We start from the raw sequence: 72,089 nt of genomic DNA, 5'->3' as shown, positions 1-72,089 counted from the left end.
TGAAGGGATCATGGTAGATCCCTAAATGGTTGCTGTGGTTAACATGTAGCTTAGACCTATGGCTCCAAATGATATTCAGAGTTTTTTAGGTCTAGTTGATTACTATAGAAGGTTTGCAGAGAGCTTTTTGACTATAGTTATCCATTGACCAAGTTGACCCAAAGGAAGGTCCAGTTCTATAAAACCCCGGAAAATGGGTCCCAGAGCATCACACAGTGCTTGAGGCTACGAGTAGCCCCAAGCTAACCCTTTGAGCCATTTTCATTCAGTTTAACACGAATCAACGGGGTTTCCATATATAACCCTCAAATATCAACACAGTAATCATCATCCAAGAATAAAAGAATTTCAGAAAGATAACAAAATACGACTTATTAGTCAACTCCCAGCATCTATACTAGTCTGACAAGCCTCTAAGAAAATAAATAAAACCAGCGAGCCATTAAGACATGCCCCAACTGACTCATACTCAGTAACCAAATGTAAACAATTCTGTGAAACCAACATCAGACATCACGTCCTCGGAACATGAGGACTCACCACAACAGAGGATGTAGAAGAGCGTGCCCGAAGAATCACTGTCGAACTTGGAACTGAGCACCTGAACCTACATTCCGAGAAAATACAGCCCACATCTGAAGATGTGGGTCAGTACCATGGAAAGGAATCGAGTATATAGGGGTGTATGCATTTTAATAAACATCATCATCATAAATATTTATATTATGCAGGATGTATGAAAGACTCACATAGCCCGAAGAAAATCATCATAATCATGAGAGGATGAAATAAGTACAATAACACATGTGAGTCATCAAATAATTTGTCAATCACTTTCAGTTCATCAAGAATATCAATTCTCATAATGTAAATATCATTTAAATCTTTCGAAAGAATAACTTTCACAATTCCACTTTCAAATCCCTTCACCATTCACTATAGACACAAGGAAACACACACACACTGGGAGATCCTATAACCGACATAAACCATGTGAGCTACATGGAGTCCAATGTACAACCCACGTTGGGAAGAGCCATCCTATCCTTGCCATCGGAGTAGGACTATCGATATCAAATCCACAAAAACTAGTGATCACTATATAAATCAGCCTTTGGCACACTCCTACGGGGGCACGTAGTTCTAGGAAAGTAAAGTCACTTTATACCTCCCACTCGGTGCTAAAGATTTCTCCCGGACTTATCTCAGATCATTTTAAAGACAATCCACAATAAAACAGTTTTAATAATATATAAATATACATCGGGAGTCATCATGCTTCCCATCTATCAAAATCAACCACGTTGTGGATTTCTTTCACACTCGAGTTCAAAACAACTCAATTAAAACCAAAAGGTCAAATCATTAAAAATATCTAAAATATTCAACATCAACGTGCTTATAACACACACTTTCTCAAAAAACACACAATTTCCAATGAGGATTCATGGCCCAAATAGCAAAATCATGATAAATATCGTTCAAGATTCATGCTTTATATCTCGACACATGTAAATTCATCTTTCAAAATCATAAACATAAAGATTTCATAATAATAATCATAAGATACGGGGTTCATGCTTCAAATTCATAAAAATCAAATAAAAATCATGCCTTTGTAAAGAAAATTACTTTTGGGCACAAGAACGAAAGAGAGTTATTGTTGAAAAACCTCACATACCTTGAATGATGAACTTTAGATCGATACTCATTTTTTAGATGCTAATCGTTCCTTTGAATGATGGTTCTTGGAGCACTTGAACTAGGAACTTGGAATCTTAAATAAATTTGTAGAATTAATAGTAAACTTTGGAGGTTCTTGAACTAGGAACTTGGAATCTTGAATAAATTTGCAGAATTAATGGTGAACTTTGGACGTTCTTGAAGTTGGATGTAGGAGCTTAGGGTTTTATTTTTGAGAGAATTTGATATAGGGTTTAATATAGGGTTTGGACGGATTTTGTGTGAGCGGGAATGACCAAAATGCCCCTAAAAATCAAATAATTCTCGAATCGGTCCTTTGGTGGACTGTTTTGATAGTCTGAAGTAGACAACCATAACGTTTTACTCCGATATCTAAATTGAATGAAACCAATTTAATTAGAAAGAGGACTCTAAAATATTTCCATTAATATATAGTATCTCCGATAAACCAATTCACCTTTGATAGGCTGAAGTAGATCGACCATAACGTTTTGCTCCGATAGACAAATTGGATGAAACCAATTTCATTGAAAAGAGAACTCGCAGAGCTTTCCATTGATATATAGTAGATCACCCAGATTATTATGTACCAGGTGTTATAATTGTTTAAAGTTGAAGCAAAAATACGCTAGACCTCGGTACTTTTTCCTGCATGTTTTACTGTTCACTACTATTCACGGTTCGATCGGAATGTTCATAACTCATCGCTCGGGTGTCCGTTTTGAATGATCCACATATCGTTGGAAAGATTATTCGATACTCTATGCAATGGTGGGTAATAATCTAATACATTCCACACGAAAAATTTATAATTCATTCTAAAAGATAGAACCCAACACGTTTACGCACAAAATTTCAACGAAAAATCTCCCGGGGTATTACATCATCCCCCCCTAGAAACATTCATCCTCGAATGACGCTAGATATGACAACATTAGATAGGTAATAGAGAATACAGCTGAAACCATTTGTTATACTCATCACCACATCGTTTCTCACTCCGAATGCAACATAGAATGCATAAATCAAGAAACTACGGCTGAACACATAAAAAATGACAGCTGAACTGCTGTAAATTTTATCAAAAGTGCATGATTTAGGAAAGAACAGTACCTTCGATTTGATCGGAGTTCGCGGAAAATAGGTGCGGGTACTTGGATCGCATATCCGCCTCAGCTTCCCAAGTTGCACCCTCAACAGATTGGTTTTGCCACAACACCTTGACCAAGGGAACTTCTTTGTTCCTTACTCTTCGGACACTGAAATCATGAATCTCAACAGGAATCTCATCAAAAGAAAGATTTTCTTAAATGTCAGCACTCACAGAGGAATCCACTACCACAGCATCGCTAATATGCTTTCTAAGCATGGATACATGGAATATTAGATGAACAGAGGACAACTCAGAAGGCAACTCGACCTCATAAGCTACCTTACCAACACAGCTAAGAATTTTGTAAGGACCAACATAATGGGGACTAAGCTTCCCCTTCTTTCCGAATCTCTTCACCCCCTTCATGGGTGAAATTTTGAGATACACTAGGTCACCAACTTCAAACTCAAGGTCTCTCCTTCTAACATCCGCATATGACTTCTACTGCTCTGCGCAGTTTTCAATCTTTCCCTAATCAACTTAAATTTTTCCATAGCCTCAAATACCAAATCAGGACCACTCACAGCCACTTCACCCACCTCGAACCAACCTATGGGTGATCTACACTTCCTCCCATATAAGGCTTCAAATGGAGCCATGCTAATACTAGAGTGGAAACTGTTATTGTAAGCAAACTCTATCGACGGTATGTGATCATCCCAACTTCCCTTAAAGTCAAGTGCACAAGCTCTCAACATATCCTCTAAGGTATGGATGGTCCACTCAGCCTGACCAATGGTCTGCGGATGAAAAGCAAAACTTAAAAGCACTTGGGTACCATGACCCTTCTGAAAAGCTTTCTAAAATTGCGAAGTGAATTGAGTACCCCTATTCGAAATGATAGAATAGGGAACTCTATACAGTCTGACTAGCTCTCAGATATATAATCTAGCGTAATCCTCAGCAGTATATGAAGTATGAACAAGCAAGAAATGAGCAGACTTAGTCAACCTATCAACCACAATCTAAATAGAATTATAATAGTGTCGGGAAGGAGTTAAACCAATCACGAAGTCCATATTTATCTCTTCCCACTTCCAGGTGGGAATACTAAACTCTTGAATCATACCACCAGGTCTTTGGTGTTCAACCTTAACCTGTTGGCATATTGCACACTTATCTACAAACGCTGCTATATCTTTCTTCATGCCACTCCACCAATAAATTTCCCGCAAGTCTCGGTACATCTTGGTGGCACCAGGATGAATAGAATATCGCACCCCGTGCGCTTCAGTCATAATCCTCTCTCTCAGATCATCAACATTTGAGACACACAATCCACTTGGCAATCTCAACACACCATCTCCTCCTTGGGAGAAAACTTCTACTTTTTTGTACTGACTCCTTCAGTCTGACCAAACTAGCATCTAAGTATTGCTTTTCCTTCACTTTCGAAACCAGGGAGGATTCAGAACTACTCTGAACCCCTATACTACCTTCAGCAGAGTTAAACAACCAAACACCCAATCTAGCCAAATGATATACATCACAAGCCAAATCTTTCTTACCTTTTACCACATGCGACACTACCCATGGACACTCTACTTAGGGCATCCGCCACAACATTGGACTGCCCGGATGGTACAGACCACTCATATCATAGTCCGTTAACAATTCTAACCATCATCTCTGCCTAAGATTCAATTCTCTCTAGGTAAACACATACTGCAGACTCTTATGATCAGTAAAAACATAAACATGGACACCATACAAATAGTGTCTCCAGATTTTCAAAGCAAACACAACAGTAGCCAACTCAATGTCATGGGTAGGGTAATTTTTCTCATGGGGTTTCAACTGTCTAGAAGCATAAGCTATCACTTTACCCTTCTACATCAATACGCAACCCAACCCAACTCTCGAGGCATCACACTACACCACAAATCCATCAACACCATCAGGCAAAGTCAAAACAGGCGCTGAAGTGAGTCGAGTCTTCAACTCTTGAAAACTCTTCTCACAAGATTCGGACCATAAGAACTTCAATTTTTTTTGGGTCAACCAAGTCATAGGAGACGCTATAGAGGAGAAACCCTTAATAAAATGGCATTAATAGCAAGCTAAACCCAAGAAACTTCCGATATCAGTCAGAGAAATAGGTCTAGGCTAATTTCTAACAGCTTCGATCTTTTGGTGATCAACTCTAATACCTTCGGAAGAAGTGATATGACCCAGAAAAGCAACTGACCTTAGCCAAAACTCACACTTACTAAACTTAGAAAACAACTCGTAATCTTTAAGGGTTTGCACGATAGTTTGGAGATTATCAAAATGTTTATCCTTACTACGGGAGTACACTAGTATATCATCGATGAACACTATGACAAACATATACAGATATGGTCTGAACACTCGATTCATGAGTTCCATTAAAGCTGCTGGGGCATTAGTTAACCCAAAAGATAAATAGAAACTCAAAATGTCCATAACGAGTTTAGAAAGTTGCTTTTGGGATGTCACACTCCCTAACTTTGAGTTGATGATAGCCGGAACGAAGGTCTACCTTTGAGAAATAACTTACACCTTGCAATTAGTTAAACAAATCATCTATTCTCAGAAGTGGGTACTTGTTTTTTTGGTGACTTTATTCAGTTGGCGGTAATCAATGTACATACGCAAAGAGCCATCTTTCTTTCTTACAAACAACACAAGAGCACCCCAAAGAGAAACATTGGGCCTTATAAAACCCTTATCTAGTAGATCTTTGAGTTGCTCTTTCAACTCCTTAAGTTCTGCAGGGGCCATACGGTAAGGAGGAATAGAAATGGGCTGAGTATCGAGAAGAAGATCCATCCCAAACTCTATCTCTCTATCAGGAGGTATCCTTGGGAGATCATTCGGAAAGACATCAGAAAACTCATTGACGATGTTAACAGACTGGAGAGTTGGAGTCTCAGACTTAGTGTCTTTGACTCTAACTAAATGGTAAATACACCCCTTGGAAATAAGCTTTCTAGCTTTGAGGTAAGAGATAAAATGACTCTTGGGTGACGCAGAATTCCCAAACTACTCAAATACGGATACACCCAAAACCTGAAACTTGACCACTAGGGTATGACAATCAATAGAGGCATAAGAAGAATACAGCCAGTCCATACCCAAAATTACATCAAAATCTACCATGTCTAACTCAATCAGATTAGCCAACAAGACTCTATGAAGAACGGTAACAGGACACTTTTTATACACTTTCTGGGCAACAATCGAATCACCCACTGGGGTAGAAACTAGGATAGGCTCAGGAATAATCTCATGACTCATTTCAAAATTCACAGGAATCAAAGGAGTAACATATGAGAAATTGGATCCAGGATCCAACAAAGCATACACATCAAACTGAAATATATGAAACATACCAGTAACAACATTGGGAGAGTCCTCCTGTTCCTGGCAGGACGGTAAAGCATAGAATCTATTCTGGCGCTGCCCGCCAACATTACTAGAAGAGGCACCCTAAGCTGAGGCTGGGCGAGTCGCTGGAACTGGAGCACTAACAGTCTGAGTCTGGGTCTGAGGGTGATAGTCATGACGCCCTTGTCCTTCCTGTGGACAATCTCTAACTCTGTGACCCATGTCACCACACCAAAAACAACCCCTCTTCTCACCCGAATGAGCCCTACCACACTTAGGACACAAGGGACGATTTGGCTTACTGCCAATACTGTATTAGGACCTGGATGTATATGGCCTGCTACCTTGCTCCTGCCTACCTCTAGGCACGGGAGCACTAGCAGATGATGGTTCTGGCATAGATGAACGATCCTGATATTAAGGGCGACTCCTTCCCTACGATCTAGTCTAACCCTGTCCGTGCTGCTCGAACCTAGCTCTCTTATTCCCTTTTATTCTATCTCTCTCCTTAATCTTATCTCCCTCAATCTATTGGGCATAAGTCATCAACCTAGAAAGATTCATCTCACTATACAGCATAGTAGACCTATACTCCTTAACCATATAACTAGATACTCCAGTCAAAAACTTACTTATACTGGCCCGATTATCAGCCACTAAGTCAGGAGCATACTTGGCCAACTGATTGAACTTTAGACAGTACTCCCTAATAGTCATAGAGCCCTGTCACATGTTTATAAACTCTTCCACCTTCGTCTCCCTCATCTCCAAAGGGAAAAATTTATCTAGGAATGCATCCTGGAACTCTTGCCAAGTTGTAGGGACAACTCCCTCACCTCTACCTTTTCTCCAAGAAACAACCCAATCATAAAAAAAGGTCTTTGAACCTATATGTAGCCAAATCCACACTATGTTCCTCAGATATATGCATCACCTGAGTAATTTTTGCACCTCCTCTAAAAATAATTATGGATCCTTATCAGACTTGGACCCATAGAATTCCGATGGATTCATCCGCATGAAGTCACAGATCCTGGCAGCAGCTAAATCATCTCCCTACTGCTATAAAGTCGAGGCTAGGTTGGCCTAAATATTTGCAGTAATAGCTTGGGCCAGAGCTTGAAAGTCTGCCTGAAATTCAGCATGAGACACGATTTCATTCAATAGGTCAGCGGGGTGAGGTTGCTGACCATTATTATTTCTTCTCGCTCGACGTGGAGGCATATTTCTGAAAAGGGAGAGCACGAATCAATAGCAAAGAGAGACACTTTAAGCATGATAGACTTTTGAAAGAAAGAATCACACTTTTACCTAAAATGTCTTGCAGCCTCTTGCTCATATATGTGGTGCGCTACACACCGATGATCAAGACTCTACTTAACGCAGCTTGTTAGACTCCCTAGACACTTTCAAACCTTAGGCTCTAATACCAAGTTTGTAACACCCTGGAAAACAGGTCCCAGAGCATCACACGGTGCTTGAGGCTATAAGTAGGCCCAAGCTAACCCTTTGAGCCATTTTCATTCAGTTCAATATGAATCAATGGGGTTTCCATAAAAAACCCTCAAATATCAAAAAAGTAATCATCATCCAAGAATAAAAGAATTTCAGAAAGATAACAAAGTATAACTTATTAGTCAACTCCCAATATCTGTACTAGTCTGACAAGCCTTTAAGAAAATCAATAAAACCAGCGAGCCATTAAGACATGCCCCAACTGACTCATTCTCAGTAGTCAAATGTAAATAATTTGGTGAAATCTTTATAACTCCCACTCGGTGCTAAATATTTCACCTGAACTTTGCTCAGATCATTTTAAAGACAATCCATAACAAAACAATTTCAGTAATATATAAATATACATCGGGAGCCATCATGCTTTCCATCTATCAAAATCAACCACGTTATGGATTTCTTTCACACTCAAGTTCAAAACAACTCCATTAAGACCAAAAGGTTAAATCATTCAAAATATCTCAAATATTCAACATCAACGTGCTTATAACACACACTTTCTAAAAAAAATACAATTTACAATGGGGATTCATGACCCAAATATAAAATCATGATAAATATCATTCAATATTCATGCTTTATATCTCCACACATGTAAATTCATCTTTCAAAATCATAAACATCAAGATTTTATGATAATCATTATAAGATATGGGTTCATGCTTCAAATTCATAAAAATCAAATAAAAATTATGCCTTTGTAAAGAAAATTACTTTTGGGCACAAGAACGAAAGAGAGTTCTTATTGAAAAACCCCACATACCTTGAATGATGAACTTTAGATCGATACTCATTTTTGAAATGTTAATCATGCCTTTGAATGATGGTTCTTGGAGTTCTTGAACTACGAACTTGGAATCTTGAATAAATTTTCAGAATTAATGGTGAACTTTGGAGGTTCTTAAACTAGGAACTTGGAATCTTGAATAAATTTACAGAATTAATGGTGAATTTTGGAGGTTCTTGAAGTTGGATGTAGGATCTTAGGTTTTTCATTTTGAGGGAATTTGATGAAATATAACATATAATGCTTCTAATAAGATTCAATATAGGGTTTGGACGGATTTTGGGTGAGGGAGAATAACCAAAACACCCCTAAAAATCAAATAATTCTTGAATTTGTCCTTTGGTGGACTGTTTTGATAGTCTGAAGTAGATCAACCATAACATTTTACTCTGGTATCCAAATTAGATGAAATCAATTTCATTAGAAAGAGAACTCTTATATCTTTCCATTGATATATAGTATCTCACCCAGATCATTGTGTACGAGGAGTAATGATTGTTTGAAGTTAACCCAAAAATTTACTTTTGATAGGCTGAAGTAGATCGACCATAACTGTTTGCTCCGATAGACAAATTGGATGAAAGCTATTTCCTTGGAAAGAGGACTCGCAGAGCTTTCTGTTGATATATAGTAGATCACCCAGATCATTATGTACAAGGAGTTATGATCATTTAATGTTGGAACAAAAATACGCCAGGCCTCAGTACTTTTTCCTGCACGTTTTACTGTTCTCTACTATTCACGGTTCGATCGGAAAGTTCATAACTCGTCGCTCAGGTGTCCGTTTTAGATGATCCATATATCATTGAAAAGATTATTCAATACTCTACGCAATGGTGGATCATAATCTAAGACATTCAATACAGAAAATTTGTAATTCATTCTACAAGAGAGAACCCAACACGTTTACGCCTAAAATTTCAACAAAAAATTTCTCAGGGTATTAAAAGTTTTTGTGTTTGGATGAGTGTGAGGGTAGTTTTGAGAATTTGAAAGATGAATTAACTTTGGCTCTGATTTTGACCTTGTCCAAATGTAATGATGGCTTTGTGGTATATTATGATTCTTCTCAAATTGGTCTTGCTTGTGCATTAATGCAACATAATAGGGTGGTGGCCTATGATTATAGGCAATTAAAAGTTCATGAAAAAAACTACCCTACTCATTAATTTGAGTTATTAGTCATGGTTTTTGCATTAAAGATTTAGCGATGTTATCTCTTTGGAGTTCATGTTGATATCTTCCTAATCATTAGAGTCTTCAGTATATGTTTACTCAAAAAGAGTTGAATATCTGTCAAAGAAGATAGCTTGAGTTATTGAAATACTATGATATGAGTTATCATTACCACCCTGGTAAAGCTAATATAGTCACTGATTTTCATAGCCATTTATACATGGGGATTTTAGGCCATTTGGATGAGGGCAGCGGGAATTAGTGAAGGACATTTGTCGTTTGGTTAATCTTGGAGTTCAACTTATTTATTCTAAAGATGGTGGTGTATTTGTGCATATGGTATCTCAGTCATCTCTTGTCGTTGAGATAAAGAAAAATTAAGTATTAGATCCTGACTTGATTAAGATCAAGAGCAATATAGGTAAACACAAAGTTGTGGACTTTGTGATTGATGGTGATGGTATCTTGAGATACCAAGGTAGGTTATGTGTTCCCGACGTCGATGGATTGAGGGAAAGGGTCATGGCCGAGGCTCATAAATATCGTTATGCTACCCACCCCGGTTCCACAAAAATGTATCATGATCTTAGAGAGTTCAATTAGTGGGGTAATATGAAATAAGATGTGGTAAGTTATATGGCCAAGTGTATGGAGTGTCAACAACTTAAAGTTAAGCACATGAGGCCCAGGGGCTTCTATCAAGCTATTCCATTACCCGAATGGAAGTGGAAGGCAATTATTATGGATTTTGTTACCGGTCTTTCTAGATCTCAGAATCAATGTGATTCTATTTAGGTCATTGTTGATAGAATTACCAAGTCCGTGCACTTTTTGCCCTTGAGGACTAATTACTCAGTGGAAGATTATGCTAAGTTGTATCTTACAAAGATTGTGAAGTTACATAGTCCTCTAGTTTTGATTACATCGGATCATGGTCCTCTATTTTAATCTTACTTTTGAAAGTCGTTCAAAAAAGTTTTGGGTACTAGAGTGTGCCTTAGTACCGATTTCCACCCACAAATAAATAGGCAAGCAGAGAGGACCATTCGAACTGTAGAGGATATGTTGTGGGCTTGTGTGATTGATTATGGTGGCATTCGGTATGACCACTTACCTTTGATTGAGTTCTCCTATAATAATAGTTACCACTTTATTATTCGCATGGCCCATTTTGAGGCATTCTATAGTATTAGATATTGACCTTTTATATGGTGGTATGAGGTTGGCGAGGATATATTACTTAGCCCCAATTTAGTTCACCAAGCCTTACAGAAGGTGAAGGTACTTCTTGTTAGATTGAAACTGTCTCAAAGTTGCCAAAATTCCTATGTGAATGTAGGGCATAGGGACTTAGAGTTTAGTGTTGGCGATTGAGTATTCTTGAAAGTGTCTCCCATGAAGGAAGTGATGCAGTTTAGTAAAAAAGGAAAGCTTGTCCCCAGTATGTTGGTCCCTACTTGATGGTGAGGAGGGTTGGCAATGTTGCCTATGAGTTGGATTTTCCTTCTAGCATGAACTCCATTCACCCAGTTTTCTATGTCTCTATGTTCTAGATATATGTGGGTCATCCTTTATTGGTTGTTTCCTTGAGCGATGTTTATATCTCGAACCATTTGCCCTATGAGGATGTCCTAGTGAGGATCTTGGATCGGTAAGTTTCTAATTGCGACTGAAAGAAATGGCTTATGTGAAGGTTCAATGGAGGAACCAAAACTTTGAGGAATGTACTTGGGAGGAAGAAGAGGACATAAAGACCAAGTATCTATATTTGTTTCCCGTTTTGGAAACTTGGGATAGAGGTATGCATTAATCTCCTTACCTTTAGTTATGTCTTTGATAGACAATGGGTTAAAGTCCCTAATGTTTTGAATTGAGTTATTACTTTTTTAGATAATGGATTAAAGTCCCCAATATTTGAATAGATTTAGGTCTTGTCAGACCATGGGTTCAAGTCCCTAATGCCTTGGAATTATATGTGTCCTTGTTGTTATGGGATTATGTCCCTAGTACTTTGATTTGATTCATGCCTTTGATAGATAATGGGATCGAGTATCTAGTCCTTGAATTGATTAAGTATTCTTGATAAGTCGATTGGCTAAAGTTCGAAAGTTGTGAAATGAGTAAGTTCTTTGATAAGCGATGGGTTTGACTCCAAAACACAATGAAATGAATAGTCAATCGATGATGATCATGATATGCAATGTATCTTTGTTGTATGCTTTGTTCTAACTTTGTTAAAGGTTGGTTTGATATGTTATATTGTGTTAACTTGTGTTTACTCTTTCCTTACCTATCATTCGTGGATGAATGATCCAAGTGGTGGAGAATTGAAACACCTACACTTTAAACCATTGAAAAATTCCCTCATTTGGTGTCTCTAAGTGAGGTACGACTAGGGGCATGAGTCGTACCCCTTGGATAATATTCGTATACTCCTATCCCTCCCCTCCCATACCCTAGGTAATTTGCTGATGGTCACTCACTATCCTAGGTATGAGTGAGCCTCCAACCAGTTATACCTTAAGGTATGAGTCGTACCAAGACCAATCATATAGAGTGAAGTCTTATCTTGGAGTGGACTATTTTTTATGCAGTTGATGGATATAGTTTAGGGCATGAGTCATACCCTTTGGATACAACATAGTGGTGGTTATTCGTACCCTATCAAGTATGGATGACCTAGGAGAATCCTAGGGTACGAGTTAGGGTATCACTCGTACCCTAGGGTACGATTGACTCAAGTAAGTCATACCCAACATCGTGGCCAATCTTCAGCTTTTAGTTGAGTACCTTATGTTCATTTCCCTCACCCAAAACCCTATGTCCCTTCACTATATAAATGTATATGGCCTCCTAAAACAAATTTTGAGAGGATCAAACATCCCAAAACTCTCTCAAACACTTTTGGAAGAAATGGAGGCTAGGGTTCGAGGGTGTTTCTCTAGGAGCAAGAGGAGTCTTGTTTCTTGGGTGTATCAAGTTGTTTAAGTCTTGTAACTCTTCCCATTGATAAATAACTCCAAACCCATGTAGTTTACACTTGGATTAGTAAGTGTACATGGTGATTTTGAAATCAAATAAAATGGGTTTTGTTGCCTAATGATGAATAATGTTGACTTTTGTTTAGACTTGTGTTTATGCATGTTATTGAGGATGTTTTACACATGTGGGTGCTTTTTGTATGTGTTATAACATGTGAGTCTTGAGTAATTCAAATCCTGATGATTTCTACCATGAAAATGGCCTTGGTAAAGGAATGCACTCAAGGTGTTTATGAAAATGTCTAAGTAAATTATCTAGTCTTATGTTGGTGATGTTTTGAACTAGGGAAATGGCTCAATAAGTATGAATAGTTGATAAATTATAATGTAAAGGTATTACGAGCCATGTATAGTGAAATTGATGACCTTTTTGGTTGATGATTAATGAGGGGTTAAAGTCTCTAAACATGAATATGAACTTGAATTGTGTATTGAACTAAAATATAGTGAGAATATGGTATAAGATTGCTAATGGTAGGTGAATGGTTTGTGAAGGTCTTGATAACTCTAAATTGAATTTTATGATGAATTGAGTTAAGGCATTGGCCTTTTGAAATAGCTAAGCAATGAAGTCTCCTATGGAGGCCACACAGTCATGTATAGTGTTAAATTGTCTAAATGGGTTAAAGTCCTTAAGTTTGAATAGAATAGATGATGATGTCTGGACAAAGGGTTAGATTCCCAATGCCGACTAATGATAGTCATAATATCTTAAGGTTAGACTCCATTGCCTAATGAAAGTCCTTGAGGTTAAAGTCCTTTTGCTAATGAAATTGCTTGTGGTTAAAGTCCCTTGCATAATGAGATCCCTTGAGGTTGAAGTGCCTCACCAAATTAAATGGCTTGGGTTAGAGTCCCTATCTGATACACCATGAGGTTATAGTCCCTTGCCTAATATATGGGAATATGGTTAGAGTCCCTTTCCTAAATGAATGTGTGTGGGTTGTTAAGGTCCTTTGCTTAAATGGATGTGTATATGGTTAGAGTCCCTTGCATAAGGAGTGTATACATGGCTAAAGTCCTTCGTCTTAGTAATATGTGACTATGGTTGAAGTCCCATTCCTAATAATAAGTGTTTGAACCTAAGTGTGAAAGGTCGGAGTCCTCCACTTTATGTCTCACGATTGAGTACTTTGAGAATAGCGTTAAGACTTGCTTACTTGTTTGGCATGTGATATACCTAAATGTATGGATAAGGTCATGAATATAGTTGAATATGATATATTGACTTGTTGTTGATTGATGATGCTATTTTATCTTTATCCTTGAGTTGCATGCTAGTTGTCCAACCCCAAACCATTTCCAGACGTTATGCCCCCATGCGACATAAGGGTCAGACCATCATTTTCCCTTCCTGCATAGTTACTAGGTGATCAAAGTGGTTCGTGAATTGACTTTTGAGTGGTGAGCTTCCTTACTTCGAAAGACATTCATTCTTGGTCTCCTAAATTTAGACTTAGTTTTATTTTGACTTGATTTGGCTATTGTTGGGGGCTTGTCCCAACATATAAATTTCTAAAAATTGATTTGTATAGAGGTATTATGGATGTTTGTGTACTTGGGTATATTGGTTAGTTAGATGAATCCAATGAAATGTTTAGACATGCTTAAGTTATGACTTGTAGTATGTTTTCTGCTATCTCATTATATGGTTGGAATTCATCCTACCCTTGTGATTTCTATTGATGTTTAGGTTGGGTTTCTGGGGCAACCTCTGGTTCATGTGGGCTTGAGGTGCCCATATGACATGGGCCATTTTCGGGTCGTGTCATTACCTTTGTAAGAAATCTCAAAAACTCCTTTGTAATAGCCCAATCTGAGCTCTCAAGCCCCAAAAATGGTAAAAATGGGTTTTGATTCTAAACTTAGGTGGAAATCACGAAAAATAAAATTGGAGTTCTTGGGAATTGGGAAAATATAATTCTAAATTGATAGATAATGATTATACGAGAAAAACACTTCAAAAATCATCAAAATCAAAGATTCCTAGCTCCTAAAATGTCAAAAAAAAAGAAAATGATTTGATTTTAATCTTAATCAATAGTGATAGTTGCAAATGAAACACAAAGTTCACTTTTGCATCTTGATCAAAAAGTTAAATGGTCTCAAACTTGGTTAAAAGTTCGCTTTCACGACGACACCAACACCAGCAATTTCAAAAACTTATTTTTGACCCTCAAAACTCATTTGAAACCTTATCAACATGATCCAATAGTGCAAATTAATTTCAATAACTGTTTTAGATCCAATGGAATCATCAAAACATTCATACCAGATCGTTCAACTAAATGTAGATCCCATACTCATAGTTTTATTTTTCATACAATTCGCCCAATAGCCCAAAATGAGTCTGGAAGCCTCGGGACTAAACCTTGGGTCCCTCTAGCCTAAAATCAACTTTTTGGAGTTGATGTTGCTATTATAATTCTTATTTAAGGTCATATACTAGGAAATTTTTTCTAAGACTATATCCTAAATAGTGAAAGCTCCAAAATAAGAAATGAGCCTAAAATCCAAACAAATTATCCAATATCAAAACTGATAGTTCCAACAAATCATTAATAACTTTTATCCACTATGCAAAGACATGAAATACCTAAAATTAATGAAAATTGAGGAAATAACCTGGAGGGTCATCATAATGGCAAAATTTTAATAGTTGAAAGCATCACTATCTTAAGTTTTTACCCAAGTAGCATGGGGTAGGTGGAATCCCATGAAAATTAGCAAGGACCACCTTACAAGGCTAAATACTCTTAGGTTATTGATATAAAAGTATTACCATTAGGGTAAACAACTCCCAAGAGTTAAATAGAACATAAAAGTGTGAGCTTCCAAGTTGTAGGAGGAGTCAGGGTCTGACTGTGTGCCTATTGATGAATGGACCGGAGACTCATAGAAAGTGGCTTTAATGAGGAAAACCACCATAGCCATAGCGAATGTGAGTCTTCATAGGGAAATTTTCACTACTTATAAACTCAAACCTGGGTGATCTATCCTTGACCAATAAAAAGCTTGAGTGAAACTAAGTAGAGGTATGATCGACTAATGTTGAAGAATTAGTGGGTGAGTTGTAGTTAGGGGTAAAATATCACTCGTACCTAGAGCTAGTTGGTTCTCTTCGAAATGCATTAAGGCTCAGCAGTTGATTGGATATCTGGGGGTAAATTATGATATTAATGCGGGCCACAAAAAAGTACCAAATTAAGGCAAAATCAAAATACAAGATACGACCTCAAAACAACAGAGGGGCAAGGTCAACTAGTTAGATGATGGGGGATAAGATTCATCATCAAGAAAGAAAGAGCATGAATCACCAGTTAAGGCCCCTAAATTACCGCCTAGTTATAAACAAGGTAGGAGTGCGGAGATGGACAAGAGGTTTGCCTATAAGGAACCTCTCTTTAAATAGTGCATAATAGCTCACTGATTGAGCGCTTTTTTGCAGAAGATGAATGGGGCTAAGTGTTCTACCAAAGCTATAGGATGTCAAAGTACATCAATGGATATATTTAAATTCCTTGTTCGCTCTTTCTAGTATTTTCAAAAAACAACAATTAGGAATAGAGAATATGTACCAAAGAAAGGTCTTAATGTTACAATCATTTTTCCCATTACTATTTGATATATTTCTTTAGTGAATTAGGTGAAAGAGAGGAAAGAAGGGGATTTGAACCCTCGATAAACAAATCCATACATATAAATTCCAATACTATGCCTAAAACCACTCAGTCGTCTATCCTACATAATGATTATTATCTAAAATCTGAGTGAATAGTGAGTCAATCGTAAATAATTATTAATTGTATTGGTACAACCAGTCCATTCTAACAAGAAAAATCCTAAATTTGGCAATCTCATTTTCTTTTTTGGAATATCCTCATTCCTTGGATTATTATTGGGACATATATATCAAAAGCTCAGTGTGAAATTTGAGTTAGGTATATCATTCCTTTTTCAAATTAAAAATGTTCATAATTAAGGTTACATAATACTAGAGCCAAAAATAAAAAAATAAAATCTTGAAAAGTATTCTCTAAGTGTAACGCAATTGAGTGAAATTAATTTTGTATCGTACAAGAATGGAATTCCATTTGTGTATGTATTCCCTATAAAAAGAAATATCATACTCTTTTCCATTACATACATTGATTAGGTTTAAAAACTAGACCTAGTCTCTCTAGGAATCTTGAATATGCCAATAAATAATGAATTATATTAATTCACATATTTCTCTCTCCTCTATAAAGGATAAGGGAGATACTGCATCCCTTTCCTTTGATAATATTTTTTGTTTCCCAAGGATAGTGGTAGCTGGATCAAAGCCTATTTTCATCTCTCTATGAATAAGACTGGTGGAGAAGTATAGTGATAGGAAGAATGATTTGTACATGGTGTTTATCGACTTAGACAATACCCCAGAGAGGTTATTTAGAGGTGTTTAAAGGCTAGAGGTGTACCTATAGTGTATGTTAGGGTGATTAAGGATATTACGATAGAGCCAAGAATTAGTTAGGACTAGATGAGGGGACTCAGAGCATTTTTCCATCTTTATGGGGCTACATCAAGGTTTGACATTTATCTATTTCTTTTTTCCTTGGTGATGGATGTTTTGATACGGTACATTCAAGGTAAGGTGCCCTATTGTTACTTTTTATAGTTATTATCGTCTTGATTAATGAGACATGTGGTGGAGTTAATGCTAAATTGGAGGTTTGGAGGAAAAATCTTGAGTCTAAAGGATTTAGGTTGAGTAGGTACAAGACAGAATATTTGGATTACAAGTTCAGTGAGGTGTCTCATGAGTCCGAATTGGTTGTTAAGATTGACACTTATTCTATAAGTAAGAGAGATAGTTTCAAGTATCTGAGGTCTGTGATTCAGGTGAATAGAGAGATTAACAAAGATGTCACTCACAAATTAGGGTAGGGTGGATGAAATTGAGTTTCACCTATGGAATCGTGTGTGACAGAAAGGGACCTCCCAAACTTAAAGGCAAGTTCTACATAGTGGTTTTTAGTTTGGCATTGTTGTATGGGGCAGAGTGTTGGCTTATTAAGAAGGCCTAGATCCAAAATATAATGATGGTGAAAATGTCAATGCATAGGTAGATGTGTGGGTGTACTAGGAAAGATAGGATTAAGAATAAGGTTATTCGAGATAAGGTGGGAGCAGCTTTGGTGGAATCCAAGATGAGGGAAGTGAGGTTAAGATAGTTCGGTCATGTGATGAGGAGGGGCACGAATACCTTGTGTGGAGGTATGAAAGGTTGGATAGGGATGGTTTCAAGTGAGGTAGAGATATATCGATGAAATATTAGAGGGAGGTTATTACACATGATATGGAGAAGCTCCAGCTTATCGAGGACATGATCCTGGATAGGAAGTTGTGGAGGAGGCGAATTAGGGTAGAAGGTTAGTCTGAGTTTAGGATTTTATATATTTTGGTGTGTTACTTGGAGTATCTTATTTATGGTATTATTGAATATGCTAATTTCTATTGTACCTTGTTCTTTTACAATTCCTACTATTACTATTCCTTATCTTAAATTATTTTAATTTAGGTCAGGGGTCTATTGAAAATAGCCTCTCTACCTTACATTTGGGTTAGTGGTATGGACTGCGTACACTTACCCTCCCCAGATCCCATTTGGTGGGAATATACTGGGTATGTTATTGTTGTTGTTTTTGTGAATGAGATAGAAAGTCAAAGAAAAAAATATGTTCTTTCTTTGTGAGATTTGAAAGTGGGGAATTCATACCATTATATGGATACATATGATCAAACATAAAGCAATGCTCTCTTGGTAGAGTTTTAGGCAGCAAGAGACTTTAGGGCTTGTTAGAGCTTCAGGGAATAATTAATCAAATCCAAAGATAGATCAAGATAGCTTTCCTACCAAGATGATAGGCGGAGAGTTGAAGGACAAAATTTGCAAAGTAGATCATGCACCTATCGTGTGACTTATCGGTCCTAAGCAATGTCTTGCATGAAGCAACCCACAATAAAAAATATCCACTTTATGTTAGAGGATCACCAAAATGCAACTTCAATAGAATATGGGTATCAAATCCTAATGTTGAGATGTCCAGTTGATTCCTGGGCTTGATGAATACATGGCCACCTTTTACATTAGAAGACCAAAAGGCCTAGGGCATTGCAGGAAAAACCAATGTGAATGAGTGTAAGCTTTATTGCTAGAACATGATTAGTTCTGACCATATTAGGTGTTTCTATGATAATACAAAAGGACAAGTGGTGACAATTATTAGGTTGTTACTAAGAATTCAAAGTCATATGGAAAAAGAGGTCAAATGGCAAGGCAAGGCCATACACCCGTTTGGCTCTTCATGAAGTGTATCTCATATCCAAACATCTAATTGAGGAACAGGTAAATGCTCATGAAGATTCGGTAGCAAGGGAAGTACTGTAAGGTTGTATGCCTATGGGTGCAAGATTCTTCAAAAAAAATGTGGGCAGACTCAATGACCTGGGACCTTGGCTTAGTAATGAATGAAAGGAAGTTATTTGATCTTTCTCCTTCAGTAGCTTATGTTGTGGCCAGCCTTATAAATCTCGCTAAGCCTCGCTTCCCTCTCCCTTCAGTTATGTGTGGAAAATAGTTGTCGGCATTCTCTAAGTGACTTGACATAGTCTACGAAGCTTTACTTTTCTTGTTGTCGGCCTGTAATGCCTCCCTTCATTTTCTTGCCTCTTTCAGCTCAAAATGCGTCCTATTATTTAGTGCTAGAATCTAACCTCCATAAGCTCACCCTTCAGTTCTTGCTTCTAACACAAGAGGCTAAACATTTTGCAAGACGTCTCAGCCTAGGATCCCTGTTCGCCATTGGTACTTCAGTGGATCTTCACAAATTAATAGCGCTACTTCAGCCTTAACTACGACTATATTATGCAAGCCCCATCAATACCTATCTATAGAGTCAAATTCAAATAAAAAATAGTGACGACTTTGTATATTTATAGATTGATTCAACTAAACTCCATCAAAATCCTCAACCAATATCAACAATATGTTGTGAGCACTTAAGCTTGGTTTATATTGGTTTGAATGTTATGAAAATAACCAGCATTTACAAAGGGAATTGAAGGTTTCCTTATTTAGTAGTACAAATGTAGTTCTACTATTAAGATGTTTAATATTAATACAAATTATGTTGTGTTGTAGAGGATAGAATAGAATGTCGTTTTCCTTTACTTTGATTTTATGAAAAGGACTTAACTAGCTAAGTTTCCAAAGGTAAACACTTTCATCATCTATAGGTGAAAGGACGAAAGCTCGACGAAGGCTAATGCTATAGTAAGAAAAAAGTAGGTTAAGGTTATGAAGTCACTTAGTCATATACTATACAAAGGGGAAGGAGTTGGTATGGACTCACATCAGTTGTTGATATACTAGGCTATAAGAAATGGATTCTTAAACTATGGATAGAGACTAGACTAAAAACAAGTAAGCCTAAATGAGAAAAAGAGTCAAGGAACGAAGTAGGTTCTCAAATAGCCCAATTGAATAGAAGGGTAAAGAATTTTTGCAGAAGTCTATTTTGTCTTCTAAATACATTTTTTTATCTATAGAGAGGGGGAATTAGGTTCTTAGAAAGAGATGTATGAGATATCTGATCTATGGTTTGGGAGTTTAGCCCCTGCGTAGGGGGTTAGGTCAATACTTATATAATATCCAATCATCAATTGGAGGAAGGAAAGATGGTGATGAATTGTGATTGATAGAAACCTTCGACTAGCGACTTATTCTGACCTACCCAAAATGCCCATATAGACTAAGACCTTCTAGATACAGCAAAGAAAGGCCGAGTGAAAAAGGGCAATCATATGGCTTTTTCTTTACTATGCATTTTGCTTCTCTTTATTTTTAGATGAAAGATACTAAATTAGAGTGAAAAGAAAGGGCAAGCAATAGAAAGAATAGTCCCTCCCACAAACTACTACTACTAGAAAATGGTGAGACCATTAATGAAAAATGGACCAAGGAGGATCCTTCCATCACGATAAGGAGAAGTCAATTTTCTTTCTAAGACCGAGGAACGTAGTGTCAGACAATTATTACACTTGAAAGAAATCTTGCACAGAAGAAATAACTATTGTGAGTAAGTGGAGAGGAAAGATCTCTAGATATTCTTATCTCATTCCATTCCAGTGGCTCAACCAATAACCAATGGTGAAAACTCAAAAATCCATAGTTTATGGTAGAACCCTATTTTTCCCAAGTTGTTCCAAAACCTAGAAAAAAGTGATATTTTTCACCATTTTCTTATAGTGCAGGTCCCACTTATATATTGTATTAGCCCAAAGAAGCATCAGACAGGTTGGAGTTGTTACTTTCTTGGGACTCCATGGACCCAGATCTTCTTTTATTATATAGTCAATACCGATCTACTTTAGTAGATCATATGGGTGTCAAACAAAACTAAGTTTGATGAAATAGAAACATCCCTTTTTTGTTTCTATGTACCTAGTTCATATCTTGTTTTCGTGTGTTCTTTGAAGGAATTTGATCTGGAAATATCACATAAATAACTATAGCTAGAGAGTCATACAATCCGAGAAGAGAGTTTAAGTCAGGTCAGACGACATACATCTTGGTTTTCCACCACCACTATAGATCGGACATGTATATAATGTTTCTTCTAAAAAATATATTCTTATATATAAATTTTGAAAATAGTTCCAAAACCTAAACTGAAAGCCCTTCTTTTATTATTGTTCCTCCCAGATATATGGCTTACATACATGGCTCAAGATTCTTGGAAAATAATTGAATCAAGGGTTCAGAGAAGAACTTGTGAACTAATCGAGACCAAAATTGAAAAAGAGATATGAATAGAGAAGAATAACCAATTTATGAAAGAACATGAAGCCATTTTATTTCAATACAGGTACGAGAAATGATTAGGGGAAATAAAGTAGCTAAAGTAATTGGATTTTTCAAGTTTTTCCAACCACTATAGGATGTGATTCTAATAGTTAAATGAGAATGGATGCTATAAAAATAGTCAAGATCGGGCAACCTGATGGAATGTTTGACCTATCCATTTCGGATCGACTGAATTGGTACGAAAGTAGTTACATAGGAAAACCAAGAAAAACATGACTTATTTGAATAACCAAGTGACCTATCGATTGTAGAAATAGGGTTTTTGGCAAGAAATAACACTTAAACAATACAACTCAAGTGTATCATTTTCTTTCTTATTTCAATGAAAAAGTTCAAAGGGAAAAGAAAACAACAGTGCTATCCAAATTAGACCTAAATATGAATGACATGAATAGTATTTTTCAAAACCAAGCATTAAAAGGGTTACAATGATATACGAAAGGAAAAATTCATGGTTGGTGTGGAGAGAAAGATCTTTCTATGATATAGTTCAAGAACGAGTCTCCTTATTTCCTTATTCTTTATAGTTCATTCACCTCAAAAATGGTTCTAAACATCGTGTAACATCATCTTCAACCAACCTCTACCGTTATTTTGGTGCAACGACTAAAGAATTGTTTATACACTAAAGAGCTTCTTATATGCTTTTACTAAAAGAGTAACTTTCATTAGTCCAACATGAAACTAAATAAGAGAGATGTGACTAAGGAGACACGTCAGTAAACTGTGCATGCTAGAGAGAAGAGGAGAGATGTTTACAATTACTACCATAATAAAGTTGCTCTCATCATCTAAAGGGGCCCATCATTTTTTTTGTAACTTCTTATATTAGGCTTCCAACTGAGCAACTTCGCGTTTTCCCCGCCACTAGCAGAATCTAAGCACGCTAAAAAAGGTTTATTTTATCGCCTTTTTTATGAAGCAGTCCACCAGCACTAGAAGACAGAGTTATCATACATATAAGAGTTTTCTAGCTCTTATCTTATAGCCTAACACGAAGGGTATCCTTTGAAATTAATATTACAGATAGAAGAAAGTACTAAATATATAAGGAGTGGATGAGTGAGTGAGTCCATACCTGAGAAATTTTTATCACCTAGAAAGCCTTTTATTTGGTTAGTAACATTAACAAAGTGTATCATCGGATTTGACTACGAAGGAAGGAAATCAAAGTGAAAGGGCACTATCTTTTGCAAGGCAATGATAGTTGGCCCTCTATCATCTTCTATCTGGTAGACTTAGTAAAAGGGCCCTGACTTATTTCCAAAATTTAAGTTCGATCGTGTCTTCCTCTTTTTTTTGGGGGGAATGGGGATCAAGTTTATTTCCAACTATCACCTATCCACCCCAATATATTTTTACTATCTATTTATTTTGGATATTACCAAACTTAGCCTAGCCTTATTAATTCACACTAAAGTGGACACCTAACTATGGAAAAACCTCCTTAAGCATGGGTTAGGTTAGTCAATCCAGTTTGAGATGCATTCATTAACAAAATCGCCATAGGAATTCCTACTTTTAAATAGAGTGGAGAGAACTGATCAACAAAAAAGAGGCCCTACTCACTACAAATAAATACACCACAAGATTGAACTGCACTTTTGCCTCTCCTACAACAAGTTGAATGCTCCCACTACGTAATGATTCTTTCAATCATTTACGTAAGTAGGACCCTCTATTCTAATTGATATATCGTTCAAAAAGAATCCATTTGCACCAGGCATATTACTCTTTCCCTTGCCCAGTTGTTTGCCTTTCTAACTTAAGTAATGGTGACCGATTGAAGACTAAAGCTTCATAAAATGTTAATTAAGGCCCCAAACTGAGGGTTCGGTCAGTAAAAGGGATAACTTTATCTCCCCAAAATAAGAATAAACCCACTCTCTAGTCGACGATTCCCTTTGATCATGTAACTAGATATGAACGTGTCACATTAGAGGTGAACAATCAGAGGTGACCTCTAATCACCATGATGAGTATGGTCCCTGTTTTACTAGTCTTAGCTATGAATATTAATTTAGAAATAAATGTTGGGATCTTTATTTTGCGCTAACCTTATTTTTAATGTGCTAAAACTTTTTGTTTCTTTGAGCCCCGGGCTTGTGGTCCTTCTTTGAGTATAGGTTCAATTGAATAAATCTATCAAGTCAAGAAAAATGTACATAGTACCAAGAATGGTACAGCATCCATTTATCATTCTCGCTTAGTGCCAAAATAAAAATGCCTACCACCTACTGTACTGGACATTCGACCAAGTATTCTACCTTTGTCAAATTAGAACCAATATCACTGCATTGCGCTTGAATAGTTGAGCAGTCTCCAGTCAACAACTTTCATGCACAAATATAAATTCATTCACTGTAGTAGTCTAGCCTCACAACCCATCGCAGGTCAGAAAAAAGTCAATATAGTTTGGTAAGATAAAATTGGACAAAGAAAAGAGAGTGCTCGATTGGAACAATGGCAAACAAAGACTATAATTACATAGATATATACTCATCCCTTTATCGTTAAGACTTTAAGGTAAACTGTGTGGTGGCTGGAAGGAAAGACGACCTCCTTCTTTAAAGTCAGTAAAAGAAATTTGAGTATCCTATGTTGACCATCTTTAGTAGATAGAATCTTCAAAGAGTGGAAATAAATAGCTTTACTAATAAATGTTCTTGTTAAGTAAGGACGGCATTCAAGCCCAAGCCCCTTATATAAGTAGGTCTCTTGAGAGTATCTTTCTCATATTGATCAAGACTTCATTTGAGATTAAAATAAGGGTTTAGAAGCAAGGGCATAATAGCTATGTTAAAGCCACTGTGACTTTATAATGCCCCGAAAAATGGGTCCCGGAGTATCACACGGTGCTTGAGGCTACGAGTAGCCCCAATCTAACCCTTTGAGCCATTTTCATTTAGTTCAACACAAATCAACGGGGTTTCCATAAATAACCCTCAAATATCAATAGAGTAATCATCATCCAAGAATAAAATAATATCAGAAAAATAACAAAATACGACTTATTAGTCAACTCCCAACATCTATACTAGTCTAACAAGCCTCTAAGAAAATCAATAAAACCAGCAAGCCATTGAGACATGCCCCAACTGACTCTACTCAGTTATCAAATGTAAATAATTCGGTGAAACCAACATCAGACATCGCGTCCTTGGAACAAAAGTACTCACCACAACAGAGGATGTAGAACAGCGTACTCGAAGAATCATTGTCGAACCTGGAACTGAGCACCTGAACCTACATTCCGAGAAAATGCAGCCCACATCCGAAGATGTGGGTCAGTACCATGGAAAGAAACCAAGTATATGAGAGTGTATGCAGTTGTATAAACATCATCATCATAAATATTTATAAGAAAAATGCACGATGTATGAAAGACTCACATAGTTTGAAGAAAATTATCATAATCATGAGAGGATGAAATAAGTACAATAACATATGTGAGTAATCATATAATTTGTCATTCACATTCAGTTCATCAAGAATATCAATTCTCATAATGTAAATATCATTTAAATCTTTCGAAAGAATAACTTTCACAATTCCACTTTCAAATCACTTCACCATTCACCGTAGACACAAGGAAACACACACACTGGGAGATCCTATAATCAACATAAACCATGTGAGCTACATGGAGTCCAACGTATAACCCACGTTGGGGAGAGTCGTCCTATCCTTACCATCAGAGTAGGACTATCGATATTAAATCCACACAAACTAGTGATCACTATATAAATCAGCCTCAGGCTCACTCCTATAGGGGCACATAATTTTAGGAAAGTAAGGTCGCTTTATACCTCCCACATGGTGCTAAATATTTCTCTCGAACTTAGATCAGATAATTTCAAAAACAATCCACAAAAAAATAATTTCAGTAATATATAAATATACATTGGGATCCATCATTCTTTCCATCTATCAAAATCAATCACGATGTAGATTTCTTTCACACTCGAGTTCAAAACAACTCCATTAAGACCAAAAGGTCAAACCATTCAAAATATCTCAAATATTAAACATCAACGTGCTTATAACACACACTTTCTCAAAAAAACACAATTTCCAATGGGGATTCACAACCCAAATATCAAAATCATGATAAATAACGTTCAAGATTCATGCTTTATATCTCCACACATGTAAATTCATCTTTCAAAATCATAAACATCAAAATTTCATAATAATCATCATAAGATATGGGGTCATGCTTAAAATTCATAAAAATCAAATAAAAATCATGTCTTTGTAAAGAAAATTACTTTTGGGCACAAGAGCGAAAGAGAGTTCTTGTTGAAAAACCCCACATACCTTGAATGATGAACTTTAGATCGATACTCGTTTTTGAAATGTCAATCGTGCCTTTGAATGATGGTTCTTGGAGTTCTTGAACTAGGAACTTGGAATCTTGAATAAATTTACAAAATTTATGGTGAACTTTGGAGGTTCTTGAAGTTCTTGAACTAGGAACTTGGAATCTTGAATAAATTTGCAGAATTAATGGTGAACTTTGGAGGTTCTTGAGTTGGATGTACGAGTTTAGGGTTTTATTTTTGAGGGAATTTAATGAGATATAATATATAATGCTTCTAAGAGGCTTTAATATAGGGTTTGGATGAATTTTGGGTGATGGGGAATGACCAAAACGCCCCTAAAAATCAAATAATTCTCGAATTTGTCCTTTGGTGGACTGTTTTTATAGTCTGAAGTAGATCAACCATAACGTTTTACTCCGACATCCAAATTAGATGAAACCAATTTCATTAGAAAAAAGACTCTCATATCTTTCAGTTGATATATAGTATCTCACCAAGATCATTTGGTACGAGGATTTATGATCATTTAAAGTTGACCCAAAAAATCTCTTTTGATAGGCTGAAGTAGATTGACCATAACTTTTTGCTCCGATAGACAAATTGGATGAAACCAATTTCATTGGAAAAAGGACTCACAGAGATTTCTGTTGATATATATTAGATCACCCAGATCATTATGTACAAGGAGTTATAATCATTTAAAGTTGGAGCAAAAATAAGCCAGGCCTCAGTACTTTTTCCTGCACATTTTACTGTTCACTACTATTCACGGTTCGATTGGAATGTTCATAACTCGTTGCTCGGGTGTCAATTTTTGGATGATCCACATATCGTTGGAAATCTTATTCGCTACTCTACGCAATGGTGGGTTATAATATAAGATATTCCACACAGAAAATTTATAATTCATTCTAGAAGATAGAACCCAACACGTTTACGCACAAAATTTCAACAAAAAATTTCCCGGGGTATTACATCATCCCCCCTTGGAAAAATTTGTCCTTGAATGATGTTAGATATGCCAAGATTAGATACGGAATAGAGAATACAGATGAAACCATTCGTTAGACTCATCACCACATCGTTTCTCACTCCGAATGCAACATAGAATGCATAAATTCAAGAAACTACAGCTGAACACATAATAAATGACAACTGAACTGCTGCAACTTTTATCAAAAGTACATGATTTAGGAAAGAACGGTACCTTCGGCTTGATCGGAGTTCACAGAAAATAGGTGTGGGTACTTGGATCGCATATCCGCCTCAGCTTTCCAAGTTTCACCCTCAACAGATTGGTTTTGCCACAACACCTTGACCAAGGGAACTTCTTTGTTCCTTAGTCTTCGAACACTGAAATCAAGAATCTCAATAAGAATCTCATCAAAAGAAAGATTTTCTTGAATGACAGCACTCACAGAGGAATCCACTACCACAGCATCGCTAATATGCTTTCTAAGCATGGAGACATGGAATATTGGATGAACAGAGGATAACTCGGAAGGCAAATCGACATCATAAGCTACCTTACCAACACGGCTAAGAATTTTGTAAGGACCAACATAACAGGAACTAAGCTTCCCCTTTTTTCCAAATCTCTTCACCCCCCTCATGGGTGAAATTTTCAGATACACTAGGTCACCAACTTCAAACTCAAGGTCTCTCCGTCTAACAACCGCATATGACTTCTGGCGACTCTGTGCAGTTTTTAACCTTTCCCTAATCAACTTAAATTTTTCCATAGCCTCAAATACCGAATCAGGACCACTCACAGCCGTTTCACCCACCTCAAACCAACCTATGGGTGATCTACACTTCCTCTCATATAAGGCTTCAAACGGAGCCATACCAATACTAGAGTGGAAACTGTTATTGTAAGCAAACTCTATCAACGGTAAGTAATCATCCCAACTTCCCTTAAAGTCAAGTGGACAAGCTCTCAACATATCCTCTAAGGTCTGGACAGTTTGCTCAGCCAGACCATCGATCTGTGGATGAAAAGCAGAACTCAAAATCACTTGGGTACCAAGACCCTTCTGAAAAGCTTTCCAAAATTGCAAAGTGAACTGAGTACCCCTATCCGAAATGATAGACAACGGAACTCCATGCAGTCTGACTAGCTCTCGGATATACAATCTATCGTAATCCTCAGCAGTATATGAAGTATGAACGGGCAAAAAATGAGCAGACATAGTCAACTTATCAACCACAACCCAAATGGAATTATGATGGCATTGGGAAGGAGGTAAACTAATCACGAAGTTTATATTTATCTCTTCCCACTTCCAGGTGGGAATACTAAACTCTTACATCATACCACCGGGTCTTTGGTGTTCAACCTTAACCTGTTGGTATGTTGCACACTTAGCTACAAAAGATGCTATATCTTTCTTCATGCCACTCTACCAATAGATTTCCCGCAAGTCTCGGTACATCTTGGTGGCACCAGGATGAATAGAATATCATGCACCGTGCGCATCAGCCATAATTCTGTGTCTCAGATCATCAACATTCGGGACAGACAATCTAACCTACAATCTCAACACACCATCTCCCCCTTGGGAGAAAACCTCTACTTTTTGGTCCTTGACTGACTCCTTTAGTATGACCAAACTAGCATCTAAGTATTTCTTTTCCTTCACTTCGAAAACCAAGGAGGATTCAAAACTATTCTGAACCCCTATACTACCTTCAGCAGAGCCAAACAACCTAACCCCCAATCTAGCCAAATGATGTACATCATGAGCCAACTCTTTCTTACCTTCTACCACATGCGAAACACTACACATAGACACTCTACTTAGGGCATCCACCACAATATTAGCCTTGCCCGGATGGTACAACACACTCATATCATAGTCCTTTAACTATTCTAACCATTGTCTCTACCTAAGATTCAATTCTCTCTGGGTAAACACATACTACAGACTCTTTTGATCAGTGAAATCATCAACATGGACACCATACAAATAGTGTCTCCAAATTTTCAAAGCAAACACAACAGCAGCCAACTTAAGGTCATGGGTGGGGGAGTTTTTCTCATAGGGTTTCAACTGTCTAGAAGCATAAGCTATCACCTTACCCTTCTACATTAATACGCAACCCAACCCAACTCTCGAAGCATCACAGTACACCACAAAACCATCAACACCCTCAGGCAAAGTCAAAACAAGGGCTGAAGTGAGTCGTGTCTTCAACTCCTAAAAACTCTTTTCAAAAGACTCGGACCACAAGAACTTCACTTTCTTTTGGGTCAACCGAGTCATAGGAGATGCTATAGAGGAGAAACCCTCACAAAAATGGTGGTAATAGCCAGCTAAACCCAAGAAACTTCAGATATCACTCGGAGAAATACGTCTAGGCCAATTTCTAACAGCTTTGGTCTTTTAGGGATCAACTCTAATACCCTCGAAAGAAATGATATGACCCAGAAAAGCAACTGACCTTAGCCAAAACTCACACTTACTAAACTTGGCAAACAACTTGTGATCTCTAAGGGTTTGCAAGACCATTCGGAGATGATCAGAATGTTCATCCTCACTACGAGTGTACACCAGTATATCATCGATGAACACTATGAAAAACATATCCAGATATCTTCTGAACACTTGATTCATGAGGTCCATGAAAGTTGCTGGGACATTAGTTAACCCGAAAGACATAAATAGAAACTCAAAATGGCCATAACGAGTTCGAAAAATAGTTTTTGGGATGTCACACTCCCTAACTTTGAGTTGATGATATCCAGAACGAAGGTCTATCTTTGAGAAATAACTTTCACCTTGCAATTGGTTAAACAAATCATCTATTCTTAGAAGAAGGTACTTATTTTTTATGGTGACTTTATTCAGTTGGCGGTAATCAATGCACATACGCAAAGAGCCATCTTTCTTTCTCAAAAACAACACAGGAGCACCCCAACGAGAAATACTGGGCCTTATGAAACCCTTATTTAGTAGATATTTGAGTTGCTCTTTCAACTCCTTAAGTTCTGCAGGGGCCATGCGGTAAGGAGGAATAGAAATAGGTTGAGTATCAGGAAGAAGATCAATCCTGAACTCTATCTATATATCAGGAGGTATCCTTGGGAGATCATCCAGAAAGACATCAGAAAACTCATTGATGTCATTAACAGACTGGAGAGTTGGAGTCTTAGACTTAGTGTCTTTGTCTCTAACCAAATGGTAAATACACCCCTTTGGAAATAAGTTTTCTAGTTTTGAGGTAAGAGATAAAATAACTCTTGGGTGACATAGAATTCCTAGACCACTCAAACACGGATGCACTCAAAAACTAAAAATTCACCACTTGGGTCCGACAATCAATAGAGGCATAAGAAGAATACAGCCAGTCTATACCCAGAATCATATCAAAATCTACCATGTCAAACTTAATCAAATCAGCCAACAAGACTCTATGAAGAATGGTAATAGGTCACTTTTAGCACGATAGACTTCTGAAAAGAAGAATCATACTTTTTCCTTAAATGTATTGTAGCCTCTTGCTCATAGATATGGCGCGCTACACACCGATGATCAAGACTCTACTTAACATGGCTTGTCAGACTCCCTAGGACACCTAAAAACCTTAGGCTCTGATACCAAGTTTGTAACACCCTAGAAAATAGGTCCCAGAGCGTCACACGGTGCTTGAGGCTACGAGTATCCCTAAGCTAACCCGTCGAGCCATTTTCATTTAGTTCAACACAAATCAATGGGATTTCCATGAATAACCCTCAAATATCAACAGAGTAATCATCATCCAAGAAAAAAAGAATTTTAGAAAGATAACAAAATACGACTTATTAGTCAACTCCCAACATCTATACTAGTCTGACAAGCCTCTAAAAAAATCAATAAAACCAGCGAGCCATTGAGACATGGCCCAATTGACTCATACTCAGTTATCAAATATAAACAATTTCGTGAAACCAACATCAGACATCACGTCCTCGGAACATGAGGACTCACCATAACAAAGGATATAGAAAAGCATGCCCGAAGAATCACTATCAAACCTGGAACTGAGCACCTGAACCTACATTCTGAGAAAATGCAGCCCACATCCAAAGATGTAAGTCAGTACCATGAAAAGAAACCGAGTATACGGGGGTGTATACAGTTGTATAAACATCATTATCACAAATATTTATAAGAAATATGCAGGATGTATGAAAGACTCACATAGTCTGAAGAAAATTATCATAATCATGAGAGGATGAAATAAGTACAATAACACATGTGAGTCAACATATAATTTTTCAATCACTCTCAGTTCATCAAGAATATCAATTCTCATAATGTAAATATCATTTAAATCTTTTGAAACAATAACTTTCACAATTCCACTTTCAAATCACTTCCCCATTCACCATAGACACAAAGAAACACACACATACTGGGAGATCCTATAATCCACATAAACCATGTGAGCTACATGGAGTCCAACGTACAACCCACATTGGGGAGAGCCTTTCTATCCTTTCCATCGAAGTAGGAGTACCGATATCAAATCCACACAAACTAGTAATCACTATATAAATCAACCTCAGGCTCACTCCTATGGGGACACGTAGTTCTAGGGAAGTAAGGTTGCTTTGTACCTCCCACTCGATGCTAAAGATTTCTCTCAAACTTAGCTCAAATTATTTCAAACACAATCCATAACAAAACAATTTTAGTAGTATAAAAATATACAGTGGGAGCCATCATTCTTCCCATCTATCCAAATCAACTACGTTGTGGATTTCTTTCACACTCGAGTTCAAAACAACTCCATTAAGACCAAAAGGTCAAATCATTCAAAATATCTCAAATATTAAACATCAACGTGCTTATAACACACACTTTCTAGAAAAAACACAATTTTCAATGGGAATTTATAACCCAAATATCAAAATCATGATAAATATCGTTCAAGATTCATGCTTTATATCTCCACACATGTAAATTCATCTTTCAAAATCATAAACATCAAGATTTCATAATAATCATCATAAGATATGGGTTCATGCTTCAAATTCATAAAAATCAAATAAAAATCATGCCTTTGTAAAGAAAATTACTTTTGGGCACAAGAACGAAAGAGAGTTCTTGTTGAAAAACCCCACATACCTTGAATGATGAACTTTAGATCGATACTCATTTTTGAGATGTTAATTGTGCCTTTGAATGATGGTTCTTGGAGTTCTAGAACTAGGAACTTGGAATCTTGAATAAATTTTCAGAATTAATGATGAACTTTGGAGGTTCTTGATGTTCTTGAACTAGGAACTTGGAATCTTGAATAAATTTGCAGAATTAATGGTGAACTTTGGAGGTTCTTAAAGTTGGATGTAGGAGCTTAGGGTTTTCTTTTTGAGGGAATTTGATGAAATATAATATATATATATAATGCTTCTAAGAGGCTTTAATATAGGGTTTGGATGGATTTTAAGTAAGGGAGAATGACCAAAACGCCCCTAAAAATTAAATAATTCTCGAATCTATCCTTTGGTGGACTGTTTTGATAGTCTGAAGTAGATCAACCATAACATTTTACTCCGATATCCAAATTGGATGAAACTAATTTTTTTAGAAAGAGGACTCTCATATATTTCCGTTGATATATAGTATCTCACTAGATCATTGTGTACAAGGAGGTATGATCATTTGAAGTTGACCCAAAAATTCACTTTTGATAGGCTAAAGTAGATCGACCATAACTTTTTGCTTCGATAGACAAATTGGATGAAACCAATTTCATTGGAAAGAGGACTCGCAGAGCTTTCCGTTAATATATAGTAGATCACCCAGATCATTATGTACAAGGAGTTATGGTCGTTTAAACTTGGAGAAAAATACACCAGGCCTCAATACTTTTTCCTGCATATTTTACTGTTCACTACTATTCACGGTTCGATCGGAATGTTCCTAACTCGTCGCTCGGGTGTCTGTTTTGGATGATCCACATATCATTGAAAATATTATTCAATACTCTACGCATTGGTGGATCATAATCTAAGACATTCCGCACAAAAACTTTATAATTCATTCTAGAAGATAGAACCCAACACGTTTACGCACAAAATTTCAATGAAAAATTTCCCGAGGTATTACAGCCTTAGCGCATCCAGTTTTGTGCGGGAGTGTATATACCCGATCTTATATTTTATTCTATTTTCTATAATACAAGCCTCATATAAAGTCGTGTTCCTTTAATATAATGAGAAGAAGTAGGTCTGGACTCTTTTCTATTCAAATCCTTATTTACTACTACGTTATTTTTTAGTTGTATAGCTTAGTAGGTAAAGCATTGTGCTTTTAACCTAATGGTTGTAGGTTCAAGTTCTTTTATAGACAAACCTATCTTATACTCTACTATGAATAAAGATGCATAGTAGCCTTCAAAGATGACTTTTTGGCCTTCCGACTCCTTTGGTGACTTTGCATTTTAAGTGATAAGGGGGTTAGTTGCTCCAACTGGAAAGCAGTAGAAAATCTCAAACTTGACATGCTCATCTAAACCGACCTTAAAAAGCAATCAGAAAGCAAACTACTTCCTACCAGTCCAATATTCAAAAGATAATAAGTGTGACCTGTGTGGTTTCTGAGTAACGGCATTGAATCATTCCCAATGCTTAGATTAAGTAGAATGTAAGTGTGACCAAACTCTGAATTTTTTCCCCTCCCAGTATTTGAATCATCGATATAGAAATTGAATATCTTGTTGATAATTGGCAAGGACCCACATTCATTTGACAAGTAGTTAATTACCTAAGGAAATCGGAGATAAGTATATTTGCATATCCTTAAGAGACTAAAATCTCTTAGCAAACTTGATGGTCCCATTCTCTAATATTATAGATTTTGTACCGAGATTATTACCCCATGTTTTTCTAGAAGATTGCTATACCACTTATCCACTCTCTATTCTTAAGTAAGGGTTTCCATCTCTCAAGAAAAAGAATATGTTAACCGTTATTGATAATAGGTAGAGTTGTTTATCCTTACGCTAGAGGAGATTGGTATTGGAAGATTCACATGCAACGCCATCTTTTTTGCCCTTTGGATAGTAATTACATCAGCCATAAGGTGGTCTATCACATCAGTTAAGAAGAAAATCAATTTTGTTGTTATTCTTTATCATAAGCTAATTCCTTTTCCCTCTAGTAGAAACATGCAACATTTTCAAGAGTAAATTTCCCAGAATAAAGACGTAAAAATAGGTATCGGTAAAGGAAAAAACCTTATTCTATTATGGTTGAAAACTAGTTCGGGTGTTTGTAGCCAGAAGTAACCAATCTCTGACTACAACTACCCTCTCATCCACCCTCCTATTTTAGGGATTTTACTGAGAGGGTTGTGTGGTCAGATACACCTAAATTTTGATGTTTCATATCCTTTCAGCAGTGATGGTAAATTGACTAGTGCCATTATGAAATTTGTCCTTGAAAATGCACCTAATAACTAATGTTCAAATTGAATAAAGGCATCAGTATCTAACAACCACCTTAGTATGGTATTTATATCCCACCCTACCTCCATGTCATAGCATTTCAAGATTAGACCAAATTTTATAATATTTTAATCTTTATTTGATATTTTTCAGGATCTACTACACATAGGAACATCCATTTATTGATTAATGGTTACTTCTGGTGATAATGTAACAATATGGTACTAGGAAATCCATTTGAGCCAATATTTTACCCAATTGTGTAATATTGTTTGTTCAAGGATCTGTCATTCATCATCAAACTCCAACTCTTCAAGGAAGCATCGTATCTCCTTAGGTTTGAATTCCTTTCAGAGTTAAGTAACTAACTTTCCCTTTAAATTTAGATTGAGAGGCTTTCCTTTTCCAATCCAATTCTTAACCAACATATGTGGTTGATTCTTATTCTTTTTGAAGCGTAATAAAAAAGAAAGTACGTAAAATAAATTGAAACAGAGTGAGTATATTCTAGCTTTCTGTTAACTGCTAATCAAATTTGATTATAACTTCAAATAAAAAATTCATAATTTCTATAATTATATTGATTATTGATTCTTCTTTTTTAATTTGGACCATTGGGCTACAAAATTTTAGGTGTTTTTGAATAGCAAATGAATCTTTATGTGTTGTAGTTAGTGTTTGGATTAAGATTCAATGGTAATTTTCAATGCTTATATGTTCTGTGGCTTTTAATGTAAGTTGAATAGTCAAGTTTCTTTTTCTTTATTTTGAAAATTTGTTACAGAATAATGATTGAATATAAATAGATTAGGGTACGTAAAAGGAGTATTTTCTTACACATTTCTAATCTCTATCTCTAGTATATTAAAGTGTCAAAAGCCTCGGAAATATTTTTTGAACTTTTTGCCTTTGATTAAAAGACTCCACTCTAGAAAAAATTCTTTGTTTACATATTTCACTATTTTCTTTAAATTATAATTTAATTATTTTATAATATTAATTCCTAAAATACATGGTAAAACCCTAATAAAATAAGGACTTTTATTTAAACAATATAAGACTCCTAGTGTATATGGTAAAAATAAGGACTTTAAAATTATAAAAAGACTCCTACCATATATGATAAATTAATAGGAGAATTGATGTCGGTAGTTTTTTTTCTAAGATATATGAAAGAATCAGGATAAAATATTAGGAGAATGATCTCAAAATATTGACTATAATAAGACATGGAATTTGAATACTAAGAACATAAAGAAATTATGAAAAAGTATCCAGACTTTGACTAATTAATGGCCAACAAAATATGTCCAGTCACATTGTTAACTCTAGTCCGAGAGAATATATAGTCATATAAAGGTTTAACTCCAACACATTATTGTACTATAGTGTGTGTGTATATACGCACACACATATATATCATACTTTATAAATTAAAATTACATTAAATTTCGTTATTCTGGTCATTTTCTAAGTATTTTCAATTTGGTGTTACGCTAGTATAGCTTCTATCTTTTCCTTAAGTTTATACAAAATTAATTATTTGTTATGTATGTTGCTTAATTTTCTGTAAAATTCAATATGATATAATTTCTAGCTACAACTTCAATTTAATTACTATGACGTTTTTTGCTATGTTTTTGTTGGGTTTTCTACTTAATATATGTGGTAGATGAATGTTCAGTGGATTTTAAGGAATTTTTGTGTAAAGGCTAGGTTTAATCATATTGTTAATAATGACTAATAATCCCTAAATTTATTTAGTGTATATGCATATCCAGTCGGGTAAAAAGGGTAAAATATAAAATAGTTTTTAGTTGGACCGCATAAAAGAATTATACTGATAAAAAATCTTAAATGTGATAAGAGTATATCCGCATACTCCTTTTTCATGTACGAAGTGGTGTTGCATGGAATCACTTTGACTAACGTCCATATGTTGTCGGTGGTGCTTCTGTTAATTTCAATAGAAACCTTTCTAAGTGTATCTAGAAGTGGGGCCCATCAACCTAACTAGTTTGCTGTAATATCCAATAGAAACCCTTTTGGAGTTGTTAAATTGCCCTAGAGATGAGAGAACCTTATATTTGGAATGTTTCTTTTCAAAAGTTCCCAGAATTCATGTTGATAATCTCTTCTCTTCACCCTTGGAAAGTTGTTTAGTCTATTTGTTTAGTAGTATTTTATTGTTCCAGTGTGACCATTGTTAATTACTTCTCCATTTCAACCTACAATCTAAAAATGTGCAAAGATGTATGTGGTTTGTTGCTATAGTTACACAGTGCTACTATCTTTTTCCATAGAAAATATTCCATGTATTTCTATTTTACTATAATTAGTTGGGAACTTGGAATTTAAATTACCTATACATAGGCAATAAGTTTGAGAATGGATGGTAGAAAACAAGCTCTGGCATAACAACTAAGAAAAGAGAGGGAGAAGGGTTCTGTAATACCCCAGGTCTTGGACTCTGAAAATTCTTGCATGTTGATGATGCTGCCCAAGAAACATCTCATGTGATGAGTCGTTATCACTCTTCACGAGTCATATGGTGCCACTCATTGCCTCATCAGTGAAGTGTGCCCAGGCTACTGCATTGATCACGATTTATCCCAATAATTCGTAGGTTGAGGTCACAATTCGTGCTGAGGAACTCGTGACCATAATAGTGAAGGTGCCTAAGGTTTCTGCCCAGGCCATAAGTCCAAGCAACAACTCGTAACCAGTCACCACGAGTCGTTCCCTGACCTATAACATCTGGGAGATATTTTCCTACACATTTTTAATTAAAGGTATTTAGGTCTTTTTTCTTCTTTTACATTTTACCCATTACTAAAAACACTTCGAGGGTCTCTTTAAACATAAATCATCAAATCAAATACTACTCCTTTCATTATAAACTCCACAAGGCAAGAGGAGGTTAGGGTTTTCATGAATTAATCATCTAACTCCAATTTTGATTCCTCTTCCAATATTTTTGGCATTTCGGGCATGTCTCTCTTCCCTAAATTAATTTTATATAAAGCATGTATTTAATTATTACCTATGTGAAGTTAATTGTTGGGTTTTAAAATTGGGTTAAGGAATTTGAATGGTTATTACTTAAATTGTTTTCCCATGGTTTTGAACTTATCATTCATGCTTTATCTTATGATTTTTGAACTAAATAAGTGCGTGGGTATGGGAATTGGACTGGGAAATATGGGTTTCCCTAAATTTAGGGATTATGGTATGGAATTTACATGAACCTCAATCCAGTTTGTGAAATTGGTTTTGACACATGGATGTATGCACAATTTAACTCACTCTTGGATCCTTACATTGCATTAAAGGTTAATGAACTTAAAAATGATTTTGAGGGGCCTTGGTTGTCATGATTTAGTTTTAAATTGGAAGTTGGGGAGTGAATTGGTTTAATTGGATTAGAATGGCAAGATTGAACTTGGTTTGCAAGCATAATTAGTATGACAATACAAATGGTATATGCCTTAATAAAAGACTCCTTAGTTTATGGTTGGTATTATTTGGTAAATGATTTTAGTTTGGGATTAAAGTGGGTTGTGTAGCTCGTCGTGAAGGTAGAGGTCCTGGGGGGGGACCAATACTGAAAATCATATTTACCCACATTGGGGTCTCTATGACCGTGTGTGTAGTTTAGACACTATATATATTTTGGAATGGCTAGAGCCTTAGTATCTCTGGCTTTTCCTCATATTTTCTTAGTTTGTGCGACTAACACTTTCTAGGACCCTTTCAGCAAGAGGAGCTAAACCTATATAGCTCGTGGGTGACCTTAGGATGGATAGAGCTACACAATCGAGGTTAATGGTTTTTAAAACACTCATGTTTATAACCTTGTACACTGCCCCGACATTATATATATACACATATGAATGTGTGCATATGGTTTTGATTTGTTTTGGAGATGGCATTATTTTATCCCTTTCCTGAGTTACATTCTAGTGCTTATCCCACTAATCGTCCCTGGACACTACATTATTTCATGATGTAGGGTCTTAGGGTTCTTTATTTACTTATGCGCAGTCTTAGGTGGAGTAGATATCAGTTGAGCTTTTGTAAAGTGGTGAGCCTCCATCATTTGAAAATCTTTACCATTTCATTAGATTTCTTTTCAAATTTTGGGAATTGAAGAGTTCCATTGTCATGGTCAGGGGCATGTCCCGTCCTAATTTGGTGTTTCAATTTTTAGAGGTTTTGTGGAAAAAGTATGGGTTAGTTATATTTTGAATTCTTAGAACCTTTCTATTTATTTATATATCATTCTTATTGTTTGGTTTTGGTTTTGCTAGTATTTAATAGTGCTTAGGTGATTAGGCTAGGGGTGGTCTGACACGACCCGAACCGGGGCCTTGTCGTAATTGACAATCTCAAGTCCAACCCATACCGGAGACCTCCCTTGATATCAAACCCAACCAACCAACATATATACCTTGATTTAGATAAACTCCAATCATATAACAAAATAGTGTAATTACCATCTAATGAATTTGGGATAAGCCTATATTGAGGCCAATCCAACCAAGTTAATCCATCCAATAACCGAAACCACTAACCATAACAAAACTATAAACCAAAACAAAAATGATAACCTGATGTGTATTTATATATATAACATGATTAATCCATACCTAAGTCCACAGTTGTCTATCAAAGCCTCTAAGTCAAACTATAGAGTACCTAGTCAGTACATGCCCCCGACCATAGCCAAAAACCAAAGTCTATGAAAGAAGAATATGTGTGAAATGATCCATGACATGAAATAGATGCCTTCCCAACTACGGAAGCTTACCACTTCAATCCAATACCGACTGTCCCCGAATCTGATCAATGAGCAGGAGAAGTAATATGGTTGGTCCCTGCATCGCGTGGGGATACTACCGCGGGTGAATGCTAGTATGCACTAAGGATAAGGATAAAATAATTTCAACCTTTAAAAACAAAATAAACTAACTACATGCATACAAATCATACACACACACACACACACATATATATAAATATGTCGAAAAAGGGAATCGGGTTTTAGTATACCGTTAAAACTATTAACCTGGGTATGTGTAGCTTAACCATACTAGAACCACCTACGGGCTATATGAGTCCAGTGTAACCCCCTGAATGGGACCCAATTGGTGTAGCCACACAAATCAGAGATACCATGGGAGTAGGGTATTCCTAAGTACCCTTCGCTCTCCATGATACATATGTACAAATGTACTAAGGGATTCCCGTGTACCCCCAGAAGTATCATATATAAGTTTGTCATGACCAATTCTCATGTCAGCAAATATAAGATTCCATTGTTAGTCCCTTGAACTCCCACCTTCACGGTTACCTATCACACCCCACCATTATTGTCCAATTAAAACCATTACCATCTAACCTAACAATTATTCTATTTATTTTCAATCAAGGATATTACAAGTGGTATCATCATACCGACTATATCTTGCAAGCAATGTCATTAGCCAACATTAGGGGATTCCCATGTACCCCATAGTTTACATTATTTAGTTTACTTGGGGGATTCCCATGTACCCCGCAAGTACATCATTATTAAGCTTACTTGGGGGATTCTCGTGTATCCCACAAGGTTTTCATTATTAAGCTTTTCTTGGGGGATTTCCTTGTACCCTACAAGACATTCAACATTCAAATCAATTTCATTATTTCATTCACTTGGAGGATTCCCGTGTCCGCTGCAAGATTTTCATTCAAATCAATTTCATAGTCATCAAGGTTTTACCATTTAACCACTCCAAACAATTCATACCATTTTAAAACATTCAAAAAGCGTTAAGCCATTCATACCATTCAACCATTTAAACCATCCAAATATATTTAGGGTTCCATTACAAAACTATACCATGCAATAGTTCCAATTAAAGTTCAATGATAAAGTAAAAATATTCTCTTAAGCATTTTATCAAACATATTGAGGGCATACCTTTAACAAGACCAAAACCCAACCATAAACCATCAAGTTTAGGGTTACTCATGATCCATTTGTTAAACCACAACCAATAAGAACCCATATATGCAAAACATCACCAAAAACATGTTAAAACTCAATTTAAGACAACATTCAACAATATGCATCGAAATCCTCAACATATGTTTCCAAAACCACCATTTATGATTCATAAATCAATGTTTAAAACACATTAAATCATGCCTTTAATTGGAGCTAAAAATGAGGGAGGATTACTTACCTTATATAAGAAGATTCCAGAGAGAAGCTTGACTCTAATCTTCAAGAGTGAGCTTGAGAGAGTATTTTGAAGTGTTTCTATTCTTCAAAGTATGTTATGAGAGGCCACCAAGGGTTATATAACATGGGGACATAAGAGTTTGAGGTAGGAAATATTCGGACTACCCTAAACTTAAAAGCTGAAAACCAAGTCCCAGGAAGTTATGACCCAAACCCTCTTAGTCGTACTCTAGGGTATGAGTGGTATCCTAAATTATACTGTAGACCCCACCATGGTCCCCTATACTGACCAACATATGACCACCTAGGTCTAAGTCATACCTTAGGGTATGAATAGTACCCATAAACTGTACCTTGGATAGATTCACCTAGACTAGTCCATAAGCTTCATACAACTTGGCATCATACACCTTGTATCCTTCCATACGACTAGTATGATGTTGAGTCATATCTTGGGAAGAATCCCAACCAAAACCCACTGCCTAACATACAAGATAGGCATCCCAAGTGATATCCTAGGGTACGATTGGTACCTTTGAGTCATACAATGGACAGAATATCCAAAACTCAAGAAATTTCTTGAATGAAAAACCAACGCGGATAATTGGACTCCATGTCCACATCCGCATCCCAAATGTCTTCGTCAAAATTTTGGTTCTACAATAGAACCTTTACTGAATCCATACCTTTTTATTCACAACCAGTGAACTAACCAACCTAAGATCCTCATCGAGACCTCCTTAAGGAACAAAGGATCCGAGATACCAATAAACCCCAAAAAAAACAACCAAAGAAGGACCATCCATACTATACCTCTACATAACCTCATGGAATACTAGGTGAATGGAACATATGCTAGAGAGCATGTCCAATTCAACTTAGAATTCCCTAGAGACACACCACTAGGAGAGATTGAGTCTAACGATACGTCACTCCCCATGTTCAAGCCTATCCAAAACTAAAAAGAGTTAACTTAGGCTACTAGGCTCTATTCCTTCTATCTATCCTGAAATGCTACTGTTATCCATCACCATTATAATATGAAAACCATAAATAAAAGACATAGAAAAACCACAACCAACCATTATAACCACAAATCCCTAATATATAGTTTAAAATCCAAAGCTATAATACAATTATACCATGAAAATAATTCATAAATCATGCCTCCCCAAACCCTTTAAGTACCCAACACAACTGTTAGTATATCTACCAATCACAAAATTCAAGCCTACCTCCCATATACTCACGGTATGATCTATCCTTCTTCATATTTAGCAGCCCCTATAACTTTCACAAAGGTTTTCATTACCTATTCCTTTCCTACCCAATTTGTATGACAACAAATTTACCTCGCCTTCCAAAACCCTAACTCTACTAGTCACCCTAGAATCTGTCCTACGTAGGGAATTCTACACTTCTTGTTTCAAACATCACCATGCTCTCAAAGACACTACAATCCTAATACAAGAAGGATCATTAAGGAACTAAATTACAAGAATTATCCATGTCACCCTAAGCAAGACCCCTGAGATAAGACATTGCACCATAGATATAAAGTATTTCATAGATATCACATATACCATAATGAAGAACCATCACGACATAACCATACCATAAAAAGGAGTTCTTAGGACTGGACACCGAAAGAAACACAACTACATGTACCATAGATAATGAATGTACAGTCAAGACTCATATTGCAAAATGAGAACCTTAGGCATAAGCGTAATAAGAATATATGCAACACTAGCAGAGTACTCTCTTAACCAAAATAGAGGAGAATCACTAGAATATGCAACCCGACCATCGCATGAGTCCACGGCTAAATGAAAATTCTAGATTAATCCTCGACTTCATCCCATGATACCTACCACACTCCACTCTAATAGGTATGACTAAGGATGTACACAAGGGACACTTGGTCCTCTTATATCTAATACCTCATCCAACCAAATACTATCTAGAGTCCAGTAGTTATACAAACTCCATGCTCTAACCCATCCAATGACTAGAACCCCAATTCATTTGTTCAACCTAAACCCCTAGACTATAGGTCATAATTTTTTCACTATTGTATTCCCAAGTCATCAACCTTACCCCTTCTTCACACCTTATCCAACCCACTAATTTACCTCTACAATTCCCACATTGTTATCTCTGAGTTAACATACTCCTTTTACCTCTATAATGTCACATTTATCATTTTTTTATGCTTATTTTTAAAGGATTTTTATCCTTTAAATCCAATGGTCTACCACACTTCGGGCATGCTTGGAATTCAAAAGTTATGGCTCTAGTAGATAGTCCTTTTGGGACATCAATTTAGATAGGAACATTTACTATAGGAATATGTGATTTAGTTATCTATTTCAAATTAGCAATTGTATCTATTATTTTATCTGCTATTTTTTATAAGTGAACAATTGTTTTTACCTTTTGTTCACATATGAGATTATGTGGATCAAAATGAGATAGTGGTGAAACTTTTCATTCAATTTCTCTTTTGAGTTTCTTCTTCTTTTCCCCCTAATTTAAAAAAAAATATTTCATCAAATAGAAAATATTTAAATCAAACAAGTTTTATACTTATCAAGATGCATATTTCACTTGATAAATACTTCTACATCAACATGCTTCAATTAATGTAGCATTTAGATCTCATAATCTTTTACAGCATTTTGTCATATTGTGTTAAATATATTAACGATGATATATCATTTTGTATCAATTCACAATGTGACATAACTTGTTGAGATCTCTCAACCTTATTATTTTAAAGTATCTGAACTTCTTCATAAGATTTCAATAAAATGTTATGTCATTGCTCTTCAAGAGCATATTGTTAATTTTTTATGATCATTTGCTTCATTTTCTTTTAAAAGATTATATTTTTTTTAAATCAATTGACCTATCATGCTTCATGCATGTTGTTGACCATGTCCTTCATGGACAAATAATAGGAGCATTTGTAGGTAAATATGAAATCAATTTTGGATCAGCAAATGCTTCTAGAATTTGACTTGAAGTATATTTTAAATGAGGATCGTACTAATGATAATTCATAACATATTTCTTAACTTCTTGCTATCTCTATTTTTTGTTAGGAAAACTAACTTATATTCCAGTCTACTTTGGGAAATCTATTTTTATGCATCATGATATATGCATTAACTATGTACCCACATCAAAAAATTATTAAATAAAAGATATATGATTCCTAACCCAGAACCAATTGAGAGGGAAGAATTTAGCATAATTTATTGGTCTAATGCATACAAGTGCTATTGTATGCAATATATTGAATTTCAAACCAATACTTTTCAACTATATTCTCATAAACAATGGTTTAGCTATTTATTTAAGGCATTTAATGTCAAATCAGCTTAAATATAATCAGCATTATCAAGATCAATTGTCTTATCTACACCATCTGAAAAATAATGTGTAATGCCTCGAAAATGGGCTTCGAGACGTCACACGATGCTTAGGATAACAAGTGACCCTAAGCTAACGCTTTTACTGGAATAACTCATAAGCAACAGAATAAAATGCATACACCTGTACAAAATCAGCAAAAGGATAACTCTTTTCTAAAGCTGATCTATAAAAAACTGAACTCACATGATTACAACTCTACTTTTACAAGAAAAAACTGAAACTGAATACATTAACTCTACTTTCTGTCTATGAAGCCTCTACTAATACTGACTATAGATAGCTAGGAAGCTACTCCAATTATCGCTAATCAATATTTATGAATAAGGAAATGAACAACATAATTAAATTTAACTGAAGTCCTCGATGTAGGAGGACTCATCATCTTGCTAGCTGGAATCTGCAACTGCCTGAGTTTGAATGTGCATACTAAATCTTGTACCAATATTATGAGACAATGTAGCACATAGACATATATGTGGATCAGTACTTTGTGGATGTATTAAGTATATGGGGGTGTAGTGCATAAGTAAAACATATCTCAGGATCATTATTTACAAAATAATGCATGATAAATGTAAATGACTCACATAGCTTGAGTAATATGAAATCTGAATATCATAAGTCCTGAAGAGTAAAGCATATAATAGAAAACTCGTGAGTCACCATACTTAGTTCTGAAATCTGTAGTTCTATTCCCTTCTAAAATCATATAGTCTAAGTGGTAAAGAGCTCACCTCTGTATCTGAAAGTTAAAACTGTAACTTTGAAACTGAAATCTCAAGTAAAACAATAGCTGAATAAGCTTGTGAGCCTTTACACTTAGCATCTAAAATCTTTAGGAAAATTACATTAAAAACTTTTCTTTACTGTTAGAAAAGAAATAACTTATCTGAAAGGGAAAATACTTTGATCCTAAGGGGGTACTTTCAAAAGCTTTTCTTAACTAGTAGGAAAAAATACTCAAAATGTTTATTTACTTTTACTAGCAGGGAGTTCTCTTAACCACCATAAACCATGCGAGCTACATGGAGTCCAACATTTTGTCCTCCTAAGGAGAAAACCTCACATTAGGGAGAGGCGTCATACTCTTTCCAGGGAGTATAACCTCAACTCAGTGATCACTAGCTCTGCCTCAGGCACAAAAATCTCAATACTATGGTGGCACACAGTTCTGGGGTATGAAATCGTGGTAACTTACCCAACTCGGTGCTAAATACTACTCCCTTTAATTAGCTACGCTCATCTCTTGGAAATCCACATTAAAATAATCTCATGGTTCATAAAGAAACCAACTATAAAATCTGTAATCTCATTCAGTAAACTGGATTTCAAATCTATAGTGACCACAAAGATCAAATCATTCTCAATAATCTCAAAACAATCTAATCATGGGTGCTTATAGCACAAAAGTTCTCAAAATCACTATCTCAAATAGGGCTTAATGACCCATATATCAATCTTACGTTTAAACATATCAAAATTCATACTTGATATCATAAATATTCATAAATCATCTCAAGATCTGGAAAATTTCAGCAATATGCATTATAATATCAACATACTCATGTAATTCAATTTCTAAAACATGGAAAATATCATAATCTCAAGAATAACAACATAAGTTATAAACCCAAACTTCAAATTCACACGAAAACATATAAAATCAAATAGCTTTCATAATAAAATCAAGTTTTGGGAACAAAGATGAAAGGATTGTCCTTATTCAAGCCCCACATACCTTAATTGATGATCTTTGATGAATTGAATGTAAAAGCTTGAATCTTGGACTTCTATTAACGCTTTTGAAGATGAGTTATTGAAGTTCTTGTAATGGGAAACCTTAATATCGAGTTTTCTTAGAGAATTAATGGAGAAATTTTGGGTTTCTTGGAGAGAAAGTACGATCCTTAGGGTTATGCTATTTGAGATGAAAAGATGAATAATGAGGTATCTTTGCTTCTTTGGGGGTGAAATTATGTGTTTTGGACGGATTTGGGTGAGGGGAATTAATTAAAGTGACCCTAAGACCTTTTGGAATGGAATTAGCATATAAAATAGTCTTGGATCCTCTTCAGGTTTTCGTATCGAGGAAAAGTCGAAGCGATGCGCCAAGATCGCATCAGCTTACTGCCTCACACGGAAAATGGCATAACTTTTTACTCGGTTGTCGAATTTTTGCAAAATTTGTATTATTGGAAAGATAATTCAATCTACATTTTGGTGTATTTTAAGCTGAAAAATTACATGTATATAAATAGTTATACCCATTTAAAGTAGACCCTTGTAGAATCAAACACCAAAAGTTAGACAAATCAAATGATCTTAGCTCAACTTTGTTCTAAGTCATTGCTATGAACAATTTTCACCTCTAAATCATTTCATAGACTATGATAATGATTGTCAAAATTATATTCACATGGAAATTATTTGGATTAGAGCTTAGATGCTTAAAAACGACAGTTAGAATTATAGCACAAAAATACGTGGTATTACATTATCTCTCCCTTGAAAACATTCGTCCTCAAATATGGATAATTAAGCTAAAAACACTGAGGAATCTGAGGCTATACGCTATCATGCACAAATGAAATAAATTGAATCACTAAATCTTGAACATAATGAGCTACTGAACTGATCTATGAGTGCATAAATTCTCATGAAAATAGCAATATGGCTAAGATAGAAACGAGAGTGTCAACGTATGAGTAACCATTACTTTACGCTGGATCTGATCTCATGAAAAATGATTAGAGGTTTATAACATGAAAACTTGGGGTATTACAACATCCCCCTCTTGGGATCGTTCATCCTCGAACGATACTGATTTGGTTGAAATACTAGGAAAAGATTGGGATGATACACAGGATACTCATGAACTGAATCATTACTTAATATCTGAAACTGAAACTGATGCATGAATTGAGCTGAATTCATAATTTACGTGGATGAAAATACATTACCTCTTGGAATAGACATATGCATGAGACTGTGGATAGTAAGACTAGGTGGGAAGTTGGGAATCTATAGGATTTTATCTGATTGATTCCTAAACAGGATTGCAGGCTATATGGACTGGATCATACTGAATGCTCATGCTCAAATAGAGTATTTGTTCAACACTCTTTGACAAAATTATAATAATATTAGGGAGTGAAGAATTCTGGGCATGATTTGAATAAGAAATCTGACTAAGGAATCATAACATAGATACAACTCTATAGCCTGGAACATAGACATATAGATCATAAGTCAGGATAGAAGTACTAGGCCTCAATCAATGTAACTTCTTACTTTCAAACTTAGCAACTCCTCTCAAATACTCCCTCACTATACTATTCCTATTAAATACCATACTCACTTAATTCAACTTCTAATTCTCACATGGGCATTGATAAACCTATCTTACTAAGGTCTAAACTAAACTAAGACCTCTCACCATGGTCAAGCCTACCTCAAAATCATGGGGTACTACACATAACTCTATAACTAAACCAGACTACTAACGCGATATACAACGCATCGTGTTGCTCCCTACCAATACGATATATGACGCGTCACGGCCATATCGTGTTGCCTCATTATTTTTACCATCAAACCTCGCCCGAAAAATTTGAAACTTACACGAGATATGCTATTGAAAACCCAGATCATGAATTCACTTAAGGATTTACATTCTAAGGTCGGGAAGGTTGGAAACTAATGCACACCATATTCATCCACTTATACACCAACATGCCATTCAAGCCTATTGTTATAATCACATATAAACGTCTAAACAAACACCCATTATAGCACACTCCTCGTATTCTCTAACCATTTATCAAAACAAATCCCACGCACTACCCCAAGAATATACACACACCAATTTCAACTAACCACAACATGTATCAAGGACTTGGCCTCAATATTACTTCCCACTAATGGCCTTAGCTAAAACAAGCATACAACGATCTTTCATCAACAAGAAATACTTACTCTCTCCCATCAACACAATTACCCATCACCACTATTATTATACAAGGAAAGGTCACTAAAAGGTTAAATCATAAGGACCAAAAACTTGGAAGGATATCTTTAACACTTAACTGAGGCCTGAGGAATAGAATATCAACATAATGGATTAACCAAGAGATCTAAATTGAGGACATACATGATATAAACTGGATTACACAAGGATCATGAGTTTCTGAAAACTGACCACACTTTGAAACATGAGTTCATACTTATCATGAGTTGTTCAACATAAGACTGGAGTTCGTAGATTCATGAGGGATAACTTGAATTACAGAGTGAAGTTGTTACTTGTTTGCTAGATACTGAGAATGGGCTTTAGCATGCATGATGTGTATAAGTATTGGCATGAGGCATGGATCTATCACGTAAGATATGGATTTGGTGCTATAATGACTTAAAATCCAAGGTATACTCTAGAGTAAGAAGGGATCACTATCTTATCATAACTCTTATTGACATGTATCACAATCTAATTCTCAAAACTTGCTTTGGTTCATCACTCTACCATCTCCCCCTTAAGTCAAAGTTAATATTCTAAGATTATAGTCTACTCCATATCCTCGAGACTAAGACATAATATCATCATTCTAATGTCTATACATAAATGCTAAACTCACAAGAATAAACTATATTTTTAACCTGCTGACTTCATTATCGAACAACCCTTTCATATATCATCCTTAACTTTCTAGCTTCAATAATCATCATCGCCGACTTACGCCCTCATTTTCATCTCTAAACACATAATAATAGCCTACCAAGATCACATTTCTATACTTATATCTCTAAGCCTTGAGAATCAAGATTATATCCAAAGGCTCAATATTATAGATCATACTCCTTAACTTAGCTACTAAGAACACCATATACTATATCACTAGCCTCCTTCTACTTAGAAACTTAAGGGTACTACTAACCACACACAAAACTTAGTAAACTTTGAGAAATGCTGCCCCATATCACCTTGGGAACACCTCTACATCATACTTAATTACAAATACATGATCTTACACTCTTGCATACACTGTTCAATCCTACTAGACTACTTCTATATAACTAGTATCATTAACCAAGAAATCATCACATCCACCTTCATGACCATCAACTGTTAAAACTTAATGCTTAATGCTAAACATGATTTACAACCCAACCTCACACACAATTCTCACTTGGAATCTATAAAGTAAAGCATCAAGAAACACTAGTACACTAGAACCCCATAACAATAACAATCGATCATATTCATATAGCCTATCTTATTTACAATCCATTAACACATCCTTCTTCTACACATCATCACTATTCACCCATTATACACCAAAACTTCTTTTATAGCTCTACAAGTTTCAACTAACCTTATTTTGCCACTCAAGGGAAGCCTAAATTAATAATACTAAACCACCAAGTACTTCAGTAATAATCGTTACTTTTATAATACAACAAATATCATCAATAACTCTTTTCATACTTCAAGCAAACAAAAATTCTCCTTAACTAATAACTCCTTCTCTATCTTCCACCAAACTAACACACAAGGAAATATCACTTCATTACCAACTCAATCTTATGCAAAAATTCAGCTATATGTATATTCAATATATCGCCCTAGCCACCCTTCTTGTCACTACACTTCTATACACATACTTCCAACTATAAGAAGGTTCTACTACTTATGAATCATAACACTCCAGGTTGTAATATCCCTCAGTGGAAACTCTATTCAACAATCTAGTTTTATACTATCTCCTCTAATAAGTACTATCTGTATTGAAAAGCTATTGACATATCTGAACACATACCTTCTCTGTCTTAGATAAATGACATATATGAAAAAAACATAACTTTCAACTCGAGGGACTTATGACATACTAGAGAGATCCTCTCAGCCCTTTATTTAACTTTTGAAATTTCTGCTAGTAAATCTAAAAGCATTATCTGGGGAGGAATTGGAACTCGCTGATCATGTTATCTTAAGAATAATACATAGATGAGGAATTTTGGGGTGACACACGAATAGCAAGAAGATTTCAAGGGAACAACTTTACTGCACGATCTATAGTAGGAAAGAAAGGAAACTTTTCTAAAATGCCCTGTAGCCTCTCGAAGAAAAGTACAGACGTCTCTGTACCATTCCACAAAACTCTACTAGACACGGCTTCACAGACACCCTAGGATACTTGAACCTTGCGCTCTGATACCAAGATTGTAACGCCTCAAAAATGGGTCCCTAGACGTCACACGGTGCTTAGGATCACAAGAGACCCCAAGCTAACCCCTTTACTAGCATAACTCATAAGCAACTGAATGAAATGTATACACTTGTACAAAATTAGTGGAAGGATAACTCTATTCTAAATCTGATCTATACAAAACTAAATTCACATTATTATAACTCTTCTTTTACAAAGAAAACTAAAACTAAAAACATTACCTCTACTGTCTGTCTATGAAGCCTCTACTAATACTGACATAGATAGCTGGGAAGCTACTTCAACTATCGTTAATCAATACGTATGAATAAGAAAATGAACAACATAATTAAATTTAACTAAAGTCCTTGAAGTAGGAGGACGCATTATCTTGCTGGCTGGAATCTACAATTGTCTGAGTTTGAATATGCATACTAAGTCTTGTACCTACATTATAAGACAATGTAGCACATAGACATATATGTGGATTAGTACTTTATGGATGTACTGAGTACATGGGGGTGAAATGCATAAGTAAAACATATCTCATGATCATCATTTATAAAACAATGCATTCTAAATATAAATGATTCACCTAGCTTGAGTAATATGAAATCTAACTATCATAATTCATGAAGAGTAAAGCATAAAATGGAAAACTCGTGAGTCATCAAACTTAGTTTTGTAATCTATAGTTCTATTCCCTTCTAAAATCATATAGACTAAGTAGTAAAGAGCTCACCTCTGTATTTGAAAGCTAACACTATAACTTTGAAACTGAAATTTCAAGTCAAACAATATTTGAATAAGATTGTGAGCCTTTTCACTTCATACATAAAATCTTTAGGGAAATTACTTTTAAAACTTTTCTTTACTGGTAGAAAAGAAATAACTTATCTGTAAGGGAAAATACTTTGATCTTAAGGGGATACTTTCAAAAGCTTTTCTTAACTAGTAGCGAAAAATGCTCAAAAGTTATTTATTTATTTTTACTAGCGGAGACGTTCTCTTAACCAATATAAACCATGCGAGCTACATGCAGTCCAATATTTCATCCTCCTAAGGAGGAAACCTCACATTAGGGAGAGGCTTCATACTCTTGCCAGGGAGTATAACCTCAACTCATTGATTACAATCTCTGCCTCAGGCACAAAAATCTCAATTCTACGGTGGTACGTAGTTCTGGGGTATGAAACCATAGTAACTTACCCAACACGATGCTAAATACTACTCCCTTTAATTATCTACGCTCGTCTCGTGGAAATCCATATTAAAATAATCTCATGGTTCATAAAGAAACCAACTATAAAATCTGTAATCTCATTCAGTAAAGTGGATTTTAAATCTATAGTGACCATAAAGGTCAAATCTTTCTCAATAATCACAAAATAATCTAATCATGGGTGCGTATAGCACAAAAGTTTTCAAAATCACTATCTCAAATAAGGCTTTATGACCCATATATCAATCTCATGTTAAAACATCTCAAAATTCATACTTGATATCATAAAAATTCATAAATCCTCTCAAAATTTTGAAAATTTCATCAATATGCATTATAATATCAATACACTCATGTAATTTAATTTCAAAACATGGAAAATATCATAATCTCAAGAATAACAACATAAGATATAAACCTAAACTTCAAATGCACAGGAAAACATATAGAATCAAATAGCTTTCATAATAAAATCAAGCTTTGGGCACCAGGACGAAAGAATTATCCTTGTTCAAACATCACATACCTTAATTGATGATCTTTGATGAATTGAATGTAAAAGCTTGAATCTTGGATTTCTATTGATGCTTTTGAAAATGAGTTCTTGAATTTCTTGTATTGGAAAACCTTAATCTTGAGTTTTCTTGGAGAATTAATGGAGAAATTTTAGGTTTCTTGGAGAGAAATTTTGAGCCATAGGGTTTTGCTATTTGAGATGAAAAGATGAATAATGAGGTATCTTTGCTTCTTTGGGGGTGAAATTATGTGTTTTGGACGGATAGGTGAGGGAAATTAACTAAAGTGACCCTAGGACCATTTGGAATGGAATTAGCATGTAAAATAGCCTTGGATCCTCATCAGGTTTTCATATCAAGGTGAAGATGACGCTATGCGCCAAGATTGCGTCGGCTTACTGCCTCACACGAAAAATGGCATAACTTTTTACTCGGTTGTCAGATTTTTGAGAAATTGATATCGTTGGATAGCTAATTCAATTATTTACACTTTGGTGGGTCTTTGATTTGGAAAATTCCATGTTATTATATTTGTTTAAAGTAGACCCTTGTAGAATCAAACACCAAAAGTTAGACGAATCAAATGATTTTAGCTCAACTTTGTTCTAAGTCATTGCTATGAATATTTTTCACCTCTAAACCACTTCATAGAATATGATAATGATCTTGAAACTTGTATTCACATGGAAATTATTTGGATTAGAGATTAGACGTGTAGGAACGACGGTTAGAATTCTAGCATAAAATTACAGGATATTACATAATGCTATTAACTCAATTTAATTGAGCAAGAAACTTTATGAATGTCAAATTGTAGATTAACAATAAAAGTACGTGTGACCATCTTATGGATGCATCATATCACATAATAGATGAATGGGCCTCTATTCACCTTTTATATTATTTAAAATTTTAAGGGATCCAATCCCAGTATTAACTAATCTAATCAACTTATCATGATAACTTGCAATAATTTTTTAAGAATCATTCAGTTCTTCAATATATGTCGAATACTCAATATGCACATCTTTGGATTGATAAAATTACTCATAACAATAAATAAAATTATTTGAACTAGTAAACTCCAAGTTTACCATGACATGTGTTATTTACTTAAGTAAATTTCAAAGTTCTACTACTTCTATAGTAGTTTGCAATATTTTATTATGTGATGATCTTACTACTTCAAAAGTAAATTTCAGATTTACTACTTTAAGATAAAATTTCACAGTTCTATTTTTTTGAAAATAGAACACAAAATATTTTGTATACTTTTCCTCAATTATTTTGCCTCTTTCAGAGGTGAGTTGTGATACATTCACCATCAAAAGTACGTTCATATTTATAAGTTTTACTACATATTGTCACATTCACTTCAAGGAATGAATTTGTACTCAAAAAATCAAAATTCTTATTCCTAAGAAATGGAACATAATTGTTCCATAAGCCTATCGAATTATGATGGCATAAAATCTCTTTCAAGATATTACTACTTCAAGAGAAAATGTTCATACTTTCAATCGCTTGTCTTCTTTCAGAAATAATATGCATTGTTACCACATCTACTTCACAGAATGGAGAATATTCAATGGGACAAGTTCATGACTTTTTCATCAAAGACACTTTGTTATAATTTAGTTAGCAATATATTATCAACATAGTGCATTCAGATTTAAAATCAGCATCTTATCTATATAAAGATGTCTTATATCATTAATCAATGAGACACTAACCCATGTCTTACTCATTTTAATGCGACTGAATTTGAATCCACGGTCTTACCTTGAACCTTTCAAAATCATATCACTTTGTAATTACAAGAAGTCAAACATCATATCTGCCATCTTTCATTGATAATCAAAATTTTAAATTAAAAAGCATTTTAACAACCATAAATAACTAGCAAGTATTAATAGTATGCTATCTCAAAGTTGTTGATGAGAATTTGCAATTTGACTCCCTCCATAGTATAGTAATAATCATTTTTTTCATTGGTTGGTTTTCTTGTATAACTTAAACCTTTCTAATAAGATAAAGTAGAAACTTATAAATGAATAAACACATACCTCTTGATTCTAGCATCTGGCCATTGCCTTAATAGCAATCAAAGTTAGTAAAACCCAAGAATTTCAACGACTAGCATAGCGGTTGTTGGTGAGCAAGATATCAAATCCCAAGAATGAAAATAAAGATGACACAGAAGATAGGTTTGGAAATTGGTTTCCAAATATAGATTTTGTAAGAAGAATTGGAAACTTATATCCTTATTCATCATCACCGTCCATTTATATTATGATGGATTAAATCACAACCCTTCATTTATTACCTTTTTAAATAGGAGTTGTTGTATGCCATGACTTCTCTAAATATTCACATAATGTAAAGCACACACACACTTAGGGGATTTAGGATAAGTTCAAGTATTTATCTTTGAACATTTTTGTATAGTTTGTTATTAGGTAGCCAATAGAAATAGGACAAATGTATACATAGGATTGGTTCCTTCTTTTAGTTTTGTATTATAAATTCTTGTACAGATAATTATGAGGAATACACAACATTTCTTCTTATTTTTTTCATCATGGTATCCGAGCTTTAAGGCTACGATCTACTTCAACGTTGCTTTTCTCTTTTCTTTTAATCTTTGTTCAACTGTCCTATACTTTAATCATGGTGAAGCCCATGATAGAACCACAGAATCTTCTCCTGAAAATCCACCTATCATCACTCCTACTGTTCAATCTAGACCAAGCACTGGAACTTTTGACTCCACGCATTTCTTTTACATTCATCCTTCTGATTCCCCTAGCATGATCTTGGTGAACTCCATTTTTGATGAAAAAGGTTATGGAGATTGGCTCAAGGGAATTCTCATCACATTGTCTGCTAAAAATAAAATAGGATTCATCGATGGCACCATTGTCCAACCTAATTCTGCTTCAGAATCTTTCAAGGCTTAGACTAGGTGTAATGACATGATGCTTTCATGGATCTTGAACTCGCTATCTAAAGAGATAGCAAAAAGTGTTCTTTACTCCAAGACTTCAAGGGAGATTTGGAATGAACTCGATGAAAGATTGGCCAATGCAATGGACCTCAACTGTTCCAACTACAAAAGCAAATTACTGAATTAGCTCAAGAAGAATTGGATATTGTTGCTTACTACACTAAGCTCAAAAGGCTTTGGGATGAACTGGACATCTTAAATATTTATTGACATTGCACTTGTGATTGCTCCTATGGTGGAAAAGAAAATTTTTTCAAGTTTCAACAAGATAGGAAACTCATTCAGTTCTTTATGGGACTGAATGGCATCTATGTTGGACCAAGGAGGAACTTACTTATGCCTTCCCCTTTGCCTTCAGTGAACTATGCCTACTCTTTGCTTATCAGAGATAAGAAACAAAATGAGGTACATGTTTCACACTATCTGGGGCAAGTAACATTCTATGTCAGTAAACAGTCCTATGGAAATCAAAAACACAACTCAGAAAAGAAAGTAGTTTCAGAGGGAAACAAAGGATCTCAATTTTGCACCTATTGCAAGAAACAAAATCACACAATAGAGAATTGTCACAGGTTAATTGATTTCCCTGCTGATTTCAAATTTACTAAGTCAAAAAGATTTGTTGATGGACTAAAGAGTAATGCAGCTTTTCCCATAAAAGATACAGTCACACAACCAGTTAACAACGGTGACAAACCAATGACCCAAGATCGGTTTCACAGCTTATACCAGCTTCTTTAATATGTTAAAGTTGGTTCACAGGTTGATCAAGTGATTGAGGACAATGCCAATGCCAATTGTGTCCTTATTTCAAAATCCTTATCTTTAAACTCATATAATAGTGTCTCTTTAAACTCAGTTACTTGGATTTTAGATTTTGGTGCATCAGAACACATAACATCTGATTTAAGTCTATTATTTAATATCAAAATACTTCCTAAGCCAATATCTATTACCCTGCCTAATTCTCTTAAAGTTCTGGTATTTCAATCAAGTTTTGTAAATGTATAACCTAGTTTTACCCTTCAAAATGTCCTGTTTGTACCTATTTTTCATTATAATCTCTTATCTGTGTACAAGCTATGTCTCGAATTCAATTCTGTCCTAATCTTCTCTATTTTTGGTGCTACTTTGCAGGCCCCTTCATTGAAAAGGCTAGTGGTTCTTGGTAAAGTCGGCAAAGGTCTCTATCTTTTACACTCAACCAATCCTAAATTCATCAAATCTAGAGCTGCCACCTTTAGCTTAGGAAATAAATTTACTCATTCTATCTGTAATAAAAGTGCTACTGGAGCACTAGTTTCTGATTCAGCTTTGTTCTCAGGTTTTGTTTCTATTGATGTAAGCACTTGGCATAATAGATTGGGGCATATGCCATTTTATAATATGAAAAATATTTTTGCCACTTTTTCTAATCGTATATCTACTATTATACCTCCTTGTGGTATTTGTGCTAAAGCCTGACAAGCTAAGTTATCTTTTCTATCTAGTACTATTTCTACTAAACACGTTTTTTATCTAATTCATGTGGACACTTAGGGTCCTTATAAGTCATACACTCATAATGGATTTAATTACTTTCTCACCATAGTAGATGATTATAGCAGAGGAACATGGACTTTTCTCCTGAGCACAAAGTCAAATGCTTTTACTATTTTAAAATATTTTTTGGCTATGATTGAAAGACAATTCAATACAAAGGTGAAAGTTATTAGATCTGATAATGCATTGGAATTAGGAAGCAGTCATGAAACTTCTCAATTTTTAGCTCCCAGGGAATCATTCACCAGACTTCTTGTGTTTTCTCTTCTCAACAAAATAGAGTGGTGGAGAGAAAACACAAGCATTTGCTTAAAACCTGTAGGGCTCTTTTATTTCAATCTAATCTGCCTGTTAAATTTTGGGGAGAATGTCTCATAACGGCTACTTTTCTGATTAATAGATTCCCTTCAAAGCTTCTTAAAATAAAAACTCAATATGAGCTTTTGTTTGGACATGCACCTTCTTATTCAAATTTAAAGGTCTTTGGATGTTTGTGCTACGCGTCTTCTCTTTCATTACATAGATCAAAACTAGATCCAAGATCAATCAAATATGTCTTTTTAGGTTATCCTTTTGGAAAAAAGGGATACAAATTACTTAATCTTGAGACTATAAAAATTTTCATTTCTAGGGATGTAATTTTTCATGAGAATGTTTTTCGTTTTTCCTCCATTAATAATCAGATTCCTATATTTTCTATTCCTCATTCAACTCCACTGATCCTTTGGGTTTATCAGAAAGTGATCCAACATCACCTTCATCTCCATAATCTTTTTCTTCTCTCTCACATCACTCTCCCACTTTCTCTTCTTCTTATTTACTTATAAAATCTTATTGTTCTTCTAATTCAATGCATCCTGAACCTACACCTTCTCATGTGCCTAAAGGAAGTTCTGAAACATTTCCTAGAAGATCAACTAGGGTGACTCGTGTGCCTAACTATTTAGATGATTATGTTTGCAATTCTGTAATTTTAAAAGATCTTACTCCTAGTTGTTTTGCTTCACTAGTTTCTCCTACCATTTTACCATTTTCAACTCTTTCTTCTTCTAATCAATCTCTTTTAAACTCCATTTCCTACATTCATAAGCCAACTACATATTCCCAAGCCACTTTGCACCCAGGTTAGCAGGAGGCAATGGCCAAGGAATTTGAAGCCTTGGAAGCCAACGAGACTTGGGATATTGTGGTGTTACCAAAAGGAAAGAAGTCTTTGCCTTCAAAATGGATAGAGTCAAATATAATCAAGATGGGTCAGTTGAATAATTTAAAGCTACATTAGTTATGAGAGAAGACATATAAAAAGAAGGCATAGATTTCACTAAAAATTATTCACCTGTTGTGAAAATGACTACGATTAGATGTGTATTAACAGTGTCAGTCAAGAAAAATTGGAAAATTTTCTGAATTAGATGTGAATAATGCCTTCCTACACGGTGATTTGCAGGAAGAGGTATACATGAAATTTCTAAATGGTGTGTAGCCTCCTAGCCCTATTTATGTATGCAAATTAATAAAATCCCTATATGGGCTTCAACAGGCTTCAAGGCAATGGTATGCCAGACATACTGTAGCCCTCAAATTCAAAGGTTATTCCCATTCTCTAAATGACTATTCCCTTTTCTTCAAGAAATCAGAAGGTCGTATATCTATCTTAGTATTTTAAGTGGATGATATTCTTTTAAAAGGTGATGACCCAATTGAAATTAACACACCCAAATCTTTTCTTCATTCAGAATTTCAGATAAAATATCTAGGAAAAGCTCATTATTTTTTAGGAATGAAAATTATTCGAGAACCTCAAGGTATCATTTTAAGTCAATAAAAGTTCACCTTAGATTTGTTGTCTGAGTTTGATTGTCTCGATTTGAAACCAGTTTCTTCTCCCCTCGATCCAGCTTCCAAGCTTCAACTCAATACTGGTACTCTTTTATCAAATCCCACAGTTTATAGACAGTTTTTAGGCAAATTCAATTTTCTTACAAATACCTGACCCGACCTCTTTTTCAATGTGCAACGCCTGAGCCAGTTTATGCAAGCACCGCACAACCCCATCTTAAAGCAGCTTTCCATTGTCTTCATTATCTTTTGCTTAATCCAAGCTTGGGGCATTTTCTTTCTTCTTCCTCTTCTTTCAATTTAATTGTATTTTGTGACTCTAATTGGGGACGATGTGTTGATTTACGTTGCTCAATCAGTGGGTTCTTCATAACTCTGGGCGGATCTCCTGTTTCATGAAAATCAAAAAAGCAATCTTTAGTGTCTCTATCCTCTGCACAAGCTGAGTATCGCTCAATGCGTTGGGTCGTGGCTAAAATCACTTGGTTGGTTCGACTTCTCAATGACCTCTCAGTCCTACCTTCATTGTCGGTGCCTCTCCACTTTGATAGCCAAGTTGCCATACATATTGCCAAAAACCTAGTATTTCATGAGCATACTAAGCACGTTGACCTTGATTTTTATTTCGTGCATCAACAATACCTCGCTGGACTTATTTCTCTAAGCTATGTTCTATCAGAATCCCACATTGCCGATGTATTCACCAAGCCTCTTTCTGGTCCGGCTCACACTTTGATTTTAGGCAAGTTCGGAATTATTTCACCATCATCCAACTTGAGGGGGGTGTTGGTGAGCAAGATATCAAATCCAAAGAATGAAAATGAAGATGACACAGGAGATAGGTTTGGAAATTGGTTTCCAAATATGAACTTTGTAAGAAGAATTGGACACTTATATTCTTATTTATCATCACCGTCCATTTATATTATGATCGATTAAATCACAACCCTTCATTTATTACCTTTGTAAATAGGAGTTGTTGTATGCCATGACTTTTGTACATATTCACACGATGTAAAGCACACACACACTTAGGGGATTTAAAATAAGTTCAAGTATTTATCTTTCCACATTTTTGTATAGTTTGTTATTAGGTAGCCAATAAAAATAGGACAAATGTATGCATAGGATTGGTTCCTGCTTTTAGTTTTGTATTATAAATTCTTGTACAGATAATTATGAGGAATACACAACATTTCTTCTTATTTTTTTCATCTATGGATCCATGAAAAGTCACAAGAAAATGTTATCCAACTAGATGGTGATAAAATTAGAGTATCATATTAATAACGTGTTAAATAATTAAAACTTAAGATAAAATAAAAATTAAATTACAGCAAGTAGAAAGAGGAAAAACAAGTCATTTTTATTCCCTTTCTTTCTGTTTTGCATCTATATAACAATGCACAATGAAAAGACTATTGCCAAAGATAAACTTGGCCACCAAGTTAACATATCAACTGTGGATATTCTTGGTCTACAAGAATGTCCTTGTGCACTTCACATGGTCATCCACATGACCTCATTTAATGTATAGCAATTGTATCTTTCTCAATGATTTCTTTTGACCATTTTATTGTTACTCTAGGGGGTCGTTTGGTGTGATGTATAAGGAATAAGTAGTCTCGCAATAAAATGAAGGATTATTTTATCCTATGTCTGGACCAAATGTTGATCCATTTCCTTACCCTCCATAAATGCATTCTATATTGGATAATTAATATATTTTCTCCGTTTCAAAGTTGCTAGTCCTCTTGCTAAATTTATTTGTTTCAATTTGGTAATCCTATTTATGAAATCAAGAAAAATTTGTTACATTCTTTCAATACTATTCATATCATCAAGTGACTACATAAAATATATATACTTAAATTTATATTTTTAAAGCATAATTAATTAGACTAATTTGATAAAATGAGATCCTAATAAATATTTTCTTAAAGAAAGTGACAAAGCAACAAGTCAATAAAGACAAATATTTTGAACGGAGGATGTATTTTGAAAAGAAAAGAAATAAGTGAAGAAGAGAATTAATTGGGATCTCACACTTCCCATTTACGTCGCTTGATTTTTTATTTTTTTTTTGTTACCATTAAATTGGAAGGAGGGTAAGAAGAAAAACAAGATTATAAAACGAAAAATGGAATCTTCACGAATAAAGCCAAAGGTATGATAGCTAACCAACATAAGAAAATATGTGGCATGAATTTATATCCAGGAGTACATTTTATTTGTCAAAGGAAAAGAAGGCGACAATAACTAAGAAATTCTAATTTATAATGGCAGAAAAGTAACGTGCATAATTAACTTATTTAATTTAAATGGTGTCATGAAATAGCTTAGTGGTTAATTTATTTTTTTTAATACAACTGAGGTGAGAAGCTTGACATAAATAACGTGCGTCCGAGGTTTTTTTTGTTTTTTATTTTTAGTTTATTTTATTTTATGTTTTTGGAGGGGGAAGAGGAGCGGGGTTCATTTAAAAGGGAAGAAGCAGACAGAAGTATCATTAAGGGAAAGTTTCAAAAATAGCAAAAGTTTGGCATAAAATTCATCATTCATAACTACATTTTACATATTTATCATTTATAGTCGTTGTATTCGATTCACGGTCGTTGTACTCAGTTTTACTCAGTAGTTTGTATTCATAAATTCATAAAAATCATAAACTCACTGCATATTTAGTCTCGCCAAAGCACTATCATTTTTTTATTTTTATATTTTTTTTATATTTTTGCCTTTCTCGTGATTCCCCCATTTTTTCTTCTTCTTTCTATTTTTTCCTATTTTTATCTTTTTCGTTTCTTTCTTTTTGTTGTTTTCTTTTTTTCTCTCTTCTATTACTAACTTCTATTTCTCTTTCTGCTTTTCTTTTCTTCGTTGATTTTTTTTTTTATACTTATTTTCTTTATCATAGTTTTTATTTTTTAATTTTTGTATTTTTGAAAAATATGACTATACGAGCACAAGTCATAGATGATAACGTAAATACCATAATTATTTATCGTATTTGCAGTCTTACCATCATTTAATTTTTGTATTCATTGATACAACTGTATTTGTATTTTTATTTTAAAGTTAACAATTGTATTTATATTTTGTAGTTTGTATTTCGCATTTGTATTGGTATTTTATAATCCACACTTGTATACCATCATTTATATTTTATATAATTCACACTTGTATTTTAAAGAACTGTTTTGTATTTGTATTTTATAATTGACTGTATATTATATTGGATTATATTTGTATTGTGATTTTATTCTATTTGTATATTTAGATTATATTTGGATTATATTTTTATTTGTATTCTATTTTCATCGATGCCTTTTTAATTTTTAAAAATCTATTTTGTATTTGTATTTGTAAGTTGATTCCATATTGTATTTAGTCGTGACTATATTTAATTTATAATTTGTATTTGTATTCAAACAAGTAAATGCATTAATTATATTTTCTTATTCTAAATTATGAATGAATATGTAATGTATCATTTGATACAAATGTACCATTTTGTATTTGTATGTCAAAATTATCATTCATATTTGTAAATAAATAAATATCACTTGATACAAATACAATTACAAACAAATGAAATAAATAATTTTGCAAATACAAATGCAATATATATTTGTATAAAAATTTGAGTTGTATTTATGTGTATCATGAATATAAACAAGTACTCGTAGAAAGAAATTCAATCGTCCCTTTTTAATAATAAAAAAATACAAATAATTGTTCACATTCGCATTTGTATTTTATAGTTTGTACTTGTATTTGTATGTTATAGTTCGCATTTGTATTTTAATTTTATGGTTCACACTTATATTTGTATGTTATAGTTCGCATTTATATTTGTATTTTATAGTTCACACTTGTAATATTGTTTGCTAGTTCGCACAAATGAAAAGAAGGAGAAAAAATGAAAAGGAGAAAAAAAATGAGATAAAAATGCAAAAAAAAAAAAAAAAAAAAAAAAAAAAAAAAAAAAAAAAAAAAAAAAGAGTAATACAAAATAAAGCAAAAAATACAAAAATAGAAAAAAAAATGAGAAAAAATTAAAAAAAATGAAAAAGAAAAAAGTGAAAAACTAAAAAAGAAAGAGAAAACAAAAAAAGGAAAAGAAAAAATAAAGAAAAAAAACTGAAAAAGAAAAAAAAGGACAGTAATTGAAAATAGAGAAAGAGAGAAAATACATTAGAGAGACTATGAATTGTAATTAGGGATAATTAATAGGTAAGGAGGGTTATGAATTAAAATTAATTAAAATGTAGGCTAAATAGGGTAATTAGGAATCTATATTTGCTAAACCATATAGTTATCCCTTATTAATTAGCATATTTTAAAATTAGCATATTTCATCAAACATCTAAAATTAACTTATTTTGAATTAATTTTTTAAAAGATAAAGTGCAATTTTCTCTAAAGTGCATTTTTAAAAGAATGATTAAATGGAAAATTACATCCCCTTTTCAACTTCTCAAAAATACTTTTGATACTCAAAACATGATATAAAAGTATGTGAAATAGTAATAAACAAGCAATGTTAATTGGAGAATATATTTCTTCACAACCCATATTTCATTCAATCAATTATGCTATTTATAGCCTAAAATGTGACAAAAGGTGGCTAATTAGATAGCAATTAGCCAAGCTAAAATGATGCCTCATGGCATCTTTTGGTTGCCACATGGCATCCAATATTTTACAGTACTTTTCCTTGGATATCCATGTAAAATAAAATTTTTTGAATACGCATTTGAGTTCTACCTCATTAAAAACCTTACTGGGAAAAATTCAGTGGGATAAAAACCTTGGTTAAGGAAAAAAAAGTACAACGCGTATTCTTACTCCTCCTAATGAAGACCTCAATTCAATCATTTTAGTCTTTGCATTCCAATCTTGTGTATCATTTACTCAAAAGTTAAAGTTGGTAAAAACTTGGTGAATAAATCTGCTTTATTGTTACTTGAACGTATTTATTGTACATCAAAATCACCTCTTCTAGAGATCATGCCTGAAGAATAACTTTGGCGAAATGTGCCTCATCCTAACTCTCTTTATAAAGCCTCTTTTTAATCAAGATATGCATGTTATATTGTCTTCAAATATGACCGTAGAACCTTGATATCGAGCTTCAGATTGCATCTCTCTTTGATGGAATGTGCCACTGATCTCTGACATATGCATTCTCTACTTTTCTTATGAATATCTATTATCTCAGCATGACTTGAAGAAATAGCAATGATAGACTGCTTTGTAGATCCCCATAACATAGCAGTACCTTCGTATGTAAAAATATAGCCTGTTTGAGATCTTGCTTTATGTGGTTCAGATAACTAACCTACAACTGCATGACTAACAAGATCTAAACTATCTTTGTTTGTATAAAATAGACTCATATCAATAGGCCCCTTTAGATATCACAATATATGCTTACCTCCGTTTCAATGTCTACATGAAAGAGAAGAACGGTACCTGGGTAGCAAGTTAACAAAATAATAGCACTGAGATATAATACTTCAAGACCAAGAATCTTTTCACCCTCTTTTGGAGGTCGGAATGAATTTTTTTTACTTACCTCAAGTGATCGAACAACCATTGGAGTACTTAATGATATGCTTAAGGCACATTATAATAATTATATTTTATTCTCGAAGAATGAAAATTTTTGATAAATTGTTAATTATCTTTCATTCTCAAGGAATGACACTTTTTGATAAATGTTATAACTACAGATCCATTCCCTAAGGTGAATATAATAGGAGCAATTTATAGAAAGGTATATAAATGTGCACTTAACTGTGAAAACCACATTCAGAAGGGCAGAAATAATTTTTTAAAAAATTTACTCCCTAAGTAGTAAGTCTGAAATTTATCTTAAATCTACTCCTGAAATAATAGAATATTGAAAGTTACTCCTGGAGTAGTAAATTTGATATTTACTTCCGAAGTAGGATGATTGTGCAATAGTAAAATCTTGCAAAATACTCTCGAAGTAGTAGACCTTTTACTCTAGTAAATAACTCATGCCATGATAAATTTGGAGTTTACTAGTTTAAATAAATTTATTTATTGCGTGAATGATTTTGTCATCCTGAAGATAAACATATTAAACATATAATAAAGAACTAGAAGATTCTTCAAGAACTGTTACTTGTTCTCATGATAAGTTAATTGAACCAGCTAATATTGGAACTAAATTTCCTAAGTTTTAAAAAATGTAAAAGGTGAATAAGGGCCCATTCACCCATCATTTGATATGATGAATCCTTAAGATGGTCACATGTACATTTATTGTTAACCTGTAGTTTGACATTTATAAAGTTTTCTTCTCAATTAAATTAAGTCAAAAGCATAATTTTTAGATAATGTAGTAAAGACAGTTGTTCTTTGAGTATCAAGGGCAATCTTCGGTTCTTTTTTAACTTAGGATGCCCATTGCGACAAGGCCCTAGTTTAGTTTGTGTCATTGTGCAGGAGATACGAGGTTAAAGAGTACCTCGGAGATACTTCAGTGCACCTGAAGACCCCAATTTACCCTCTTAGTATTTAGGGTGAAGGAGGGTCTGGTCAGAGCAAGAAGAGAATGTTTGACTTAGGCAAGTGAGGTCATTTGAGGAGATCTCAATTAAGATAAGGGAAATCAAGAGGCTTGTGGTTGGGTTGCCTGCAGGACCGAAATAGCCTTCCACCACCCATCACTCCTATATTGCTCAATATGATTATGAGAAGTACATAGAGGACCAGAAGAAGCAGGGAGCCTCTTTCTAGAATTGAGAGGGACTACTCATCTTTGGCATAGTCATATAGGGAGCTTAAGGATTATCATGCGAAGATGAAGAAGAGGGAAACGAAGAGATATAAATTCTTCATGAAGATGTAGAAGGGGGTAAAGGCCCTTTGGATGGTTCGGAAAACCAAGGAGATACTTCCTTCTCCTAGAGCTGAGAGTGATGATGAGGCCCCAGCTGTATGGTCATATTTAGATGATGCTGGAGTTGATGTAGAGACCAAGGGCGATGACAATCCTTGATACGAATACAAAGAGCACCCTATACTCTTTTTATACTATTGGAATTATACAATGAGGTCACTACAATATTTTAGTTGGGGGTATTGATACTCCCAAATTACAACTCTCTTACAAGAGTGTAAGCGCTCCATCTCAAATATATAACCCAACTAGATTGGGTGTTGAATCCCACATGGAATAATGTGTTCATTAAATGTTGCGGTTATTATTATATTGTTGATTGAAGGTTCCAAAATAAAGGAGGGTTTGAAATATTAACAGTGTTCTTTCGTATTTGTGTCACACAAAAGTCCAGCTAATGAGAGTTAATGTAATGGAATTTCAATAAGGATGAATTAACTTGAGTTATGCTCACCAAGATGTTCAAATAGTTAGGGTTCTAAACTTGTGCTCGAGTTCTAACTTATGTGCTCAATTACAAGAATTATTGAATTCTAAGAATTACCCACGTGTTTCTCAACCTAATGGGTGTTTCACCCTTTAATTCTCTTAAACTTAAAGGATTCATGCATTATTTAATAACACTCTCATGGGAGTTAATCCTGTTAAGGCATCAACCTATTAACCCAGAGGGTAAACCTATAGATTTTATGTGAATCACTTTTTTTCCTAACATTCACTTTCTTGTCAGACAAGTGGTATTTATGGGCTCACTTCTCAAGTTTGCAACTAAGAGATGTCATTATAATGAAGAAAGATTCATGCAATTCAGCAAGATGTTAGAAATCAAAATTGATTCACAACCCCAAACAGTTATCTACATCAAGGCTCCCATAACCCTAATTATGGGAGTTTAGCTACTCATCTCCATATCAGAAATCAAAGATATATTGATGTTCATAAATAACTTCAGAAGAGTACTTACAAAAGTCACAATATTGGTCTTCTTAATCTTCAATGGAAAATATCAAAAACTAATAATCAGATCTCAATCCTTAGATCCAAATCCTGATAAAAAATATTATAAAGGCCTTCACTAGAGGGGAAAATATAAAACTCATGACAAAATATACGAACTAAACCCTAATACTTAGTATTTGTATGATTCCAAAACTGAGGTTTTAAATTTCAAAATCAGATTTTTCGCTTTATGGTCAATGGTTCAAGCAACGGTTTATCGTAGTTCCGACGGTCCGTTGCCTGTACCATCATTGGACCTCTAGTGATTCCATTCTCTACTTCTAGGTGACGGATAGAGCTATGGTCCATCACAAGTTTGACAGCCCGTCGCGTGGACCATCGCAGGACTTTTAGTGATTATGTGATCTTTATCTTGGTAACGGTTCAGACCAATGGTTTATCTGAAGGTTGACAGCCTATTTCACTGACCGTCCTAGAATGTCCAGAATCTTTGACTTCTATTTTTGGTCGATAGTTTAGACCGATGATTCGTCGGAAGGTCGACTGTCCGTTGCATAAGCCGTCGCTCCTCATTTTTCTTTGTTTTGCTCATATTGTCCAAGTTATTCTTCACACTCAGTTCTTATCTTGAAAACACTAAAATACCATGTTAAAGACAACAATGGCTACTTGAAAACACACAATTATCATAAGAAAAAGGCCTAAAATGTTTTGTCAAAAGCTGGAACTTTAACACCCTTAACTTAAGGCAATTTCTTGTCCTCAAGCAACTCAACACCAAGATGTATATACAAATAACATCATGACGGGCACTCAACAATCATATCAACATAGCTATACAATCATTCAACTGACCATTCGGCTAAGTGCTCTAACATATAAGGATCTACAACCGGCATCAACTACCACTCAGCATATTTATAGCCATAGATACAATACCCCAAAGAAATCAGCAGTCTAAGGATAACTGTCGTTCCCTTACAGCCAACAAAGTCCACCTCTCATTATATATAATCAATCTGTGGACAAAATTACTAATCTCTCTCTCAGAATAGAAGTTGCAAACATAGTGCACACCCATAGGCTTGCCCCTATCATCTAATGTTTTCTTATAACTGACTCGACAAGATCAAGCAGGATTTTTTAGGATTAGTAATAAGGTTTTGGGCTCGGTGAGGATATATCTTTAGGGAGAAATGACTTGAAAACAAAGGGATTTCACTCTCTTCACCCTTCTAGGTAGCTACTCACCAAGACTATAACTTTATTCGGTAATTTCAGCTCCTACTGTTCAACCATCCTTGTAACAACATTTTTTCTCTTTTTTTTAATCAGCATCAGCCACCCTCAACTTATGCTAATATTATCAGTTAAGGTGCACAATATCTACTTAGAAATCTAATTAGAACAGGGTCAAATGCTTACTCACAATTTAACTTGCATCAACCTCCTATGTTGCCAACAACTCAGCAATAGCCACCCTCAACTTAGGTAATTTGCCTAAGTTAAAGTGCACAATGTCTAATATTGGACCAGGGCCCATGCTAAATACTAACATTTACTAGAGAGTGAATCATTGTTTATTCAGGTTGAACAAATATTAACAAGGCTCAACAAGGTTGCAACGGAAAACAACACACACAAAAAAATTTGGTGGGTCATTATTTTAACTAAATGGACTAACAAATAAAAAGGCCTACTATCCTGTCTTATTGAGTCAAAAACAAAACAACAGCAAATGAACCGGGCAAGTTCTGGGTGTAGCATCTATGTAAGAACTACCCAAACACTCACACACACAAGCACTAAGTTAATTTCTATTCTTCTAACTCTTGGGGTTCGTAACATGTGGCTAAAATTACTTACACTTGTATGCCATTTTCAGAGTCACAAATGGTCACACAACACTTTTACTAATAGTAAAAGAAGAATTAATTATATAACACATGTACACAATCACTTTTCCCCAGTCACTTATCATTCACATATAAAAACTGATGCTAACATAACATCACTTTTATTTCATGGAATAGCATTACCAATAGAACATGACTTAAGAAAAGAGAAATTTCAATCCTAGATAAGAAATGAAAATGCAATAACTTAATAAAAATCTAAACATGTCGATTCTCCTAGATAGCACATGGGAGAAAAAGAATACTGGCAACACAACCCCCCATGGTATAAGTACATCCCACCCCGACGGAAAATAATGTTTTGTCCTCAATGCATATAATTTAAGTACAAAAGAGTGGAAATACTTGTAGTGCCTCTTATTCATCTGAGGCATCAGTGAAGTGTGGTGAGGCTCCTAAATCCTCACAGGGTGCAATGTTGGCCCCTATGGTGGTAGGGGCACTCAAAATCTCTCCCTCTAAAATTAAAGGTATCACTTGTCTAACAGTGTCTAAAATTTAACCCTTGACTGGGGCAGAGATTGTGGACACACTTGCAGCTCCATCCTACATTATCTTTTCCCTCTTCTCCTCTGATTTCCTTAAATTTTTATTGCCTTTTGTATCTGGTATTCTTCCACTTCTTCTGGAGTCATGGCTGGAAGTTTTCTTTTTTTTTTATCTACTCTCTTTGCAGATCTCTTAACTTTTTCATTTATTTCTACTGCTCTCTTACCTTTGTCCTTAATCAGTCGCCCCATTAAATAAACAAGGCCTTTATCTTCATCAGTTGTAATCTGAACAGGATCAAATGTGGTCTGCTGTGGTTGCTGATTTATCCTATCCATGTCAGCCCAGAGTTTTTTAACTTCCTTAATCAACATTGCAAAATATAGAATGAACAGGGTATCCAGCCTCTTATTGATACATTCCTCCATGTTTTCCAATCATAGCTGGATGTTCCTGGAAGGACGGTTTGGTTCTTTCATAATTCTCTCAGCAAAAGGTTTGAAATTCGCCCCCATATAGCCAATTCTTTTTCAATCCTTTTCTGCCCTCGTATATACTTTGCCAAATTTTTCTGGTTCAGCCTGTATTCTGAGTATTGGGGCAAAAATGATACAGAATCTGCAGTTCCACCTATGGGCATCAATGCTGAACCTGCAAAAGTAGAAGGAGGCACATACGCAGCAAGTGGTAATGGCATACCTGAAGGACCCTTCGATGACTCAAGAATTGGTACTGACTGAGTTTGATGAGTTGGAGGTCTTTTGATTTGCATATCAAACTTCAACTTATCCCGTGTGTTCTCAATATCTTGCTTGTATATTACTGGGATCTCGTTATCAACTCCACTGATCAAGGAAACCTTTACTTTTTTACATAATTATATGATAAGGCATGGGAATGGTAGCTTAGTCTGATTCTTGTGAGCACAAAAGAACAATTCAACAAAAATAATATGGCCAAAATCCACTGCCAGTCCCTCAATCAAAGCAACAACAATCATGGCTCTTGTGAGTTCTAAGAGGCCATCACCGCCTGTTGGCATCAGTCTCAGCCTTACAATCTCCTACTAGAACTTAGCCCTAAAATATAAGGATGACTTAGATATCTTTTCACAGGGATTGTGTAGCCACGCAGGATCTCCTCCATCTGTCAGTATTCTGGCTAACCATAACTTTTGTTGAGTCCGTGTGAATAGTCGGTGCTCTAACTCTAGAATTACCTCTGGTATCTGATATTCCAGCCCAAACAAGAACCTGTTCAATGTTCACTCTGAGATATCTATGTCAACTCTTTGCACAGGGACTATATCAAGTTTGTTCATGTCTGGAGCTGATGCACCTTTGGGGTAATCTTTCTAAAGCAATTCCAAGTAATTAACAAAAAACTCGTATGCCAAATTTGGTTGATAGGTCCTAAGTGGCCTACTCATCCATGCCAGTTATACTCATTGAATCTACGCTCAAGCTCTGGGTATTCGTCCAAGCTTGTTGTCACGATCTAGAATTTCTCAAAAATAGCCCTCTTTATAGGTACCCTATATATTAGTGCCAAACCTTTGTAGAAGGGCTCTTGATCACCCTCAATCTACCACCGCATAGCTTCCCACACTTACGAATCCTTACGCCGAACCAAATTTGGGTCTACTTGTTCTGGACTTTCCCCTTGGACGGGGTTAGATACTTCAACCCCTTATTCAACCAAAATTAATATTGAGCTTCTACTGCTAATACTTTTACCCTCCTTTTCAAACTAGGAGGATGAATAGATGACTTGACGATTTCACTTAGTATTGTGTGTCGGTCCATCTACATCTTGTGATAGCCCTTGTCTAACCCCTTGGCCTCTACCTCTACCCCTGGTGGTTGGTAATTTGTTTGCCATGATACCTATAAGTGAGACATTTATCAGTTTGCATATTTAAACCAGAAGATAGAAGAAAATTATAGACCAGCGATGGCTAGGGCAACGGTCTGTCAGTCCTGCGATGGTCCGTCGACCTAAATCATTGGGGTCTTTCCATTAACCTTGATTCTAAGAAAGTTGTGATGATTTCAGGCGATGGGTCATTAAGTATCGATGGTCCGTCGCTCTGACTGTCGCCTGTCATTTTCACTTTCAGGCTTCGTTTCAGCATTTCATCGAACACCTTGCATACTTTCATTTCAAGCATGATTATTCATGGCTTTTTCACCAATAATACATTACTTATTTTTCTTTTTCTTGATCCATGGGCTACTCAGACTTCACTCAGGATAGAGTTTGTCATATTTTCTCTCAGTTCAGACCCATAAAGATGAACTCAAGATCAGAGAGAAATATTTTAATATTGCAAACTTCACATGATATCTTTATTCTTGTTGTTGAATCACATAGAACGTGATAGAGAGAACATACCTTTGTGGTGCAGTACTTTCTTATTCACTTGACTTGTACTCACACAATATGACACCTGACTTTTATGAAAAACACTTTGATGTTTGTTAATGAAAAAAATAAAGAGAATATAGACTTTAAATAAATGGAGAAGCGAGAAATGGAAAGTCTTCAGAGAGAATGAAAGGATTTAGGTGCGTTAAATAGTTTTGGAGTTACTCAACCGCTTCAAATTATCTAATTTTAAAACCATTTGGATCAAAAAAGAATGAAAAATATGGCTATTTAAATTGATCTGACCCGACCCACTGAAATGGGGTTATGTCTGACGGTTCGTGCGATAGTCCATCGTATAAGAGACGATCCGTCAGGAGACCCGTCGATCCATTCTAGAGAACATACCTTGGGGAACATTGGCGATGGTTGAGTCGACGGTCTATTGAGTATGCGATGGTCTATCGATCAACCCATCACAATTCTTAGAGTAACCTGGTTTCTGGACTTTGCTATGATGGCTATACCAAGATGATCCGTCGAGTCACCGAAAATATATCAGGTAACCCATCGGTCACCTCTAATCTTTCTTAGCTTTTGTTTTTCTGCACTGTCAGACCTAAACACCTACACAAACCCTTCAGCTTGTACAAAACAACAAAACAAATACCAAAATAACTCAAACTAGTGCTTTACAACAACACACTGTGCGTTGCCTCCAACTAGTGCATGATTTATTATCGCAGCACGACTCAGTTATCTTGATTACTCAGACTTTATCAAGATAGATTGTACCAATATTCTTTGTCGAGTTCTTTAGACCGATATACAGTTTCACACATTGCCCATTTACTTTGAAGACACTTCCGTATTCATTTTCAAGTTCCACTATCCAGATGAGTAGACTTGACTCACTTTAAATGGGCCAGACCATTTGGATTTGAGCATACCTAGAAACAGTTTGATTCTGGAGTTGAATAAAATCACCAAGTCACCTTTCTGTAAATCCCATTTTTCAATCTT

At 35.1% G+C, this 72,089-nt stretch overlaps 2 pseudogenes; one reads left to right on the top strand and one right to left on the bottom strand.

Moving 5' to 3' along the window:
• Positions 1 to 19,236: 19,236 nt before the first annotated feature.
• LOC124898489 lies at positions 19,237 to 21,280 on the top strand (annotated as a pseudogene).
• Positions 21,281 to 21,485: 205 nt separating this feature from the next.
• LOC107871866 lies at positions 21,486 to 69,127 on the bottom strand (annotated as a pseudogene).
• Between the last annotated feature and the right edge of the window lie 2,962 nt (positions 69,128 to 72,089).

Source organism: Capsicum annuum, chromosome 5 (genome assembly GCF_002878395.1).
Source record: "Capsicum annuum cultivar UCD-10X-F1 chromosome 5, UCD10Xv1.1, whole genome shotgun sequence".
In the NCBI taxonomy this organism is placed as follows: Eukaryota; Viridiplantae; Streptophyta; class Magnoliopsida; order Solanales; family Solanaceae; genus Capsicum; species Capsicum annuum.
Note: the sequence above shows the minus strand (reverse complement) of the source record. Positions and strands in the feature narration are given on the sequence as shown.